This window comes from Thamnophis elegans, chromosome 10 (assembly GCF_009769535.1).
Source record: "Thamnophis elegans isolate rThaEle1 chromosome 10, rThaEle1.pri, whole genome shotgun sequence".
NCBI classification, from domain to species: Eukaryota; Metazoa; Chordata; class Lepidosauria; order Squamata; family Colubridae; genus Thamnophis; species Thamnophis elegans.
This window is the reverse complement of record NC_045550.1, coordinates 65,787,486-65,859,416: the sequence shown is the minus strand read 5'-3', so window position 1 is coordinate 65,859,416 and position 71,931 is coordinate 65,787,486. Positions and strand designations below refer to the sequence as shown.

Below are 71,931 nucleotides of genomic sequence, written 5' to 3'. Positions count from 1 at the left end.
ACTTTTTAAAATGTACATCAGTCTTGCTGGTTTGTGAAGGGCAGTTTGCATCTGTTCCGTAAATCTAATTCCTCACATCGTGAGAAACTATCTAAACCAGGAATCCTCAAACGTTTTGAACAGGGGGCCAATTCATGGTCTCTCACACTGTTGGGGGCAGAATTGGCTAGGTGGGCGTGGCTAGGTGATCATGTGATGGGGTGGGTGTGGTCATGTGGTCATGTGACTGGGTGGGCGTGGCCAATTTTGCCTTTGTCCTTGCTGTACTTGCTCAACCCAAGGAATCTATTTGCTTAAGACCTCTCCCAAAGGGGGGGGGGAGCACAAACTTTCTTGCCACTTGCCTAACTTCATTAAAACAGCACCTTCAGGCTCCTTAAAATAGGCCATTAAAAAAAGAATAAAACAAACAGGATTTCCTTCAAAATAACTCCTGATCATGTTTCAGATGACCACACAATAAACCAGACTGAGAACTGCATCAATTAAGACTGCATCTAAAAAAAAAAAAACCTCAAGATGGGCATTGAGAGATATTGGAAGCTGGTGAGAATCAATACACACGAACAGCTTCCAATGGTGAATTAAGGAGGGATAATGGTCCTCAGACCTTTGGGGGCTGGACTATAGTTTGAAAAAAGACATGAACGAATTTCTATGAACGCTGTACGTGTCTTTATTTGTAGTGCAAAAAAACAACAACATGGAAATAATACAATATTTAAAATGAAGAACAATATCTACCAAAATTGTTCAGCAACCAATTTGGTGGGTGTGCTTTATATATGGGAAGACTCAAAGCAGGGGGTGAATTCTCCTTCAGGCATTATATTGCGGTTTCATTCGAATTCACTTATAAAGCCCTTCATGGTATTGGACCTGGGGACTTGAGAGACCGCCTGCTGCCAATCACCTCCACTAGACCGATTAGATCCCACAGATTAGGCCTCCTCCGAATTCCATCCGCCAGGCAGTGTCGACTGGCGACTACCCGGAGGAGAGCCTTCTCTGTGGCTGCTCCGACCCTCTGGAACGAACTCCCCGTGGAGTTTCGAACCCTCACCACCCTCCAGGCCTTCCGCAAAGCCCTTAAAACCTGGCTGTTCCGACAGGCCTGGGGCTAAAGAGCTGTTGCCCCCGTCTTGAATGGTATGACTGTTGTGTGTTTTTAAATTATGTATTGTTCTTATTTTTTTATTTTTTTGTCTGTACCCCCCCCCTTCCCTGATTTGATTTGTTAGCCGCCCTGAGTCCCCTTCGGGAGGAAAAGGGCAGCATATAAATATAATGAATGAATGAATGAATGAATGAATGAATGAATGAATGAATGAATGAGTGTTAGTCGAACTTCAGCTGATTTTGAAAAAGATAGAAGACAGGGAGACATGTCCCCCCACCCATCCACCCGCTTTTGAAGTGCTACTTTAAAAGCAGCCCTTTCCCTACAGGATGGCCCTGGATCACATGGCTGGGAAAACCATCTGAAAGGCTGTTTTTAAAGCACTTTTCAAGACTTTTAACACACTACTTTACAAGCTGGCAGCTGCTTTTCATCCCACCACTCCACGAGCCAGATACTTTGCATTGGTGGGCATATCCGGCCCACGGGCCATAATTTGAGGATGCCTGGTCTATACTATCCAGATTTGCCGGTTAGCATATTTTAGATAGCGGATACCTGTGGTTTTGTCTCTGGGGAGTGTGTCTGTGGGAAATTCTTTCATCAAATTGTGTACTTCCTTTGTTATTTCTGAGCTAGATTTATTTCGACGAAGTATAGCATTAAAAAGTTGACTCAGTCCCTTTCAGAACATCCAACCTGATAAGAGCTACTTCTATGTTAATGTGATGCACTTGATGTTTTCCCAGCATCCCAGAAATAATTATATAATAATAGGGCACCTATTTAAATTGGCCTGATAAGAAACATGGGTTTTTTTTTAAAATGATTTAAACAAAAACCCTACACAAAAATGGCTTGTGTAAAAGGTTAAATTAGGGCAACTGGACCCAAGTTTCTTAATCTGAGACATTGCATTACTCATCCAAATAACTTCATCCATCAAAATAAAATAATAAAAACAATTACTTAGGTAGAAAGTCATTGGAATGTACTAACTCTTGCCACACCAACTGCAGGGGTTTCTACTAAGTAACATCATCAGTGCCAGTAAGGGGTAGGATTTGCTCAAACCCCTCTCCCTAGTAGCATTGATGATGTTACTTAGTTTGGTAATGAAACATCTGCAAGAAAACAACCAAGCTAAGAGAGCATGAAGGATCCTGATATAACAATTGATAGAAGGCTAAATGTCTAGTGATCATTTCTGTAATTAGAGAATGAACTAGTTATGAGGAAAACGCAAGTGCCTGTGATTTACTAACGCTCAGGTCCTGCTGTGGAAAGTTATCACCTAGCCCTCTCCCAGAAAAATGAAATATCCTAGGAAATATTGAAAAGGCAGAATATTATACTTCCCTGGATGTGAAAAGGAAGAAACATGTTTTAAATTGAGAATAGCTCCCGGTAGCTTCCTGCCTCCACCCACTTTTGTCAATGGGCCATTAAGAAGGCCAAGCCAGTCCCTTTACATAATAAAGAGTTCTTCCCTTCAGTTCCAGAGGATGGGATTAAGGCATGATAAAATTGGCCCTTTACCCAACTCCCCACATGGCATCTGAGAACTCAACCGAGCCTGGATTCAAAACGCAGCCTAGAGAGTTACCCCTGCACGGCCCCATGGGAGTCTGACAACCAATCAGAATACAAGATCAAGATCAAAGGCCAGAAGAGGGCATAAAACCAGGGACTTTCAGCATCTCAGTCCTCCCTTCTTTTCTTCTCCCCAACATTGAAGCATGTGATCACCTTTTCTGTTCAGGACTCAAGCCATGTGGTCCTGTCCACCATTAAACCATCTTTCCAAGCAGCCTCCATGTCTCCAGTGTCTTTTTCCCCACTTGGAGCCGAACCCAGAGAGACATTACTTTCAACACTGCACCCAATGGAGTTCATGCATTCTAAAATGGATGTAGGGCTGGCAGAACATTTGAATTAAATTTTAGAGTCATGAAAACAAAATCTTCCCAGTCAAACTTCTAGCATTTTCCTTCAAATAATTCTGCTCATCTGTCCCTGATTGCAACTCGTGGATAAACACAAGGGAGCACAAGAGATATGACACGCAATCCATTGTAGTCTCAAAATGAATTCCTGACATCAAAACCTTTTGTAGGAAGAAACTCTACGATTGCCTTCAGAGGTTCTTATCAATTGAAATGGATCAGCTCTCGCAGCCCCTCCCAACCCATTGAGATAATAGCTAGTTATTTTAAACTGTGTGGATTGCTGTTCTCAAATGGAAGTTTTGCTTTTCAAACAGGATATTTGAGCCTGTTTCTATGTAAATTCCTGAGCAGATTGTTCCGCAGAACCAAATTAGGTGTAAGCAAAGCAAGCTGAAGTTTAAGGACTGAAAGGAGCTTCCCGTGGTATAAGAAATTGTTGTCATTTCATTGAATGTGTACTTTATTTACAGTAAAATAGGTTAATAGACGGGGCGTGGCAGAGACTGGCTACGCTACAGATATTTTTCATTTTGGAGACATTCACTTCCTGATGGTAGTAGACTACTACAGCAAATACTTAGAACTAGTGCAGCTGGGAAGTCTAAAATTGTCAACAGTCATATGGGCTTTTAAGACAATACTTTCAAGACATGGAGTGTGTGAAGAACTTGTGTCTGACAATGGGCCACAATTCTTTTTATTTTTTGCATTTGTTTTATTTTTAAACATTAAAAAAACAACATAAAAAAATTTCTGATCCATTACATACAGCATGTTGTTTGGTTACAAGTGTTTTTGCATCCATATTCTCAATTACATATACAATCACAGATTTTTCATCTAATATAACTAAATACCTCACTTTCATTGTACAACGTATATCCAATTACGATTAATATTTTTTCCAATAAACCTAATTCCCTTACATTCTTGACTGTCTGTTTAATAACAATATACCTGTATATAAAATCACAAGTCCCGATATGAAAAAGATTTACCAACCATTTATATTTGTATATCACTGTTTTCAATTATGTATAATCCCACCAATCATCTAGTCAAGTATGCTTATGTTCATTATTGTCCTTGTACATCATACATTCAAACAAAGATGTTATTCCTTCATTTTTCAACAATTCTCATGTGCTGAACTCCAGTGCTTCCTGCGTGAATGGGGAATCGGGCACAAACCCACAAGCCCTTATCACCGACAGGCCAATGGCCTAGCAGAGAAGTGTGTTGGCATAGCCAAATCCATCATACAGAAAGCACAATCATCAGGGCAGGATGTGTACTAAGGCCTGCTAAACTATCGTGCAACACCCATTGAGGGTTTATGCTCACCTGTACAGCTGCTAATGGGGAGAACACTGAGGACCACAGTGCCTACTGCACCACATACATTGCAGCCTCATTCTATCCCACATGAGTGGGTACCAGCTCAGAGGATCATAAACAGGAGAAAGCAAAAACTGTATTTTGATAAATCTACCAAGTCTCTTCATCCACTGTGTGCTGGGCAAGCTGTGAGACACAGAGTTACTAGGAGAACATGGGAACCTGCTCGAATTGTCAGAGAAGCCAATGCACCAAAATCATATGTAGTTGAAACCAAGTGTGGACAGCAACTGAGACGAAACAGGTGTCATCTTTGTCCAGACACTGCTGCTGATACTTCATCAGAAGAAGCAAATAACACGGAAAATGAAGCACAAACGCATGATGGTACAGAATTCCTGAACACGGATATACAGTCTACCGAGAACACCAAGGATAACGCAAGTGTATCAGCATAATTCATCCCCATCGACTCGCCCAAATCTACCTAGTCAGAGTCCAAGCCTGTCCGAATCTGAGCGATTTTATCTTGCAGATACTGAACTGAACCCTGCAAGGGGTCTTCCCCAGTTCCTTGGTTAAGTAAGGAGCGGGTCACCCTAAACAGGGCAGCTGGGCAGTTATCTGCGGACGTGATAAGAGCGGAAAAATGTTGCCATTTTGCCACTTTTATTGCCACTAAGTAGGATTTAATATGAATTCTTACTAGTGTTCGATCAGATTCGGACCGGCTGGCCCTCCAACCACTCTCTAGGCGTCTTTTCCGGTGTTTCATCTCCCAGAGCTCCTCGGTAAACCAGGGAGCTACCCAGGATCGACACCGGGTCAGAGGCCGCAAAGGAACAATGCGGTCCAAGGCCCCAGTGGCCGCCCTATCCCAGGCTTCCACTAGGGCTTCGGTCGGGCTGTGAGCAAGGGATTCAGGAAAAGTCCCAATCTCCATCAGGCACCTGGGGCAGAACCATCTAGTCGGTTCCGCCTCCTTGCGGCGAAGGGTAGCAGTATGGAAATCAAGCCTGATGTGGAAATGATCAGACCATGACAAGGGTTGGATAGAAATAGCCCCTAGATCTAGATCATTCATCCACTGTCCAGAGACAAAAATCAGGTCGAGCGTGTGTTCCCTGTTATGGGTGGGGTCTTGAATTAACTGAGTTAGGTCCATAGGGTTAGGATTAGGGTTGCCGGTTGTCTTCTGGGTGTGATTCAAGGTACTAATTATGACCTTTAAAGCATTCCATGGCTTAGGCCCAGGATACCTACGAGACCACCTACTGCCACCAGTAGCATCCCACCGTCCAGTGCGATCCCACAGAGTTGGCCTCCTCAGGGTGCCATCGGCCAGACAGTGTCGGCTAGCGACCCCCAGGGGGAGAGCCTTCTCTGTGGGAGCGCCTTCCCTCTGGAATGAGCTGCCCCTGGAGCTTCGCATAATCCTCGACCTCTGGTCCTTCTGACGCGCCCTAAAAAGTTGGGTTTTCCAGCAAGCCGGCCTGGCCTGAATAGAATAAAATATAGGATTAATTTGGTTGTTAATTTTAATTTAATTTTTAAATTTTTATTGTAAATATCAATTGAGGGGGGGTGGATACTTTATTTAATGTCCCTTTTAATTTTTGTAATATGTGTTTTCTTTTATGTTGTATTCCGCCCTCAGTCCTTGGGAGAAGGGCGGCATATAAATCCAATAAACCTAACCTAACCTAACTGCTGATGAGACAGCGGTTACTTTCTCTTGCTACGGTCGAGCTATTAAACCAAAAATATGGAAAGACTTTGTCTCATATTAGATGTTTTATACTTAAGAGGGAAGATGTAATGATGTGTATGTTTTATGTTATATCTTACGTTAAATTAGAGCTGTAAAACTCTTCCCTTTCCACACTTCCTCACAACCTTAAGAAGATTGGAGGCTGATTAATATCTTAGAACAGTGTTTCTCAACCTTGAGAGTTTGAACGTGTGTGGACTTCAACTCCCAGAATTCCCCAGCCTACACATCTTAAAGTTGCCAAGATTGAAAAACAATTGTTTTAGAATTTGGAGAGGGGAATAAGATGAAACTTTTTGACATCCATTTCAGAAATTATCTACATGGTTTCCATTGACTAAAAAATAATAACGACAACAAAAGAAACATAAGCAGTCCTCACCTTAAACCATACCTGATTAAATCTTAATTGGTTTTTCAGGCTGCGGTGGTGGGAGAATTCATTAGCCTTGCTCAATTCACACACCACACTTAACCAGGTGACTGAATTAACCTATTTGCGTTTTCCAAGACTGGGCTAATTCCTTAAACCTCAACCAAAGAGACTGTTTTGCGCAGCACGCTTAACGTATTACTTAACGAAAGCTAAGATTGAAGTTACGCAAACGCAGCTTCTGGGTTTTTCATCTGAGTAAAACGTGTTGCGTGATTCCAGACTTTTTCTAGACTTTCTCTTGTTTTTTCCATTTCTGTTCTCCATTCAGCTCCTCTTCACTTTTCCGTCTAAATTCCATCTTTATTTTTGTTTTATTTTTATCTTAACCCAGGGGTCGGCAATCTTAAGCACTCAACAAGCCATTTGGACCCGTTTCCCACAGAAAAGAAACTCCAGGAGCCACAAAACCCTTTCCTTGCCTGACTATTTCCTGAGTGCCCCCAAAACCAGCATATGTATTTGAATTAAAGGTTCCGTTTTCTTCTGAAACTTTTCTTTTCTTGGATTTATCCATGGTTGGCCTATTGTGGGAAAGCTCAATAAATTGTGTCGCACATTGGCAGTTGTGACACATATTTTTAGCGACAGGGAGCCACAGCAGAGGGATGAAAGAGCCACATGTGGCTCCAGAGCCGCAGATTGCTGACCCTGTCTTAACCCATGGCCTTTCTTTTCCAACCCATCTTTGTCCTATATTCCATAATTCCATAATGTTAGGATATTAAATTTAGTAGCTGGAACAGTGGACAATGGGCCAGAACACACAGTTGCCATTGATTGATTGGAGAGGGCTGGCTCCTGCGTGAGGCAATCTACGCTATGATTGGTTACTGTGAGTGTAAAGGGGGAGTTTCCCTTTTTCCCCGCCTTTTTCTTCTGTGTGCTGTTAAGATTTACCTCATGATGTTCCTGACCACCTTGTCTGCTGCAAACATAGATGTTAAATATGTTTATATAAAACTGCAAGTTTGTGTCAGTGTCTCTGCTGCACAATTCCCTGACACATAAACATTTCAAACCACTGAGAAACATCTCAACTTCTTCCTTTAATGACTCACTGCAGATAAACACACCCATCGCCCCCAGAGACACTAATGCATTCCTGAACCAATATCTTCACCAAAAAATAACTTGGTTGGATCTTCTTCCGGGATGCCTATGTTCCTCTTTAACTCCTGGTTCAATGGAATTATTAACCTGGTTTTTTCATTCCTGACCATTGTTCCCAAGAATTCCATGCAAATCATCTCATCAGCATTCCAATAATATTTTTCATTCATCTGCTTTGGCTCCAATATTTATAGGATCTCAATCAATCAGTCAGAATAGAGTTGGAAGGGACCTGAGAGGTCTTCTACTCTAGCCTCCTGCTCAAGCAGGAGACCCTATAGCATCTCAAGATCACGTGAAGGGTTAATGCCACTTTATAAGGCCTTGGTAAGGCCACACTTGGAATACTGCATCCAAGTTTGGTCATCACGATGTAAAAAAGATGTTGAGACTCTAGAAAGAGTGCAGAAAAGAGCAACCAAGATGATTAGGGGACTGGAGGCTAAAACATATGAAGAACGGTTACAGGAATTGAATGTCTCTGGTTTAATGAAAAGAAGGACTAGGGGAGACATGATAGCAGTCTTCCAATATCTCAGGGAATGCCACAAAGAAGAGGGAGTCAAGCTATTCTCCCAAGCACCTGAGGGTAGAACAAGAAGCAATGGGTGGAAACTAATCAAGGAGAGAAGCAACCTGGAATTAAGGAGAATTTTCTGACAGGAAAAATAACAACTGTGGAACAACTTGCCTCAGACGTTGTGAATGCTCCAACATTGGAAGTTTTTAAGAAGAGATTAGATACCCATTTGTCTGAAGTGGTACAGGGGTCAGAACAGTTTCCTGCCTAAGCAGTGGGTTGGACTAGAAGATCTCTAACTCCCTTCCAACTCTGTTATTCTATGTCAGAGAAGTGACTGTCCAGTCTCTTCATAAAAACTTCCAGTGATGAGGCACTCATAACTTCTGAGGACAAGCTGTTCCGCCGGCTAATTGTTCTCACTGTTAGGAATTTTCTCCTTAATCTCCTTAATTAATCTAATTAATTAGATTAATTTTAATCTCTCCTTGATTAGTTTCCATCCATTGTTTCTTGTCCTTCCCTCTGGTGCTTTGGAAAATAAGTTGACCCCCCCCCTCCTCTTTGTGGCAGCCTCTCAAATACTGGAATAATGCTATCATGTCCCCCCTAGTCTTTCTTTTCTCTAGATTAGCCAAACCCAAATCCTGCAACCATTCTTCACATGTTTTACTGTCCAGGCCTTTAATCTTCTTAATTGCCTTTTTTTTTTTGCACTTTTTCCAAAGCCTCAACATCTTTTTTGTAATATGGTGACCAAAACTGGATGCAATGTCCCAAGCGTGATCTTACTAAGGCTTTATAAAGCGGTACTAATATTTTGAACGATTTTGATTCTAGGCCTCTGTTTATACCATCAAAGATTGTATTAGCTTTTTTGATCTGTTGCCGCATACTACTGGCTCATATTTAAGTGATCGTGCACTAAGACCACGAGGTCCCTCTCGCAGTTACCGTTTTTGAGCCAGATTTAGCTTCCCAAAGGCGCTGCTGAATCACTTTTATAATTTTTTTGCAGACATCTAGTTTGAAAGAGAAAATGTGGAACACCAAGAATAATGCAGGTAGCTTTTGACTTACAACCATTCTTTTAATGACTGTTCGAAGGGTACAACAGAACGGGGGGGAGGAGGGGGGAATAACTTACAACCATTACAGCATTCCCCATGGTCACATGAACAAAAACCGAACGCTTGGCTCATATTTCTGATGATTGCAGTGTCCCAGGGTTATGTGATCACTTTTTGCAACCTTCTAACAAGCAAAGTCAACGGGGAAGCCGGATTCACTTAACAACTGTGTTACTAACTTAAGAACTGCAGTGAATCACTTAACAACTGTGGTAAGAAAGGTCATAAAATGGGGCTTAGCAATGGAAGTTTGGGGGTCAATTGGGGTTATACGATGAGGACCACCCATAACATTTTTTATTCGAACTGTGGTCCAAATCATACTACAATTGCATAACAAAGCATTTAAAAATAGAAATTACAGATATGCTGTATTTTTCAGAGTATAAGATGCATCTTTTTTCCTCAAAAAAGAGGCTGAAAATCTGGGTGTGTCTTATACACTGAATACAGCATTTTTTGCCTCCTGAAACTCCGCCCCTTCACCAAAATGGCTGTGCATAGCTTGTAGGAGGCTTTCAGAGTGCTTTTGGAGGCTGGGGAGAGCAGAAATAAGCGAAAAATGGGCCATTTTTACTAAATTCCCCCCCTCCAGCACTCTATAAGCCTCCTAAAGGCTATCCATGCCCACTATTTTTGATAAAAAACGGGCCCGTTTTTGCAAAAAAACAGGCTATTTTTGCTCATCCCCCCCCCCAGCACTCTACAAGCCTCCTAAGGGTTATTCATGCCCTTTTTTTGAAGAAAAAAAAAACAGGCTTGTTTTCAGGAAAAACAGGCCATTTTGGGGAGGTTTGCAGTGCCAAAAAATTGTTTTTTAAATTTTCCTCTTCAAAATCTTGCTGCATCTTATACTCCAGTGCATCTTATACTCCGAAAAATACGGTACCTAAAGTTCCATCCAGAGTGGCTCAATTCAGCTAAGACTTATTTTATGTTCAGAAATCAACAAATATGTGGCTTTCGTTTCAGTGTGACGTTCTGTCAATGCCAGTAGCTATTCATAGTGAGGATGACACCTCTGTTATTACATTAATGAGTGATTGACATTCATAGCATGATAAAGGATCTTTGTTTACATAGAGAACTTCCGCTACTGATATAATCAGCAAGCAGCATATTTCTTTACAGTACATCATTAAAACTAAGCCGGTTTCTCAACCTTGTTGGATTAGCTAATCCGGTGCCTCTGTTCATTAGATCATCTACCATCAATCCCACCAACCCAGATAGCCTTTTTTAAGCTTTTCATCGCAGTTTTTGTACGTGACAACTAGTAGCAACATTGCTGTATGCTGCAGAAAGATGGAAACATTCAGCAGTAGGCACAATGGAGGAATGGAGGAACTTGTCAAGATATCTAAACCTCTGATCGAAGAAAACACACGCTATCAGTGTGTTGACTGAAAACCCTTATCCACTTTTTTGCATGAAACAGGGGGGGAATGACTCTATGATTTTGATGATTATGGAAGAGATTACAGAAAAGTGTTTTAACCTTAGATTAAAACTGACATTTATATTTAGAACAAATTTATTTTTAAGCATATGGCATATCATGTCACCCCTAGTCGCCGTATTCGTGGTCATGCAGTATTCCAGGTGTGGCCTTACTAAGGCTTTACAACGCAGGTCTAATACTTCACTTGATATTGATTCTATGCCTCTGTTTACACAATACAACAATTGTGTTAGCTTTTTTGGCTGCTGCCGCACACTGCTTAAATAATCATCCACTAGGACTCTGAGGTCCCTCTAACTCTCTTTTTGCGCGAGGTTTCACATTATCTGTGCTTGTAACTTTGGCTTTTCCTGCGCAGGTGTAAAACCTTCCTTTTCTCCACATTAAAATTCATGTTGTTGGATAAGACCTATTATTCAAATCTGTCACAATCATTTGGATTGTGATTTTTTTAATGTTTCTTTTTTTTAAAAAAATGAATAAAAAATATATTTGGAAATGTATTTGTTGTTTCTTCTTTCTGATCTGGACTCTCGTGTATCTTTTTAGGTTGAGTTCTATTATTCTGTTCATCTCAGATATAACTATCTTGGTTATCATTACCATTGTTGGGATTACTATTGCTGTGCTATTGTATTTTAGGCTTACTTTTAATTGCATCCATAGATTATAGGCGTATGCATTTATTCATCTGATAAACATATTTGACGCATATTATGTTCTCTGACTCTAAGCCTGTGATAAAGATTAGGAAAGTGTTGATATTAAAGAGGTAGATAATTTCTACATTTTAAATCCACAGTCATTAGAAAAGGAAAATCCTATAAGGAAGTATTTTAATACGGTAGCAACTAAGGCCATGGAAAAGATATTTCTTCAAGGTTTTTAAAAGATTTTTTATTTATTTATTTATTTATTTATTTATAAACATATCATTGTGTGAACAGTGTGGTACCTGGGTGTCATACATTCTCATACAAATAAAACTAATAGCATGAGTCATAGTTATTATTTTCAACCAACTTATATATTTCTAATGGTAATACATATTTATATAAAGTTGCAACCTGTCACTATTTGATTATTCCATATTTTCTCTTATTGTTGCTCTCATGTCATTATATAAAAGCGTAAACAATTTGCCCATGTTCCTCCCGAACCTCCTCATTGTCTGACTCTGCTGGTAGCTCCGCAGGCCCCCAATGGACCACAACACAGTAATATTCCTTTTTTCTCTTATTTCTATCTCTTATTCTAACTTTTAATCATATCCTCCTTTGTTGAAAAACATTTTCTTTCTATCCTACCTAACTTTTAATCTTGTCACGTACCTACGAAAGAAAGAAAGAAAGAACGAAAGAAAGAAAGAGAGAGAGAAGAAAACAGAAGCAAATCAAAACAACACCAAAAATGAAAAGTCATCTATCCATCATCTCTTGCCCGCTTCAATACTTTAATTGCTGTGCTTTTTTTTTTCTTTTTGACTTGTCTCCCATATTCCTCTCTAAAATCTTTTATCTCTTTCTACATCAGCTTCTTTGCTGTTCAAATCTGAGTATTTTTCCCGCATCTACCCTCCGCCACTGCCTAGTTTCCAGAATTTCTGTCCATGCCCCTATCTCCCTTTCAAAGGTATCTTTCAATATCTCCAATTCTTTTTTCAACTCTCTTAATATATATTTTTCCCCTGGTTTATTTCATCAGTCACTGTTATTTTCTTTGTGGTCTCCTCGTCGTCTTCTTTTATTCTCTGGTTCTTCGTCTTAGTCTTTTCCTCCGTTTCTACTATCAATTCCTCCCTTTTTTGGCCGTCTTGGTCTTTGCTCATCATCCCTTGTATAGCATTTTCCATTTTTTCTGTAATCTCCTTAAAATCCTTTATCCATAACGTCCTTTGTATTTTGGAAAAATAGCACCATCTCCTTCAATGTTTCCCTTGATTCTTCCTTATAAAGCATTTAATTTTGTTTAAAAAAGAAATTCCACATTTGTTCGACGGTCCAAGAGTTATTTATTCAGTCCTTAGTTTGCCCTTCAAGGGGTGCACTAACCACAGTTCTTTATATCCCAAAGGTAAACAATCAGTTCCATTTGAATAGTCCCAGAGGTCATTAGAACTCTTTCAAGAGTCTTTTTAATTAAGTAGCTTGCTTATTTTCGTATTTAAATCTCCAGTAATTCTGGGGTCCTTGGGAATAACCCAATACATATTTTCATAGTCCTTCTCATATGTATTTCCAAGCTTGAGGTTTTTCCTTTTGTCAGCAGGTTGCAAAGTTTAAATTTCGGTATTACCGCTCGGCAATTATCGTTTTAGTTATAAATCAATTATAAAAGCAAAATAAGTTATATAGGTAAATAATTTCTTCAAGTTTTTGTGGACTCCCCATGAGGTCCATGGATCACAAGTTGAGAACCATTGATATAGCATATTAAAATAACACAGCCATTTCACTCTTTGCCCCAAAATGTCACTCATTCTATAGATTTCTGTACAATGGGGTAAAAGTAAAAGTTCTCCTTGAACATATGTGCTAGTTGTTTCCGACTCTAGGGGGTGGTGCTCATCTCCGTTTCAAAGCCGAAGAGGTCTCCATGGTCATGTGGCTGGCATGACTAAATGCTGAAGGTGCACAGAACACTATTACCTTCCCAACAAAGTAGTCCCTATTTTTCTACTTGCATTTTTATGTGTTTTTTGAACTGTTAGGTTGGTAGAAGCTGGGACAAGTAACAGGATCTCCCTCTGTTATGCAGAAAGGGATTCGAACCACCAAACTGCCAACCTTTCTGATCAACAAGCTCAGCGTCTTAGCCTCTGAGCCACCACATCCCATAAGTGGTTTTTTTTTAGCCTAAATAAAAAAAAATCACCTGGGAATCAAGGACGTGGCTGCAGATGTTCGGATGGTGGAGAATGAGGTCATCTGGCAACTGGACTGTATGCTGATTGGACCATGTGACTGGAGACTCGGGGGGGGGAGTTTTACCTTTAATTGGATGAAAAACCGGGCAGCACTTAGAATCAGTTTTTCGCCAGGAACATGCCAACTTGATATGTCCCAATAAAATGTTCTTTTGAGAAATTTGCCTGCCTCGGAGTTCTTATTAAATGGGATGTGTTACTTGGAATCCTGTCAGCCAGCTGTCAAAAATGCCATCGAGAGGCAAGAAAACAAATCAATGGCATCACTGACCAACTCAACCCAAGTTCTTACTTGTTGTACCAAAGATCAGGTCCCAATTATCATATTTTGAATACATCATGTGCAAACCAGCTTTTCCTGAAAAGTCTAAAATGCTGGGGAAATAGGAAAGAGAAGATGATGATGCCTATCGGGTGTAGCGGAGTGGGTGAACTCAAGTTACAATGTTTTTATTTTCTTTTATTGTCATGTTTAAAATTGCTGTTGTTTTTAAGATTTAATATTAAAGATGGCTTTAATTAATCATCCTGAACACAATAATATGGTAAGCGAAACTATTAAAATAAAATGAAGTAAATAAAATGCTTGTAACTCAGCTTAGTTTAATGAACATATATAACATTGTTTGAAGAATTCCTTGTTACTAAATGATCAGTGTGCCCTGAATTCTGGTTCAGTTTTGACTGCAATGATGTAGTTGAAAAGTAGGTATTCTGGAAATCAATTAGTTGTGCATCAACAACAATACTAATGACATGTTACATGTGACTTAATTCACACAACAAGAAGAATGTGTGGCTACATGTGGGTACTATTGACCTGGAATTGTAAGGAATATTTCTAGAATTGTGCTAAGTAGCAATAGCATTTAGACTTATATACTGCTTCATAGTGCTTTATAGCCCTCTTTAAGTGGTTTACAGAGTTAGCATATTCTCCCCCCAACAATCTGGATCCTCATTTTACCAACCTCTGAAGGATGGAAGGCTGAGTCAACCTTGAGACAGTCAGGATTGAACTGCTGCCTGCACTACTGCATTCTAACCACCATGGCTCATATGCCAAGATTATAAAGCTGCATTTCAAAATTCTTTCTCAGATTCAAAAATGAGATAGTATCTTCTTCACCTGAAGAAAATTCGCTTAAAAAACAATCACAATTGTGATTATAAAATGAGAAACACGACTGTGGCCTTCCTTCCTCAGGCACCTGGTGACCAAATCAGCCGCAAGGTGGACATAGGCTGGGAGAGTGGAATGGTCAGCAATGAAGTCCTGATTGGAAGGCACTCCTGTGGACTCAGCTGTGCATCTGGTCCTCTGAAAAGACTCTGAGTGACATTGATTGATTTGAACCTTAAATAAAGGGTTCCACCACAAAACCGCGCTCGATGAAACCGCGTAGCTGACGTCATCAACAGCGCGACAACAGCGCGGAGACAGAAGCACGCTGTAAACGCTAAACCTAAAATTAACCCCTAAACTTAAACCTAACCCCCCTAAACCTAATCCTAAACCTAACCCTTAACCTAACCCTAAACCTAACCCTAAACCTAACCCTTAACCTAACCCTAAACCTAATCTAACCCTTAACCTAACCCTAAACCTAACCCTAACCCTAACCCTTAACCTAACCCTAAACCTAACCCTAAACCTAACCCTTAACCTAACCCTAAACCTAATCCTAACCCTTAACCTAACCCTAAACCTAACCCTAACCCTTAACCTAACCCTAAACCTAACCCTAACCCTTAACCTAACCCTAAACCTAACCCTAAACCTAACCCTAAACCTAACCCTTACCTTAAGTTGAATCGGCTTGCTTTCAAAGCGCTATTTAAAGCGCCCTTCTTTCTCCGCGCTCGCTGTTGTCGCCCTGTTGATGACGTCAGCAACGCGGTTTAATCGGGCGCGGCTTAGTCGAGCGCGGTTTTGTCGTGCCACGAAATAAAGCCCTGCTTGTATATCATGGCCAGCTGGCCAAGGGAAGATGGTAAGCATGCAAAAGCTAGATCAGCTGACCCAGTTCATTAACTCTGATGGCCTTACATTTAGCTCTGCAGAACCGTAAGACTTTAGTGCGTTGGACTAACTCTCCCAGGTTAGTCATATCATCCAAGCAAGATGAAGTGTTCCCCCACCTCTGGCAAGAACAATTTCCCAAAGGTATTTTTCCAAAAGGCAACTGCGCACTCATCAGCGTTATTCAAGTGACCCTGAGGGCACAGATGAACCTCCAAATGGCCTGAGTGACTAATGACCAGATAACTGCAAAGCATATAAAGCCTTACCTGAACTAGGTAGTGAGGTAGCTGTTTCTCTCTCAGGTCAAAGGTGAGACTTTCTGGTTTTTCTTTGAAGGCATTTCGCTTCTTCAGCTTCTTGGATGAGAAGCGAAAAGTCTTCAGCCTTCAGTCAGAACTGAGGATGAGAAGGGAAATGCCTTCAAGGGAAAACAAGAAAAAATCCAATGGCCTTTCAAAAAAGTGTTTTTTTTAGCCTTCACAAATCCAGGATGGGCATGGCCTTTGCGTGACGCATCCAGCCTGCAGGCCGCCATTTTTTTTAAAAAAAAAATTTTTTAATTTTTAGTTTAAAACAAATACAACATCTTTCTTTACATGCTATAGAAAGTGTATCAGTTGGTTACAAATAAACTTTTGTGCATCTCTTCCACAGTCAACAAACATAACTCGAGCATTTTAACTCAAATATTCATACATATCACCATCATCATATATCCATTTTCATTTGACTATAATTATTATTAAAAAATAATAATAATCTTAAACAATACATGCCCACACCAGTGGGAAAAGAAAAAATCAAAAAAAAAAGGAAAAAAAAGAAAAAAGACAAAAAGAACAAAAGACAAGGCAGGGAATAAAAAAAAAAAGAACACAGGTATATATTATAAAAAAAAGTATATCAGCTGGTTACAACATGTTTTGGTGCATCTCTTCCATTAATTCATATTAATTCAAATACCTTAACTCAAATGTTTACCATATTGACATCATTATACCTCCACTTTTAGTTGACTACAGTTATTTAAACATCCTTCATCCTTAACTATGCCAAAGATTTAATCCATAACCACATGCTGACATTTCATTTACTTATTTGTAAGATCCTCTATTAACATCAAATCCTCATATCCTGTATTAGCTGAACATCCATAATATTTAATACCAAAAATTCCATCTTCCATGCAATGTAGTTTATTATCATTCTCCCTTCTTTAAGTAATTATATCGTATATCGTACCTTTTTCCCCATATTAGTTAACATTTAACTGTATATATTTTATTTTATTTTTTAATAGTGACAATTATTGTGATTAATAACCTTTGTATATGGTCCAAAAATATTTCCAACCTTCTCTTCTCATATCCAATTATTATTTATCATATCAACTCCACATTATATACATTACCATCAATATCAATTATTATTCAGCTATATCTATTACAAATAATAGTTAGATTTAGCTAATTTTAAATTGTATTCTTCCATCTATCAGCCTATGCCTCTCCAATAACAAAACCTTCTTAATCCTATTGCCATTCGTGGAATAGATTTACCAAATGTTTTTATAAGCAAGTCCAAACAGGGATATCTTCGCACCTTTTTGCTCAGGATGTCTCTGATGAAGTCCCAGGCTTGTTAAACTTTTCAGTTTGTCTTTAATTCTCAAGGGTGGAATTAAAAATTCTGCAAATGATGTTTCATAAAGTGTAGATTCTTTAATACTTCTCATTCCTCCTACGCTCTGTCTTTTAAAATGAATCTTCTGTATGGCTGCCCCCCTTTCCAGCATTGCATGTCTTTCTTCCTCCGAGATAAACCAGACGCCCTGCGTGTCAGCAAGTTGAGAGACTTTCTCACATTCTTCATTTGTATTTCAGGAACATTCAAACATTCAACGTTCTCACTTTTTTCTTCATATTTTAATGTCAAATAATCCAATTTTTTTTCAAATCTTTCATATGAATCAAACAACTTTTGAAATGCAGAGAAAAATATTTGAACCGAACCTTTTGAAGTATGTATCGATGCCATGTTGTGACGCAGTTAGAGGCTCTAAAATATTTGCAAGTAAAAACACGCTGGGAGCTGTGCGATCTTATCTGATCTTAGACCAACACAGCCAAGCAATAAAAGTGTCAGATCGTAAAAAGCCAATTTGTAGTCAATTAATTTACAGCCCACTTGAAAAGTGTCAGAGGGAATGTTGAAATAGATCTTTAAAACGTTTAAAAAATAGGGTAACCACCGGCCATAAATCCATTAAAGAAAAACCAATTCGCCGCTAGATTCTTCTGTTCTTTGGTTTCAATTAGCTTAAATTTTAGTGCAGACCGTCTCTCTTTGAGTAATAAAATCAGCTTACCAGTTGAATTCACTTCCACCATTCTTAGGGGCAACCTGCAGTTTCGGTTAGCATACAGCTAATCCAGAAGGAGCTGGCAAGAGGGGTTAATTCCAAGCCCCCCAGAGACCTGCGTACGTCTCTGAGGTCACTGGATCTCCCCAAACCTTTCACTGTCTCTTCGGGACAGCTAGGATCGAAAACGACCCGTCCAATCTCCTTCGGAATAGAGGAATTTCAGGAGTAGCCTGAAACTCCGTCTTCTCACTGCTAAGCCCCGCCTTCTTCCCTGCAGGCCACCATTTTGAAAGGCCTGTCATAAACAATTCCCCAAAGGGCATGTCTAGGCGCTCCATCTTTGTGTTACCATTATCATCTTGTAGCAGCCACTTGGAAGGTCAAAACAGGTCTGGAATGGGTGGGGATTGGGTACAGCCTCTCCAACTCTGCCAGAGGTCATCTTAACCCCGTCATACTACTGTGGGTGGGATTGGCTTTTTCCCAATTATTATTATTTATTTATTTTGCTCCAAAGGAAAGCATCAAGACACAAGAAGGGAGGTGCCAGCCTCCCATCTTCTGCGCAACAATTCTGGGTATGATTAATCAGGATATTCCTGACTCGTTCCTGGAACTTAAAAGGAATGGAAGGATGTTGTAGCTGCACCATATTAACACAGTTAACAGTTCCGTTCGAAGACCAATCAGACATTTAGAAGTTCACAGTCATAAATAAGCAACGATCATTATTTGGATATTTACAATGCATTGTGGCGGGGAATAGCACAGATTTTATAAGAATGGGGATGCACTGTAAGTCCATTCATAGGTTCTTCACTTAATTGTTTAACTCCTCTAGGCAGCTGGAAACGGAAGTTCCTCAGCAGGTTGGTAAAGACAAGGAAAATCTCCATTCTCGCTATCTGCTCTCCCAAACAGATGCGCGCCCCTGTGAAGAGGAAACAGAAGACAGCAGCAGCAAGTAAGAAATTAAGCGATATATTGTCCCAAAGGTGCTTTTTCAAGGTCACCGGAGTAGTACAAATCACCCCTTTCCCCGATGATAGCCGAGATGGGGAGCCGCAGCCAGACCCCCCTCTCCCTCTCCCTCTCTCCCTCTCTCCCTCTCTCCCTCTCTCTCTCTCTTTCTCTCTCCCTCCCTCCCTCCCTCCCTCCCCCTGCCCCCAGTGTCTGGGTGGGAGTGGGCTGCCTGGAAAGAGGAAGGGAAGGAAAAGCGAAAGCAAAAGAGGGAAAGTGAGGCATTTTCAGCCCTGAATCCCCAGAAGGAAAAAGAGGCATTTGAGCAAAAGGATTTTTGCTTCTTCAGAAACTTCACTTTTTCTTCTGAATCTCAAATTTGAGGCTTTGAAGGTCAGGCAAGAGGGGAGCTTCTGTTCCTTCTGGGGGAGCCCCTGAATTTGGGGAGGAGACCCCCACCCCACCCCATAAGCCCCCATTGCTCAATCGGGACCTGGAGGGGGAAGGGAACTGAGGGAGGATATTGGGGGCTCTGAGTTGCTTCTCTGGAACTGGTTCCCCTTTTGAAAGGGGCTGGAAACCCACCCTTTGAAGGGATCCATGGACCATATAGACCAACTTTTTAATCAAACCCCCCCCCCCCCAATCAATGGTGTCCCTCTTTACCAATGTTAAAATCTGGTCACCTTATACAAATGGCTTCCGTAGTCTGCAATTTTTCTCTCTCTCTGGAAATCCATTCCTACTCTCACATCATTCCAGCAGTGTTCATCCCAAATTATATAGCTAAAAGTCTGTAGAGATTCTCAGTCATCCAGGTCATGGTTGTCCCAAATGTGTTTTTTCAGGAGGCAACTGGAGTTTCTTGGGGGTTTTTTTTCCTTTGAAGACGTTTTGCTTCTCATCCAAGAAGCTTCATAGGCTCTGACAGGATGATGGGGAATGGAAGGATTTATACTCCTTGCTGACAGCTGGTCATTTGCACCCTTTTATTGGGTCATTGAAATACTTGGAGGTTTATCTGTGTCCTCAGGGTCACCTGAATAGTGCTAATGGACTTTAGCTATGCAATTTGGGATGAAGACCCTTTGAATGGTGTGGGAGTAGGAATGGATTTCCAGAGGGAAAAATGGCAAACTACAGGAACCATTCGCAGCAGGTGACCCTAAGGACACAGATAAACCTCCAAGTGGCCTCTACGTCCCTCTAAAAGGATGCAAATGACCAGCTGTCTGCAAGGAGTATAAATCATTCCATTCCCCATCATCCAGTCAGAGCTGAAGAAGCTTCTTAGATGAGAAGCGAAATGTCTTCGAAAGTAAAAGAGAAAACAGTCCAGTTTCCTCCTGAAAAAGCACCTTTGGGACAACCATGACCTGGATGGCTGAGGATGTCTACAGACTTCACCAATATATTGTTCTGAGTACCGTATTTTCCCTCAAAAAAGAGGCTGAAAATCTGGGTGTGCCTTATACAGTGAATACAGCATTTTCTGCCTCCCAAAATCCCACCGCCTTCACCAAAATGGCCGTGCAGAGCCTGTAGGAGGCTTTCAAAGAGCTCCTGGGGGCTGGGGAGGGCAGAAATGAGTGAAAAATGGACCAATGTTTGCTCAATTTTGCCCCCCCCCCAACCCCCAGGAGCACTCTATAAGCCTCCTACAGGCTCTGCATGCAATTTTTTTGACAAAAAACAGGCCCGTTTTCACCAAAAAATGGGCTGTTTTTCTGCGCATTTGGGGGGAGGGGCACACCCCAGGAGCACTCTGCAAGACTCCTAAAGGCTATTCATGCCTTTTTTTAAAAAAACTGACGCATTTTCATGAAAAACAGGCTGTTTTTGGGAGGTTTACAGAGTGCAAAAAAAAAAACTTTTTTAACTTGCCTCTTTAAAACCTTGGTGTGTCTTATACTCCGGTGCGTCTTATACTCCAAAAAATACGGTGGTTGCCTTACGACCACAATCGAGCCCAAAATTTCCATTGATAAGCAATGTAAGTTAAGTGCCCCCTTTGATGACTTATTTTGTCACAATGGTTAAGCGAAACACTGCAGTTGTTAAGCGAATCTTGCAGTTGTTAAGTAAATCTGGCTTCCCTGTTGATTTCACTCTAGGACCCTGCAACCATCATAAATACGTGCCAGTAGAAAAAGCGCTTCAGTTTTGAGCATGTGACCACGGGGATGCTGCAACAGTTGTTAAGTGTGACAACCGGTCATAGGTCACTTTTTTCAGTGATGTTGTCACTTTGAACTAAACAAATAATTATAAATCAAGGACTAACTAGTAATACATTTGTGGCAACATGTTGGTTCTAGAGCAGGGGTGAAATCAATTTACCTTCGCTATCGGTTCACAAAGGTGAGCGCGCGTGCCACTCCGCACATGCGCAGAACCTTCCGTGCATGCGCAGAGCATCAAAAACAGGACATTTTGACGTCCGTGCGGGTGGGCGCAACCTCCCGCCGCCACTGCTACCGGTTCGCTCAAATGAATCACACCACTATTCTAGAGCCATAAAGACAGAGCTCAGAGGCTGCCTGATGGCCACTAAGGGAAGCTTTGAAACAGCAAGATGTTTTTGACGCTACTTCCAGGAGTGATAGCATAAAATACATTTACCTGCTCCAAAAGGAATAAATTCTTCCCTCGCCATAAATTTTCCATCTTTGTCCAAAAAATGATTGGGGTTGAATTTTTCAGGGGTCTCCCACTGCGTGGTATCCAGAAGAACTGAACGGAGATCGGGTACAATTATAGATCCCTGTAAGAAAAAATCAATTCAATCAGAAGGCTTCTAAGTCAAACATGCTCCTATTCTATTCTTAACAGAGAGTTGGACTAAGCAGGGGATTGGACTAGAAAACTTCCAAGGTCCCTTCCAACTCTGTTATTCTATTGTATTCCATTCCACTCTACTCTACTCTACTCTGTTCCATTCTATCCAGAATGTGTTTCAGGGATATGACTGAAATTACAGTGTTTGCGACAGCTAAATTCCCCTTCAAATTGTCATGGCAATATTATTTTATTGACCAATAATAGTTAGATTGCTTCCTGACAACCAGCAATTCCATCTTCCAACCTTTTTGATTCGGGTACCAAGTTCGCGCAAATTGATGAAGACTTACAGCTAGCCCACCATAATTTCTTGTTCTTCAGATCTTTGGGAGGAGAAGGAAAACAAAATCTCACCTGTGCCAGATCAGAAATTCCTGAATCTAAAAGGTAGATTTATGTATCTATGAACATATTATTAAATATCGAAAAATATATATTTAAAAGAGCTCCATTCGGATACAGCGCTGCAATGGTATAAATCAGTGGTTAAATTCATTTTTTTTATACCGGTTCTGAGGGTGTGGCTTGGTGGGCGTGGCAGAGGAAAGATACTGTAAAATCTCCGTTCCCACCCCACTCTGCGATCACCCAGAGGTGGCATTTGCCGGTTCTCCGAACTAATCAAAATTTCCACTACTGGTTCTCCAGAACCTGTCAGAATCTTCTGAATTTCACCCCTGGTATAAACTGTTTTGTACCTTTGGAATGTAAAAACCAAGCATGTTCATATCCTTGTTGCATCTTCTGGCAATACCAAAACTTAAGATATAATTTATCCGCAAGATCTCATGAATCACAGCATTGGTATAGGGCAGTTTCTTTCGATCCTGGTAGCAAATTAAGCCGGAGGAACAATTAGTTTGTATCTCCTTGTATACTTCATCTGAGAAAAACAAGAGAACAAAGTGGTTTCTTTACCTATCACTTCAATTTATTTGTGTGTTTGTTGGTATCCCACAATTATTATTTTGATAAATAACTGAAAGCAGTGAACATATCCCACAAAACTTCCCCACAACAACTTTGTGAGGCAGGGGTGGTATTCCCTGACCTTCCCTACCGGTTCGCAAATGTGAGTACGAGATTTCCCGACAGTTAAAACAATTTATAAGTGGAACGACTTGCCTTCAGAAGTTGTGGGTGCTTCGCCACTGGAGGCTTTTAAGAAGAGACTGGACAGCTACTTCTCTGGACTGGTATAAGGTCTGCTGCTTGTACAGGGGGTTGGACTAGAAGACCTCTAAAGTCCCCTTCAACTCTGTTATTCTGTTAAAATGATTTCACTTTCACTTGTCAGAATGGTTCCAGGACACTGGGGAAATAACTGATCAGACTCACTCACTTTCATTGTGTCTTACTTTATAGGCATAATCGGGGGACAGATATTTCTCTACTGCTTGGACCTACATAATGTAAGAGAAGAGCAGGCAAAGCTAGAAGTGTGGAGTTAAATGAGTCACCAGCCTGGAGTTGATAGGTAAAGGTAACATTTCCCCTCGCACATATGGGCTAGTTGTTCTTGTCTCATCTCTGTTTCAAAGCCAAAGAGCCAGCGCTGTCCGAAAACGTCTCCATGGTTATATGGCCGGCATTACTAAATGCCGAAGGCGCACGGAACGCTGCTACCTTCCCACCAAAGATGGTCCCTATTTTTTTACTTGCATTTTTACATGCTTTTGAACTGCTAGGTTGGCAGAATCTGGGACAAGTAACGGGAGCTCACTCCGTTATGCGGCGCTAGGGATTCAAACCGCCAACCTGCCAAACTTTCTGATCAACAAGGTCAGCGTCTTAGCCACTGAGCCACCGCGCCCTTACATGTCAGTAGACATGTCTACAATTCCACTAAACGTAGTTACTCAGAATATGTATCAAAGTTGACTACACAGAAGGAGATGTGGTATACCCCTTTCCTCTTTGGATGTACAGTATAACGAAGATATCCCTCTGTCTCCTAAGGCTTCTCAAATATAAAAAATGAACACATCCTGCTTGAAGCACCACGTTTTTCGGAGCATAAGACGCATCTTTTCCCCTCAAAAAAGAAAGTGAAAATCTGGTGCGTCTTATATACTGAATACAACATTTTTTGCCATTTGGTTGCCGAAACCACACCTCTTTGCAATAATGGCCATGCTTAGCCTTTAGGAGGCTTCCAGGGTGCTCCTGGGGGCTGGGGACAGCAAAAATGAGCAAAAAATGGGCCGTATTTTGCTCATTTTTGCCCCCCAGCCCCCAGGAGCATTCTACAAGCTTCCTAAAGGCTATGCATGCCCTTTTTTTGATGAAAAAACCAGGCCCATTTTTGTGAATAACAAGCCATTTTTGGGAGGTCTGCATAGTGCAAAAACCTTTTTTTAAAATTTGCCTCTTCAAAACCTTGGTGCATCTTATATTCCAAAAAATTACGGCTGATTCCATTAAAGATCTAAATTGGATGATATAGCCGAATTTTCTTATTTTAGCTGTTCATCGTCATTCCGCCCTGTATGAATTCAAAGACAGATTACAACTCCCTGCTAGAGAACATGAATTCCTCCCCATGGGATGAAGTACACCTCTTTAATTACATTTCTCCTCACCTTGGACATCTGGATGATTGGTGATGTAAAGCAGGGCCCACTGCAAAGTAGTGGCACTTGTCTCTGTCCCGGCTATAAAAAAATCAACAATGCACGCAGCCAGATTATCTTCATCGTAGGTATTGCTGGGTTCATTCTTGCTCTGTTGAGATTATTAAAAAGAAATAGCAAAGGAGTGAAGTTATAGATAGGGAACCTACTGCACACATGCCACAGGTGGCATGCAGAGTCCTCTCTGCGGGCGCACAAGTCCCAGCTCAGCTCCACCACACATGCGCATGCACCTCCCAACAGCCAGATAATTTTTGGCCCTCTGCCACACATGCGCGGGGCGCATGCAGAAGGTTTGTGTGTGTGTATGCACAGGTGGTGTGGGGGGTCGTGTGTGTATGTACGGGCTTTGTGCATGCATGCAGAGGATAGGGGGGCACGGAGGCAAGGGGACCGTGGGGGGGTCGCACACACATGCATGGGGGGGAGCGGGTGATATTGCATACGCATTGCAGTATGCACACAACAACTAAAAGCTTTGCCATCACTGGTATAGCCCAAACATTTTCGTGGGTAAGCATCTCTGGAAAGAGTTTTGAGCCGGGACAGTAATCTATAATGCCCATCAATGGGGAGACAGGAAAAGAATATTTTGAAACTCCCTTTTTGGAACTGGACTTATTTTTTTCAGGTAGTAAAAAAAAAAAGTCAAAATTATGGAAGCAACAACATGATCAAAGCTCCGCCTTTTGTAATGCATCTATAACGGTCGCAAGTGTGAAAAAACAGTCATGTTGTTTTTTTCAGTGCGGCTGTAACTTCAAACCATCACTAAATGAGCTTCTGTAAATCAAGGACTATCTGTATCGTCTCATATTCCTTGGCTGTTATGATCCACCGGTGGCCTGCGGAGCTGGCAGCGGAGTCGGACAGTGAAGAGGTTGGGGAGGAACATTAGTCAGTCCTGGAGTCTGGGAAAGGCTCGACGAAGGCTCTGTGTCAGAGGCAGAGAGGGGGCCAGGGCCATCTGATATTGATGTGCTGCCTCTGGAGTCTCCAGAGTCAGACATCACCATGGCAGAGGAACAGGGGGAGGCTGTTCCCAATGTGCACATGCGCAGAGCTGCCAGAAGGCAAGAACAGTTAAGACAAAAGGGGCGACTCGTAAGTAAGGCTTGGAGATGATTGGCCCCTCCCATAAGACATAAAGGAGGAGCAAAGGAACATGAGATTTTGCAGGAAGCAACTTTGTTCATTCTGGTCGATTTAAAGTCTGAGGCCCCCGTTTTGACTCTGTGCTCCGTGTGGCCTTGCAAAGCTAATTGCTAATTAGGTCTTTGGCTGAGTTTCAAGGGACAAAAAGTGAGTGCTAATCAGCCTTATCCCAAAAGACTTTGGCAGACTTCTGTCAAACTCTTTACAAACTATTTGTGATTCATTACAGGCTGCGAATGAACATAATTCACAGCTGTTGAAATAAAAAGAGGGTTTGGGGGACTAAGTGTGTGCTTTTTACTGTCTCAGAAAACCTACCATATTTTTCAGAGTATAAGACACACCTTTTTCCATCAAAAAAGAGGCTGAAAATCTGGCTGTGTCTTATACACTGAATGCAGCATTTTTTTTGCCTCCCAAAACTCTGCCCCTTTACCAAAATGGCCATGCATAGCCTTTAGGAGCCTTTCAGAGTGCTCCTGGGGGCTGGGGAGGGCAGAAGTGAGCAAAAAGTGGGGTGTTTTTGTTCATTTTGCCCCTCCCCCAGCTCCCAGAAGCACTCTGTAAGCCTCTATCCATGCTTTCTTTTACAAAAAACAGGCCCGTTTTCGTGAAAAACGGGCCAGTTTTTGCTCGGTTTTGCCCCCCCCCCCTCCAGGAGCACTCTACAAGTCTCCTTAAAAAGCTATTCATGCACTTTTCTTGAAAAAACATGCCCGTTTTCGCAAAAAACGGGCCGTTTTGGGGAGGTCTGAAGAGTGCAAAACTTTTTTTTTTTAATTTGCCTTTTCAAAGTCTTGGAGCGTCTTATACTCCGGTGCGTCTTATACTCCGAAAAATACAGTAGGTCAGAACATTGGCCTTCACTAAAGCCAGCTGAAACACTTGGCACCTCTTTTCCAGTTTGAATTGTAACCTGCATTGAATGATCCTAAACATTATGTGGCTACCATGTAGTAATTAAGTGATTACATAGACGCATAATTTTTCTTGTAACGATATTGGTAAACCACTGTCTTCTTCCGGGTTGTTTTTAAACTTTTCAGTGGGAGATCTCCCAGAGATCTCCCATCCAAGCGCTAAGCCCTATCTAGCTTCTGCTGAGATAGCTAGGATCCGATGACAGACATGGTTGAAAATGACTTCATAAAGATTATTCATATGATAAACACAATACAAAACATGGAATAATAGAATTGGAAGTGACCCTGCAGGTTTTCTAGTCTTTTCACTAGACTAGATATCCCCAGTTCCTGCAACCGTTCTTCATATGTTTTAAGTCTCCAGGCCCTTAATCATCTTAGTTGCTCTTCTCTGCACTTTCTTTCCAAAGTCGCAACATCTTTTGTATAACGAGGTGGCGAAAACTAGATGAAGTATTCCAGATGTGATGTTATTAATGTTTTATAAAGTGGTACTAATACTTCACGTGATCTTGAGTCTATCCCTCTGTTTATGCAGCCACGGATTCCATTAGCTTTTTCGGGAGCGGCTGCACACTACTGACTTATACAGGTAGTCCTCGACTTACGACCACAATTGAGCCCAGGATTTCTGTTAAGTGAGACATTTGCTCAGTACGTTCTACCCCATTTTACGACTTTTCCTGCCCACAGTTGTTAAAGGCATCACTGCAGTTAATGTTAGTAACCTGGCCGTTAAGTGAATCTGGCTTCCCCATTGACTTGGCTTGTCAGGAGGTCGCAAAAGAGGATCGCATGACCCTGGAATATAGCAAATGTCATAAATATGAACCAGTTGCTAAGCATCTGAATTTTGGTCGCATGAACATGGGGATGTTGTAAAGGTTGTAACGATCAAAAACAGTCATAAGTCCCGTTTTTAGTGCTGTGGTTTAACTTTGAACGGTCACTAAATGAACGGTTGTAAGTTGAGGACTACTTGCATGTAAGTGATTGCCAACTAGTTCTTGTCCACTAGGACACACCACTAGGATTGTCCTTAAGATAGATTTCAATTGCTAATAGACCAAGCAACATTTCTTTGTCCCTATTTCTCAAAGTGATGCAACGAGGGGATCAAAACAGTGGTGAAATTCAATTTTTTTTTACTACGAGTTCTGTGGGTGTGGCTTGGTGGGCGTGGCAGGGGAAAGATACAGCAAAATCCCTATTCCCTTCCCACTCCAGAGGAAGGATACTGCAAAATCTCCATTCCTCTCCACTCCAGGAGAAGGATACTGCAAAATCCCTATTCCCTTCCCACTCCAGGAGAAGGATACTGCAAAATCCCTATTCCCTTCCCACTCCAGGGGAAGGATACTGCAAAATCTCCATTCCCTTCCCACTCTAGGGGAAGGATACTGCAAAATCCCCATTCCCTCCCCACTCCAGGAGAAGGATACTGCAAAATCCCCATTCCCTCCCCACTCCAGGGGAAGGATACTGCAAAATCTCCATTCCCTTCCCACTCCAGGGGAAGGATACTGCAAAATCTCCATTCCCTCCCTACTCCAGGGGAAGGATACTGCAAAATCTCCATTCCCTTCCCACTCCAGGAGAAGGATACTGCAAAATCTCCATTCCCTTCCCACTCCAGGGGAAGGATACTGCAAAATCTCCATTCCCTTCCCACTCCAGGGAAAGGATACTGCAAAATCCCCATTCCCTCCCTACTCCAGGGGAAGGATACTGCAAAATCTCCATTCACTCCTCACTCCAGGGGAAGGATACTGCAAAATCCCCATTCCCTCCTCACTCCAGGGGAAGGATACTGCAAAATCCCCATTCCCTCCTCACTCCAGGGGAAGGATACTGCAAAATCCCCATTCCCTCCTCACTCCAGGGGAAGGATACTGCAAAATCTCCATTCCCTTCCCACTCCAGGGAAAGGATACTGCAAAATCCCCATTCCCTCCCTACTCCAGGGGAAGGATACTGCAAAATCTCCATTCACTCCTCACTCCAGGGGAAGGATACTGCAAAATCCCCATTCCCTCCTCACTCCAGGGGAAGGATACTGCAAAATCCCCATTCCCTCCTCACTCCAGGGGAAGGATACTGCAAAATCCCCATTCCCTCCTCACTCCAGGGGAAGGATACTGCAAAATCTCCATTCACTCCTCACTCCAGGGGAAGGATACTGCAAAATCCCCATTCCCTCCTCACTCCAGGGGAAGGATACTGCAAAATCCCCAATCCCACCCCACTGGGGTCAGCCAGAGGTGGCATTTGCCGGTTGTCCAAACTACTCAAAATTTCCACTACCGGTTCTCCACTGCTGAATTTTACCCCTGGATCAAAACCATAGTACAAACCTTCCATTCCTTCCCTATCAAGAGCTCTAAAGAAAAATCAAAGTAAGTTGTAGCAAGGTCTACTGAGATATCAAGGAGCATGAAGGAGTCCACATTCTTCTGCTGTCTAGAAATGGACATCAGACCTGGCTTCTTGGTTAGGAGGACATTTACAGCCTATACAAACCGTGGTGGCACAGTGGTCAGCAGGGCTAACTCACTGCTCGCTCCAGGAGTTCAATTCTGAGTGATTCAAGGTTGACTCAGCCTTCCATTCTTCCAAGGTCAGTAAACTGAGGACCCAGTTTGTTGGGGACAATAGGCTGATCCTGCATACCACTCAGAGAGGGCTGTAAAACAGTGTGAAGCGGTATATAAGTCTAAAGGCTATTGCTATTCTATTTTTATCCCCAGTCTGATCTGCACAATGAATTCCACTCTTTTACTCTACTTGTGCCTTTTACCAAAATGACTACGGTTCTTTCCTAGTATATAAAGTCTAAGCCCAGTGGTTCCCAACGGGGCCCCAGGACCCACCGGGGGGGGGGGGGACTTGATTTTTAATGGGGGCAATTTGAACCTTGTTTAAACCAAGTTAATGGCCTTGTAGGCTTCCTCCGCATGAGTAGAGTTTACTTTTTGGGTAAAGTAAGAATTATATGTCGGGGATGGGGGGCATCAGGATTTGAAAAATGCTTAGGTGGGGCATGGCCAAAAAAAAGATTGGGAGCCACTGGTTTAAACGCTATTACGATTGCTACAAGGTGATGCAAGAAATTGTGAGTAGGCTTGGAGAAAACTGGAAGGGAAGTTAGATATTAAAATAGATAGGAGATGAGGCAATAGGCAGCTTAAGTCCAGGTGCAAGATACCTGGCAAGAAGATTTCAAATCCTTTAAAGAGACTTAGTAAAAAGAATGCTGGGAAATTCTGTTTATACTTTTCTAAGGGTCTATAACAGCGGTCGGCAAATGTAAACACTCAAAGAGGCATTTGGACCTGTTTCCCACAGAAAAGAAAACACTAGGAGCCACAAAGGTCCTAACCGGAAGCCCCCTATTCAATTCTGGAGCTGACTGGAAGTTCAGTTTCCCCACCCTAGAGTCTCCTCCTAGCGCGACGTACTTTTTCCTCTACCTGTCATAACCGAAAGTCCTATCAATTGTGGAGACAACTGTAAAAGGGACCTTATAGGTCATCTAGTCCAATACCCAACCACCCAACCCCCACTCATGCAGGAGACCCTACACCACTAAACAGCACTGTAGGTTTGTGGAACCTCTTCTATAGAAGAGGTTAGAACTGCCAGGAACCCACCCCTGATGCACATACAATATATACACAGCCGTGGCACGACAAAACCACGGTCCACTAAAGCGCGCCTGATTAAAGCGCGTCGCTGACGTCATCAGCAGCGCGACAACAGCGACCGCTGAGAAAAAAACGTGCCAGAGTCGTGCGATGGTTCTTGGTACTCTTCCCATCGGGCGTCCGACAGATAAAGTCAACGCGGCTGGCAGATTCGCTTAAAGACAGATGATTCACGTGTGAACGGCAGTAATTCTAGTCATCACTGTGGCAAAGATGCAATTCACTTCGCAAGCCCCCCTTGCTTAGAAAGGGAAAGGTAGAGCTGAAGTGCCGTGGCAAATCAAGGGCTACCTGCCTATCTCAAAAGGAAGCTTGTAAGCTTTGACTGACTGGGCGGCCATGGAGTATTGCGGGAGGGGCACGGGAGGGTCTGGGTGTGTTAAAAGCAGGGTTGCGTTCTGTTTGCCAGGCTGCAAGTGGCACCAAAAGTCTCAAAAAAGGGCAGCAAAAAGGGGCAAAAGCCTACAGCACCCGGTATTCCCAGGCGGTCTCCCATCCAAGTACTAACCAGGCCTGACCCTGCTTAGCTTCCGAGATCAGACGGGATCGGGCGCTTTCAGGGTAGTATGGCCGTAGACAGCACTCAAGCTGCTTGCCGCTGCCTTTAAGCACCCAGCAGCGCCCCCTGTTCAAGCCCTTGTAGGGAATCCGACGCAGGCTCTCCTCCGATTGCCATAGGCCCATCCCTCCTTCTTTGCCTGCCGCTCAGCATGTCTCTACCATACACACCGGCTTCGGGGATGTGCCTCTCGGGATGTTCCCACAACTCCTCCATCCTTCTCCCCTCAACCCAGCAAGCCTCAACGCTTCAGGGACGGCTCCCGTGCCAGTCCACTGGCCGCGCCCACCCTCCATTCCGATGGAACCTGCAGCTCAAATGCAGCTGCCAGACACTCTGCCCTGCAGGGCAGGCCATTCCCGCTCTGGCCAAGCAGAGACAAAAGCCAGCTGCCAATCAGACCTTGATCATGGGAGCAGGCCAGCAGAAGGAGCATGGAAGTCAAATCTTGACTTAAAACCTTTTCTCGCTCCTTGGAGGATTTCTTAGTTCTTTTCTTGTCGCCTATACATTTCGGTTTTTGAAACCGTACTTTCACTTTCCAGAATTCATGTACATATACATAGGTAGAGACATGTACAGGTCCATGCACATCAGTGGTGGGTTTCTAAATTTTTTAGAATCTCTTCTGTAGGTGTGGCCTGCTTTATTGGAATGGCTTGCCAGCCATGTGACTGGGTGGGAGTGGCTTGCCAGCCATGTGACAGGGGCGGCATGGTACAACTTGTAAAATGTTGTGAAACTCAACGCACTTGCTTAGCAACTAAAATGTTGGCTCAGATACTCTGGCTTTTGAAGCATGCAAGTCTTAAAGCTGTCAAGTTACACCCTAACCCTTTAGAAAAAAAACCCAAGGGGTGTTCAAAGTTGACAGCTTTAAGACTTGTGGACTTCAACTCCCAGAATTCCTCCTCCAGTCATGTTGCCTCAGGAACTCTGGCATTGAAGTGTGCAAGTCTTAAAGCTATCAAGTTACAAGACCCTTGCACCCCTAACCCTTTAGAAAAAAAACCCAGGGGTGTTCAAACTTGAAAGCTTTAAGACTTGTGGACTTCAACTCCCAGAATTCCTTCTCTCGCTCTTCATCTTGATGATGTTCGGACGGACGGACGGGAGCGGGGAGCTGGAACCGGTTCTAAACGGCACTGTAGATTTGTGCAACCTCTTCTATAGAAGAGGTTAGAACTGGCAGGAACCCACCCCTGATCCTGTAACTACACCAACGGAGACTGTATGCTCTGAAGCTCCTTTCTGCCTATGAATCAGAGGTGGTATGCTGCTGGTTCACATCAGTTCGGGTGAACCAGTAATGGCGGTGGCGCGAGGCTCCGCCCACCCACCCTGACATCATCAAGGACCTTCTGGGCATGCCCAGATGTACACCCCCGCTACCGAAGAAAATAGAATACCATCTCTGCTATGAACGTATGAGTTACATAGCCCTGATATTTACCTGACAAGGCTGCCATGTAAAGCAAAGGAAACAGTCTTCTTCAGTCCAGGTTGTCCTCAAATTATAACAGTTCATTTAGTGACGGTTCGAAGTTGCAGCGGCACTGAAAAAAGGAGCCTATGACCGTTTTCATACTTGCAACCATCACAACATGGGTCATGTGATCAAAATTCAGGAAAAAAAAACCCTCCTAGCAAGTGGCTCATATTTATGACAGTTGCAGAGTCCCCAGGATCATTTGATCCGCTTTTGTGACCTTCTGACAAGCAAAGTCAATGGGGAAGCCAGATTCACTGAACGACCATGTTACTAAGGTAACAAGGGCAGTGATTCGCTTAACAACGGTGGCAAGAAAAGTTGTAAGGAGGGGGCAAAATTCCCCTCAGAAATGCTTCACTTAAGAGAAATGTTGGGCTTGATTGTGGTTGTAAGTCGAGGACTCTCTGTACTAGGAAGGCAATTGGAGCGAGGAGGAGCAGGGGAAGAGAGTAATCTGAATGATGCCCTTTTAATAGACTGTTCAAATGGATGGCCTGTTGCTCGGGTTGCAAAATAAGTAAAGGAGGAATTCCAAAGAGAGATAATACTCACTCTTTTCAACTGAAGTAGATAGTAATCAATAAAATCTCGGGGTTCGTGCAAGGACTGGTTTTCCTTGTGCTTCTCAATTTCCTCCTTCACCAGATCATAGATAAACTTAAAATGGGACAGCGTCTTTTGATGTGGCCCAGGAATGCGACTCATCAGCCAGGGAAATACTTCGTACAGCTGAAAGAAAGTAAACTTCAGGCCTGCACCCATCTTTCCTTTTGGGATCTTTGGCCTGCCCCACCTTCTATTATTCTATTGTGCATTTTCTATGGTGGGGAAATGGGAGGGGGGGTTGTAAGGAGTGAGATGCGATGTAGCCATAACAAAATTCTTTCTAGAAAGCCAAGGTCATCCTTTGTCTTTGCACCTCTGCACCTGACCGGAATAGGATGGGTGGAAGCTGCCAGCATGGCAGTGAGAGATTGGACCATGGGATGGACTTGTGGGTGTGGGGGGCAAGATCTTGAACTTTCAACTGGGTGGGGAAAATTGGGAAGTTTTCAGATTCGGGTTTTCTCAGATGTGCCAATAAATTGGAACTTTGAGCAATACTTTGCCTTGGGCTCTGATTTACTTTTGGATGCTATTTGGAACCCTGACACATTCTGGGAGTTGAAGTCCCCAAGTCTTAAAGTTGCCATGGTTGAAGACCCCTGGTTTAAGGAGCTTGGGGCCTTCGGATCTGGCTGAGACCTCAATCTTGCCCTTCATTTTTTCCCTCTCCATTCTGGGCCCTTCTAGACTTGGCAGTTCACCATCGTTGTAGTGTCTCATGACCGGAACTTTTTAAACGCCGTGGCCACTGATGTCATCCACCTGCACTCCCAGCGTCTTGACAGCTACCGTGGGGACTTCGAGAACTTTGTCAAGATCAAAGAAGAACGGCTGAAAAACCAGCAGCGTGAATTCAAGGCCCAGCAGCAATACCGGGAGCATATCCAGGTTAGAGAACGGAGTGGTTAGCGAGACAGTTGATCCGACAGTGCCATATGAAATATGATGGGATACATGATGTGATAAATTGTATATGAAAGATGACAGGATGTGATATATGATATGATAAGCAAAGAACAGATCCTTAAAATAAGGCTTTTCATCCCGGGCACCACACAGAAAAAGGACTGCCACTTCTCAAATGCTTCCCTCTATGTCAGGGGTGTCAAACTCGGGGCCCGCGGGCCGGATCTGGCCTATGGGCTGCTTATATCTCACCCACGGAGCTAAGCTGAAAACAGTGAAGATCTTGAACTTTCAACTGGGTGGGAAAAACCAGGAAGCTTTCAGATTTGGGTTTTCCCAGATGTGCCAACATGGCTCTCTTAATAAATTGGAAGTTTGAGGAAAGTTCTGCCTTGGATTCCAATTTACTTTTGGGTGCTATTTGGAACCCTAACAGTAAAATCATCATCACTGTTATAATAACAAAACCTATTTTACACTCCTTACAATTAACACTTTGCTGACATGGATCGGGCCATTGCTTGTGCCCAGTCCAGGGGAAGGATATTGCAAAATCCCCACTCCCTCCCCACTCCTGGGAGAAGGATACTGTAAAATCTCCATTCCCACCCCATCCTTGGCCAGCCAGAGATGGTATTTGCCGGTTCTCCGAACTACTCAAAATTTCCGCTACCGGTTCTCCAGAACCTGTCAGAACCTGCTGAATTTCAGCCTTGAAGTTTCCCCCATTGGCTTTGCTTGTTGGAAGCCGGCAGTGAAAGTTGCAAGCGGTGATTATGGGACCATGGGATGCTACAACTGTTGTTATTGCCAGCTGATCACTGAGTGCCCAAATTGCGATCACCTGATCCAGGGAGGACCAGTCGTAAGTCCCACTCATGCAGAATTGTCGTAACTTTGAGCGATAGTTGAGTGAATGGTCATTCCGCAAAAACTACTTCTTTTTGAGGTAGTCCTCAACTTACAAGAGTTCGCTTAGTGGGTATTTGACGTTAACAATGGCAATGGAATAAGTGACTTGTAACCATCTTCCACACTTACGACCATTGCAGCATGTGACGGTCAAAATTCAGACTCTTATAGCAGTTAGACTTCTATACCGCTTCATAGGGCTTTCAGCCCTCTCTAAGCGGTTTACAGAGTCAGCATATTGCCCCCAACAACAATCCGGGTCCTCATTTTACCCACCTCGGAAGGATGGAAGGCTGAGTCAACCTTGAGCCAGTGAGATTTGAACAGCCGAACTGCAGAACTGCAGTCAGCTGAAGTAGCCTGCAGTGCTGCATTTAACCACTGCGCCATCTCGGCTCTTGGCAACTGACTCATACTTATGACAGCTCCAGAGTCCTGGGGTCATGGGAACACTTCTTGCGACCTTCTGACAAGCTAAGTCAACGAGGGAAACCAGATTTGTTGAGTAACCATGTGACTCATTTAACAGCAGCCGCGATTCACTTAACAAATGGTGCAAGAAGAGTTGTAAAATGGAGCAAAATGCACTCCCTTAAGATGTTTCTCTTTCAGCAACATAAATTCTGGGCTCAACTGTGGTCGTAAGTTGAGGTCTACCTTTTCTGTGATGGGCTCTCCTTTCCCTCTGCTCTCCCCCGCCACACACATGCACACTACACCATTTACTCCATACATTCATTTATACTCTTGTTAAAAGACCTGTGTGCTTAAAAGACTACAATACGGGTAGTCCTTGACTTACAACCATCCGTTTAATGACTGTTCAAAGTTACAACAGCCGTGAGAGAAAAAGAGACTCATGACCATCTTTCGGACTTTCAAACCGTTGCAGAGTACCAATGGTTTTACGTTCAAAATTGGGATGATCGACTGGGGATGGTTGTAGTATTCTGGGATCATCTGGCCACCTCTTGCTACCTTCTGATGGGCAATAGCAATAGCAATAGCAGTAGACTTATATACCGCTTCATAGGCCTTTCAGGCCTCTCTAAGCGGTTTACAGAGAGTCAGCATATTGCCCCCAACAATCTGGGTCCTCATTTTACCCACCTCGGAAGGATGGAAGGCTGAGTCAACCCTGAGCCGGTGAGATTTGAACCGCTGAACTGCTGATCTAGCAGTAGCCTGCAGTGCTGCATTTAACCACTGCGCCACCTTGGCAAAGTCAGTGGGGAACCCAGTTCTGCTTTAACAAACCACCCTGCTCATTTAATGGCTTGCCGTGAGTCACTTAGTGACTGTGGCCGGAAAGGTCGTAAAAGGGGGCAAGTCTCATTTAATAACCACCTTGCTTTGCGACAGGAATTTTGGGAACCGTTGTGGTTGTAAGTCAAGGTGTCAGAATTGGGATAATGTCAGCATTCCAAATATCATGCAGAATTAAATCAGAGTCCAAGGCAGAGCTATCCTTAAAGTTCCAATTTAATAAGACAGACGTGTTGGCAACCACCTGTGGAATCCCAATTCTGGAAGTTAATTAGGATTTCCACCCAGTTGAAAGTTCATGATCTTGTCCCCACACCCACAAATCCATCACATGGTCCAATCTTCTTCTTCCACGCTGGCATCTCCACCCGGCTGGTTCCGGTTAGGTGTCGAGGTGCGGAGACAAAGGATAACCTTGAGCTTCTAAAAAGGAATTTTTTTTGTTTTGTAAACAACTCATTCCACCCCTTGCTATTTCCCCCCCCCCCTTTAATGAAAAGGCATACTAAAGATGAAGCTAGAAAAGAGAGGATGGCAGGCCAAAGATTCTTAAAGGAACAGCTGCAGGCCCGACACAAGGATTACGCGTGTAGATTTTTAGCCCGATGTGAATCAACCTGGTGAGAAAACAAAAGCTCACTCACCACATGGGAGAAGCTGCCCATAAACCTTGTGCCATAATTTATGCCGTCGGTTAGTTTCTGAAAGTTTTCCTCTTCAAGAGAGAATCGGTAGCCAAACACCAAGATGGCTATCAAATTGAAGAAAGCGTTGGTGACCGGCAGCAAAGGATCTAAGGGCTGACCTGAAAATTTAAGAAATGGATTGTCAAATGAATAAAATACGAAAGTATCGCATCCCGTTGTCTGCAGAAATGTGATAAATCCTTGGCTTACGACTTTAAGCACTTAGCAACTGGTCCAGATGACATTTTTCATCCTGAAAAGCTATTTATGACCTGGATTTGATGTTCCAATGGCTGCGCCCGCCCGCCCTCACACACACACACACACACACGCAGTCGTATCCACAGGTGGGTTCCTACCGGTTCGGCCCGGTTCGGCCAAATAGGTAGGTAACTCGGCCGGACACGTGATCATACGGGTTCTATCCTGGGTGCTGTCAATTTAATTTTCTTTCTTCATTTTCAATGAAGAACGTGTGTTTTTTCTTCCTTTTATAATGGTATGAGCATGGCGGTCCCAGAGAGGTAGCAATAGCAATAGCAATAGCAGTTAGACTTATATACCGCTTCATAGGGCTTTCAGTCCTCTCTAAGCGGTTTACAGAGTCAGCATATCGCCCCCACAGTCTGGGTCCTCATTTCACCCACCTCGGAAGGATGGAAGGCTGAGTCGACCTTGAGCCGGTGAGATTAGAACCGCTGAACTGCAGATAACAGTCAGCTGAAGTGGCCTGCAATACTGCACCCTAACCATTGCGCCACCTCGGCTCTTAGGTCCCAGAGACAGGCTGTTTTTCATAAAAATGGAGGTGTTTTTGCCTTTCCCCAGCCTCGAGGCACTTTGCAGGCTTCCGAAGGGCAGGGGGGGAGGGAAAAATGCCACCGTTTTTGGCAGAAAACGGGTGAAAAACGGGCCGTTTTTTGCAAAATTGAGGTGTTTTTGCCTTCGCTAGCCCCCAGAAGCACTCTGCAGGCTTCAGCAGGGCTGGGGGGAGGCAAAAATGCCTCAATTTTTGTGAAAAATGGCCCATTGTCCACCCATTTTTTGCAACAACAAAAAAAAGAAAACGGGCCCGTTTTTGCTTTCCCTCAGCCTTGCTGAAGCCTACAGAGTGTTCCTAGGGGTCGGGGAGGACAAAACCTTTTTTTTTTCTTACTGGGTAGTTTGCAAGCGCTCCCTTAGCTCCGGCAAGGCTGGAGTGTCCCCTCCCCCCTGTCAAAACTTTTTGCCACTGTTTCGATGGGCCTGGCTTGGTGAGTGGGTCATGTGACTGAGTGTGCGTGAGTGACGTCAAGTTGGCCACGCCCACATGCCCCTCCCATCTAGCCATGCTCAGTAGTAAAAAAATTTGAAAACCACCCCTGGTCGCATCTCTGCATTTTCGGCATTCGGCAATGCAGCCAAATGATGCAAGGACCAGCATTTACAGGTAGTTCTCGGTTTACGACAAACAAGCCCAACATTCCCATTGCTAAGTCATTAAGTGAATTGCATCTCGTTTACAACCTTTTTTTAAGTACAGCTGTTAAGCAAATCACTCCAGTGCTTAAGGGCAGTCGTTAAGCGAATCTGGCTTCCCCCCTTGAGTTGGCAGGTTGAAAGCTGATTGGGAAATGGTGGTCACATGATCTTGTGAGTGTGCAATGATCAAAAATGCATGCCAGTTGCCAAGTGCCCGAATTTTAATCTTGTTACCATGGGAATGCTGCAAACAATCATAAGTTACAGGTAGTCCTCGACTTGCAACAGTTCATTTAATGACCGTTGAAAGTTACAACGGCACTGAAAAATGTGACTTATGACCGTTTTTCAGAGTTATGACCTTTGAAGCACCCCCATGATCGTGGGATCAAAATTCAGATGCTTGCCAACTGGTTCGTATTTATGACCATTGCTGTGTCCCGGAGTCACGTGATCCCCTTTTGCGACCTTCTGACAAGCAAAGGGGAGGCCAGGTTCACTTAAAAACCGTGTGACTAACTTAACAACTGCAGGGATGTTGCAACCATGTGACTGCACTGAACAATTGTGGTAAGAAAAGTCATCAAATGGGGCAAAACTCATGTAACCAATTTTTCACTTAACAACATAAATTTGGGTCTCAATTGTGGTCGTAAGTCAAGGTCTACCTCGACTTCTGTTTTCTGACAAAAAATGTCCCATAGAAAGCAACAGGTTTGCTTAATGACTGTCATGTCCACTTTACAACCTATGCATTTGCTTAATGGCCAACACACCAGAAAAGGTAAAATCAAGTAGAGTCATGTGGTAACCTGTTTAACGACTATCACGTTTTATGATCATAATTGCAAGCTCAATTATCGTCATAAGTCAAGGACTTCTTGTAAAGATTTAGGTAAACTAGCTCTTGAGCTGGTCTCACCAACCGTTGGCATGAGTGAAGGTCTCCACTAGCTGAGCGGCTTCTTCTTGGATTTCAATCTCTATGCTTGTCTTCCCCACTCCAAGTTTCCGCATAGCAACTAAGCCAAATCGCCTCTGCTGCTTCCAAGTGTGTCCGTTGGAAAGAATAATGCCTCAATCAAACAGAAATAAGTGAGGGAAATAAATAAATAATAAGTTACTCTTTTATAGCAATAGCAGTTAGACTTATATACCGCTTCATAGGGCTTTCAGCCCTCTCTAAGCGGTTTACAGAGTCAGCATATCGCCCCCACAGTCTGGGTCCTCATTTCACCCACCTCGGAAGGATGGAAGGCTGAGTCAACCTTGAGCCGGTGAGATTTGAACCGCTGAACGGTAGCTAGCAGTCAGCTGAAGTGGCTGCAGTACTGCACTCTAACCACTGCGCCACCTCGGCTCCGAGGTGCACTTTTGCATATAAAAGTGCAAAATGTAACATGAAGGTGTGAGAATCTTGGCGCTGTTTTTCTCGTTGTAAATTACCATATTTTTCAGAGTATAAGGCGCACCGGAGTATAAGACGCACCAAGATTTTGAAGAGGCAAATTACGAAAAAATAGTTTTTCCACTCTGCAGACCTCCCAAAAATGGCCCATTTTTTTGCAAAAATGGGCCCGGTTTTTGTCCAAAAAAAGGGGGCATGAATAGCCTTTAGGAGGCTTGTAGAGTGGCTGAGGGGGGCAAAAATGAGCAGAAAAGGGTCTGTTTCTTTGCTCAATTTTTGCCTGCCCCAGCCCCCAAGAAGCACTCTGGAAGCCTCCTAAAGGCTATGCACGGCCATTTTTGCAAAGGAAGCGGGGTTTCAGGACGCCAAAAATGCTGTATTCAGTGTATAAGACGCACCCAGCTTTTCAGCCTCTTTTATGAGGGAAAAGGGTGTGAATTATACTCCGAAAAATACGGTAAACACAAATGTAAGCAGTAAAGACAATACAAGGTGACTTACTAAAATTCCTGTGATATTTAGATACAATAAAATAAGTCTGAAGACAAGGACACCAGATGGGAACCTCCCATCTGGTGTCCTAAAATGAAATAACAAAGTGGCACAGATAAGATAAAGGGGTTTGTAGGGAAGGTCACGATGATGCCTTGAAATGCGAATTAACTTCAAAGAATGACTTTGGAGAAGGGGAGGACTTCTTCTTAGGCGTTGTAGGAAGTTAGCCCCCGCTCCTCTCCTAGAAGAATGGAATATCCAAGGAAACATTGAAAAGGCAGAATATTATATTTCCCTGGATAAGAAATGGAGAAACATGTTTTAACACAGGAATCAGACTCACTCTTAATAGTCCTCACTTTCCTTAATGGGCCATTAAAAAGCCCGGACCAGCCTATTTTACACAACCATTTAAACATGAGCCAGCCGTGGGCAGCAGCTGCCAAAAAAGCCAACACAGTTCTAGGCTGCATAAACAGAGGGATAGAATCAAGATCACATGAAGTGTTAATACCACTTTATAAGGCCTTGGCGAGGCCACACTTGGAATACGGCATTCGGTTTTGGTCACAATATGTAGAAAAGATGTGGAGACTCTAGAAAGAGTGCAGAGAAGAGCAACAATGATGATTAGGGGACTGGAGGCTAAAACATATGAGGAACGGTTGCAGGAACTGGGTATGTCTAGTTTAATGAAAAGAAGGACTAGGGGTGACATGATAGCAGTCTTCCAATCTCTCAGGGGTTGCCACAAAGAAGAGGGAGTCAAACTATTCTCCAAGGCACCTGAGGGCAGAACAAGAAGCAATGGGTGGAAACTAATCAAGGAGAGAAGCAACTTAGAACTGAGGAGTGTTTTCCTGACAGTTAGCAATAGCAGTAGCAATAGCAGTAGACTTATATACCGCTTCATAGGCCTTTCAGGCCTCTCTAAGCGGTTTACAGAGAGTCAGCATATTGCCCCCAACAATCTGGGTCCTCATTTTACCCACCTCGGAAGGATGGAAGGCTGAGTCAACCCTGAGCCGGTGAGATTTGAACCGCTGACCTGCTGATCTAGCAGTAGCCTGCAGTGCTGCATTTAACCACTGCGCCACCTTGGCTCTTAACAATTAATCAGTGGAACAGAAGTTGCCTCCAGAAGTTGTGAATGCCCCAACACTGGAAGTCTTTAAGAAGATGTTGGATAGCCATTTGTCTGAAACGGTATAGGGTTTCCTGCCTAGGCAGGGGGTTGCACTAGAAGACCTCCAAGGTCCCTTCCAACTCTGCTATTGTATTGTATTGTACATAACAAAGATTTCCCCCCTTCAGATCCAGGGTGATGGGATTAAGCAATGTTCAACCAAACCTGGACTCAAAGCATAACCTAAAGAGTTGCCCCTGCATGACCCCATAGGAGTTTGACAACCAATCAGAATACATTTCTTACACAGGAACAGGAAACAGAGAAGTGGGGCTGAACAGAGAGTATAAAGCCAGCAACTTTCAGTATCCCGCTGAAAGTTGACTCAACATCTGGAAGCATGTGATCCCACTTTTCTGTTCAAGAACTCAAGCCATGTGGTCCTGTCCACCATTAAACCATCTTTCCAAGCAGTCTCAGTATCTTTTTCCCCGCTTGGAGTTGAACCCAGAAGGGCATTTCTTCCAACAGTGTCACGCGTAATGATTAGAAAAGTATAAATTGTATTGCTTGAAACCTGTTTTTTGCGCCATTGGGAAGAGTCTGGGAGGCCGTGTTTGCAACCGCGATTTCATTTCTTTGCAATAAAGCTTTTAATTGTGAACCAGACTTGTCTTTCGCATTGTGAGTATAAGAATTGGGTTTCAATATCTCACATAAGTGAGAAAGGGTTACTCGTAAGAGAGTTGCATCAAAGTTGTGAAATCATCGGCTTGAGCGTTCCTGGGTGCTCCCTGAGCTGAGTTGATTTCTTGAAGAGGTTTCACGACTCAAACTACACAATATCACCGGTGCTAGTAGAGCTACAAGGATCTTGAACACAGGGCCCTTTCTAACAAAATGAAATTCAATGGAGAGGAAGCAAGCAAGCAAACTAAAAGTAGATATATAGACTGGTTGAAATCAGGCTTAATAGCAGTAATTGTGAGAGCGATCTTGGAGACTTAGCGGACAAGGAGCTAATTATGAGCCAGCAGTGTGTGGAACAGCCAAAAAAGCCAATGCAATCCTAAGCTGCATTAACAGAGGGATACAATCAAGATCAAGTGAGGTACTAATACCACTCTATAAAGCCTTAGTAAGACCACACCTAGAGTACTGCATCCAGTTTTGGTCACCGCGCTATTAAAAAGATGTTGAGACTCTAGAAAAAGTGTAGACAAGAGCAACCAGGATGATTAGGGAACTGGAGGCTAAAACATACGATGAATAGTTGCAGGAACTGGGCATGGCTAATCTACTGAAGAGAAGGACCAGGGGAGACACGACAGCAGCGTTCCAATATTTGAGGTGCTGCCGCAGAGAGGAGGGGGGGGGGCAAGCTATTTTCCAATATCTCAGGGGTTGCCACCAAGAAGGGGGAGTCAAGCTATTCGCCAAAGCACCTGAGGGCAGGACAAGAAGCAATGGGAGGAAGCTAATCAGAGAGAATCAATTTAGAACTAAGGAGAAATTGCCTGACAGTTAGAACAATGGATCAGCGGAACAACTTGCCTCCAGAAGTTGTGAATTCTCCAACGCTGGAAGTTTTAAGATGATGTTGGATAGCCATTTGTCTGAAATGACATAGGGCAGCGATAGCGAATCTTTTTTGGCCCGCGTGCCATAAGCGGGGGGAGCGCAGGGGGGGGTCGTGCACGGGCAGACCACACGCATAATGCAATGTGCGACACCCCCAGCACGCATGCATGCATGACAGGCGTGACCCCCATTTTTTGCATGCTTTTTTCACCCTCCCCAGGCTGGAGGCTTTCTAGGAGCCTGGGGAGAACAAAAACAGCCTCTCCCCCACCCCCCTGGAGGCCCTCCGGAGGCTTTAGGAGCTTCCCTGAAAGCTCCGGAGGGCTTAAACCCGACCCTACGAGGAAACTGGAAGTCCGCTCCCGAACTTCCGGTTTGCCCGTAGGCCCTTTTTTTGCACTCCGGAGCTTCAAGGAAGCTCCTGAAGCCTCTGGAGGGCCTCCGGGGGGCAGGGGAGGATGTTTTCGCCCTCCCCAGGTTCCTATAAAGCCTCTGGAGCCTGGGGAAGGTGAAAAATGGCTTCAAAAAGACTGAACTCAGCTGGCCAGCGCGCGCATGCCTCGCATGCCCTGACGAATGGCTCCACATGCCACCTGTGGCATGCGTGCCATAGGTTCGCCATCCCGGATATAGGGTTTCCTGCCTAGGCAGTGGGTTGGACTAGAGGACCTCCAAGGTCCCTTCCAACTCTGTTATTCTGTGATTCCACAAGGGTCTCCTGCTTGAGCAGGGGGTTGGAGTAGAACAGTGTTTCTCAACCTTGACAACTTGAAGATGTCTGGACTTCAACTCCCAGAATTCCCCAGCCAGCATTCGCTGGCTGGGGAATTCTGGGAGTTGAAGTCCAAACATCTTCAAGTTGCCAAGGTTGAGAAACACTGGACTAGAAGACCTACTGTAGCAAATAAATAAACAGAAGGAAAGGGGGGGGGGGGGGAGAGAGGAAGAAGTACACTTCACAACTTACCTTTCCCTTTGGACAGATCTCTTAAAAATGGGGTCTCTACTCGCTCAGAGAAGTAGTCAGCATGGTCGATCAACCCGTGTTTTACAACTTTGTATCCTGATAGCACTATTACAGGTAAATTCCATGCCAGTAGCGTGTAAATGTTTCCGTAACGTTTCGCAAGCTGCCATGTGGGGAGGAGGGGGTAGAGAAGAAGAAGAAGAAGCAGGAATACATTCAGGTGAAGAAGAATACAGGTAGTCCTCAATTTGCAACCAAAATTGAGACCAAGACAGTTGCCAGGGGAGTTTGGGCCTTGTTTTACGAATTTTCTTGCCACCGTTGTTAAGTGAGTCGCTGCAGTTTTTCAAGTCAGTAACAGGGTTCTGAAGTGAACCTGGCTTCCCCATTGACTTCGCTGGTCGGAAGGTCACAAAGCGGGAAATCACATGGCCCCAGGACATTGTAATGGTCATAAATACGAGTCAGTTTCCAAGCGTCTCGGTTTTAATCACAAGACCATGGGGATGTTGCAGCGGTTACAAGTATAGAAACGGCCATGAGACACTTTTTTTTCAGCGCCATTGTCGCTTCGGTCACTATGTGAATGGTTGTTAAGTGGAGGACTACAGGTAGTCCTCAACTTACAACAGTTCATTTAGTGACTGTTCGAAGCTACAACGGCACTGAAAAAAGCCACCTATGACCATTTTTCACACTTATGACCGTTGCAGCATCCCTACAGTCATGTGATCAAAATCGAGATGCTTGGAAACTGACTCGTATTTATGACGGCTTCAAGGTCGCGGGAGTCATGTGATCCCCTTTCGCACCCTCCTGACAAGCAAAGTCAATGGAGAAGTCAGATCCGCTTAATAGCCCTGTCACTCACTTAACAAACTGCGGTGATTCACTTAACGATGGTGGCAAGAAAGGTTGTAAAACAGGGCAAAACTCAAAACCAACGTCTCGCTTATCAACATAAATTTCGGGCTCAATTGTGGTTGCGACTCTGTTTGGTTCCTTCTTTCATATCAAGTAAGAGGTAAAAATTATCATCATCATCATAAGCAACAAACCATGATCATCATTCCAAAGAGCTGCTCCTCACTTTCCGCGTAGGACTCATAACCACCTTTCTCAGTCTGTTCCTCCTCCTGGTTTTGCTTTTCAGCCAAGATTTCTGCTGTTTTTGCCCTCTCATCTTTCCTTAATTTCCCTGGGTTCTCTCCATCTATAGTTTTCTATTCTAGTATCCTTTTGAACACAGAACAGACTTATATTCCGCTTCACAGTGTTTTACAGCCCTCTCTAAGCGGTTTACAGAGTCAGCATATTTGCCCCCAACAATCTGGCGCCTCATTTTACCCACTCGGAAGGATGGAAGGCTGAGTCAACCTTGAGCCAGTCAGGATCGAACTTCCGGCAGTGGGCAGAGTCAGCCTGCAATACTGCATTCTAACCACTGTGCCACCAGGCTTGTTCCTCCCTCCCCTTCCCTCTTTCTTCCTTCCTTCCCTCCCTCTCTCCCTCCCACCCTCCTTCCTTCCTTCATTAGCATTTAGAAATAGCATTTAGACTTATATACCACTTTATAGTGCTTTGAAACTCACTCAGAGTCAGCCTATTAGCCCCCAACAATCTGGCTCCTCATTTTACACACCTTGGAAGGATGGAAGGCTGAGTCAACCTTCAGCCAGTCAGGATTGAACTTCTGGCAGTGGGCAGAGTCAACCTGCAATACTGCATTCTAACCACTGCACCACCAGGCCTGTTCCTCCCTCTTCTCCCCCCTTCCTTCCTTCCTTCCTTCCTTCCTTCCTTCCTTCCTTCCTTCCTTCCCTCCCTCCCTCCTTTCTTCCTTCCTTCATTAGCACTTAGCAATAACATTTAGACTTATATAGCACTTTACAGTGCTTTGCAATCCTCTCAGAGTCAGCCTTTTTGCCCCCAACAATCTGGGTCCTCATTTTACCCACCTCGGAAGGATGGAAGGCTGAGTCAACCCTGAGCCGGTCAGGATCGAACTTCTGGCAGTGGGCAGAGTCAGCCTGCAATACTGCATTCTAACCACTGCGCCACTAGGCCTGTTCCTCCCTCTTCTCTCCCCTTCCTTCCTTCCTTCCTTCCTTCCTTCCTTCCCTCCCTCCCTCCTTTCTTCCTTCCTTCATTAGCACTTAGCAATAACATTTAGATTTATATACCACTTTACAGTGCTTTGCAACCCTCTCAGAGTCAGTCTTTTTGCCCCCAACAATCTGGCTCCTCATTTTACCCACCTCGGAAGGATGGAAGGCTGAGTCAACCTTCAGCCAGTCAGGATTGAACTTCTGGCAGTGGGCATATTCAACCTGCAATACTGCATTTTAACCACTGCGCCACTAGGCCTGTTCCTTTCTCCCCTCCCCTCCCCTCCCCCCTTCCTTCCTTCCCTCCCTCCCTCCTTCCTTCTTTCCTTCCTTAGCACTTAGCAATAGCATTTAGACTTATATAGCACTTTATAGTGCTTTGCAACCCTCTCAGAGTCAGCATATTTGCCCCCAATAATCTGGGTCCTCATTTTACCCACCTCGGAAGGATGGAAGGATGAGTCAACCATGAGGCTGGTGGGATTTGAACTGCCAAATTGCAGGCAGCTGGTGATCAGCAGTAGTAGCCTGCAGTACTGCACTCTAACCACTGCACCAGTGAGGGGTTCCGGCAGAGACTACTGGCGGTTCTCTCATGCACATGTTTGATGTGTGCTGCGCCTGCATGTGCAGTACAACCAAAATTGCTCTGCGCATGCGCAAAAACAATACGGCGGCACTGTAGGGCGAACCGGTTCAGGGGAATGGCAGGCCTGGGTCGCTGCTGGTTCCAGCGACCCAGGCCGCCAAGCTACCGGTTCAGCTGAACTGGTCCGAACTGGTAGGAACCCACCACTGCACTGCGCCACCACGGCTCTTGTAGGGACAGCAAGATTCCTTCCCAAGAGACAGAGAAACAGCTTGTAAAATCAGCAGGAGTTTTCCTGATCACACATAAACATTGACCTCGTATAGAGACTGCCTCGTTTAACCACAATTCCCAGGTAAGACCCCACTGACTTTATGACTGAGCTTTGCATTTAAGTACTTGCAAAGCCAAGGAAAACTCAAGTAAGCCCATCAGCACAATCAGCAGTTCACTCATCCTGTGGTCACTACCAGGATCATTATATTTATAGACTCCCACGTATCCTGGACATAAATTGTTTCAACTCCTACCCTCAAAATGACCCTATAGGGCACTGCACACCAAGACAACTAGACACAAGGACAGTCATTTCCCGAACACCATAACTCTGCTAAACAAATAATTCCCTCACCACTGTCAAACCATTCACTAAGCTGCATTATTATTACTATTAGTCCTCTCATCGTTCCTATCACCCATCTCCTCCCACTTAGGACTGCAGGACTATAACTTTGTTGCTTGTATCCTTACGATTTATATTGATATTGATTTTTCCCTGATTGCTTATTTATACCCTATGACAATCATTAACTGTTGTACCTTATGATTCTTGACAAATGTATCTTGTCTTTTTATGTACACTGAGAGCATCTGCACCAAAGGCAAATTCCTTGTGTGTCCAATCACACTTGGCCAATAAAGAATTCTGTTCTATTCTGTGCTGTGCTGTGCTATTCTACTCCTATTCTATTCTATTCCATTCCATTCTCAAATATCTATTCCATTCCATTCCATTCTCAAATATCTATTCTATTCTATTCCATTCTCAAATATCTATTCCATTCCATTCCATTCTCAATACAGTTTCTATTCTATTCTATTCCATTCCATTCTCAGTAAAAATTCTATTCTATTCTATTCTATTCCATTCCATTCTCAATACAGTTTCTATTCTATTCTATTCTAGTCTATTCCATTCCATTCCATTCTCAAATATCTATTCCATTCCATTCCATTCTCAAATATCTATTCTATTCTATTCTATTTCATTCCATTCTCAAATATCTATTCCATTCCATTCCATTCTCAAATATCTATTCTATTCTATTCTATTCCATTCTCAAATATCTATTCCATTCCATTCCATTCTCAAATATCTATTCTATTCTATTCTATTTCATTCTCAAATATCTATTCCATTCCATTCCATTCGCAAATATATATTCCATTCTAATTCTATTCTATTATCCATTTCTCTCCTAAACAAATTCTCAATCCCCTAAATGTCATGTATTCATTCTCCAGATGTTAGAGACCCAACATCACAGGGTCTCCATCACTGCCATCGAAGTCAAATAACTGCAGTTCTCTTCATTAAGTTTAATCAATAAAACAAGTATAAATAAATAAACAAACAAACAAGCAAGCTTCATAATCAAAAAACAAAATACACAAGTGGGGGGAAAAAATACCTGAACCAGTAGATCCGGAGTAAGCCTAAAACCAGTCAACCAGCCGATTCCAATTACAGGAAGTGGCAAAGGCCCCGGTGGGCATCTTCTGAGTAACCGGAGTTGTTTTACAAAGTACACTCCTGAAAGACTCAGCAGCAGAAGCAGAAACATTGAAAACATCCAGAGTTGCTCCATTGTTCCCACTTTTCCTTTTCTCTCTTCCAACGTCTCCACGTTGGATCAAATCTCTGTTTTCTCCAATCCCTTCCACCGAGAAGTGACTAGCATTGTTGGGTTGTTGTTGGGATTTTTTTTTTAAAGAGTGCTTTATATAATCTACTCAGGAATTGTTTGCAACATAAAAGCTTGTACCGTATATAATTTGTGTAGGAATGTGTTCCTCCTTGCGAGGCTCAAAAGACATTTGTGGTTAGGAGGATGGATAAATCTGATAAGGCTCTTGAAAGGAGCTGAAAACAAAGGGCATACGATAGAACAGCCTATGATCAGCTGGGCAGGGATGCAACGTGGGTTGGTAGGAAAAAGGTCAGATTCTGTTTTCACTGAGCCCAGAAACCAGGAGGGAATACTTTTCCAATAGCAACAACATTTAGATTTATATACTGCTTATACTTATATAAGCAGGAGACCCTACACCAGTGGTTCCCAAACTTGGCAACTTTAAGACTTGTGGACTTCAATTCCCAGAATTCTCCAGCCAGCAGAATTGAAGTCCACAAGTCTTAAAGTTGCCAAGTTTGGGAACCACTGCCCTACACCATTTCTGACAGATGGCAGCCCAGACTCTTCTTGAAAGCCTCCAGTGATGATGCTCCCACAATTTCCGAAGGCAACTTCTGTTCTAGGAGTTGATTGTTCTCACTGTCAGAAAATTCCTCTTTATTAAAGCTTGAATCTCTCCTTGATCAGATTCCATCCATTATTCCTTGTCTGGCCTTTGGGTGCTTTGGAAAATAGCTTGACCACCTCCGCTCTTTGGCAGCCCCTCAAATATTGGAACACTGCTATCATGTCTCCCCTAGTCAGAGGTGGGTTGTTACCGGTTCGCACCAGTTTGGGCAAACTGGTAGTGGAAAATGCGACTGTGTCGCTGAACCGGTAGGGGCGGCAGGCTGGCCACACCCCAAACCAGTTCCCTGGTCGCTGTAGCATGTTTTTTTGACATTTTTAATCATCTGAGCATGCACAGACCTATTTACAGGCAAGTATGGATGCATGCGGAGCAAATCACGTGTGCACCGAACTGGCACCAACCCACACCTGCCCCTAGTCCTTCTCTTCACTAGACTAGCCATGCCACGTACTTGCAACCATTCATCGTAGGGGATCAACCTACTTTCCAAGGCATCTGAAGGCAGGACAAGAATAGCAATAGCACTTAGACTTATATACTGCTTCACAATGTTTTACAGCCCTAAGTTGTTTTACAGAGTCAGCCTATTTGCCCCCAACAATCTGGGTCCTCATTTTACCCACCTCGGAAGGATGGAAGGCTGAGTCAACCTTGAGCCTGGTGAGATTCAATTTGCCAAACTCCTGGCAGCCAGTGATCAGCAAAAGTAGCCTGCAGTACTGCACTCTAACCACTGCGCACCGTAGCTCATTTGCAGAAGCAGACAACAGGATAACCTGATCCTCAGGGCACCATGACCAGCACCTGCCTATCAGAGCCCTGGTGGTTAGAATGCAGTACTGCAGGCTAATTCTGCTGACTGTCAGCAGTTCGATCCTGACCATCTCTGAGTGGATTCAGCCTTCCATCCTTCCGAGGTCGGTAAAATGAGAGCCCAGATTGTCGGGGGTAATATGCTGACATTTGTAAACTGCTGAGAAAGGGCTATAAAGCACTATGAAATGGTATACATGTCTAAGGTGCTTTTGGTATTATTAGCAGGATTTTAAAAATCCCCTATTTCAATACAGGATGAGCCAAACTCAAATTCAAACTCAAATTCTTTCAGCCACAGCAAGCCACAGCATCAGAGGTGGTATTCAGCCAGTTCTGACTGGTTCTGGCGAATCGGTAATGGAAATTTTGAATAGTTTGGAGAACCGGCAAATACCGTCTCTGGCTGGTCCCCCCTCCATCTATTTGCTTCTGATTGGAGTCCCAGCTGATTGGCTGGGTCTTCTTTTGTTGCTGTGCACAGGAGAACAGATCTGGAAAGCAAATCAGTGGAGAGGGAAGGGAAATGGGGATTTTACAGTACCCTTCCACTGCCATGCCCACCAAGCCACACCACGCCCACCACGCTCACCAAGCTACGCCCGCAGAACCAGTAGCAAAAAAAATTGAAACCCACCATTGCAACAGCATTGTTAACTTCCCACCATCTCAGAGAAGGAAAAAAAAATGGGAAGAATGGGGTGAGGTCAACAGTAGACAGTCTAAGATTAAAGTTTTTGGGGTTTGATGATGTAACAACAGAATCAGGTTGTGCATTCCAGACGTTGACCACTCTGTGCTGAACTAATATTTTCTACAATCAAGTTTGGAGTGGTTTACCTTAAGTTTCTATCCATTGTGTGCTCATCTATTGTTGTGGTTGAAGCTGAAGTAGTCATTGACAAGTAGGACTTTGTAGCAGATAATTTTATGTGCTATGCTTAGGTTATGATTACTTAAGGTCTACGCTTATGTACTATGCTTAGGATTGGGCATTTATAGCCCGCTATCTGATCCTTTCCAAGGGCCTGAGATAGGCAAATGTTGTTGAACGACAGCATTCAAGATATCCTGGAAAGATGTAAACTGTCTCAAGTAGAGCTGCATTTTGCAAGTGACTGATAGTGATCATCTAATCAATGCTGAGGGTATTCAAATGGTGCTCCAGTTGTTTTGAAAGCCATTAATCAATGGAATAGCTTGTTTCCCAGAGTTGTGGGTGCTCCATCAGTAGAGGTTTTCAAGAAAAGATTGGGCAACTATTTGTCTGGGATGGACTAAAGACAATACAGTACAATACAATAGCAGAGTTGGAAGGAACCTTGGAGGTCTTCTAGTCCAACCCCCTGCCTAGGCAGGAAACCCTATACCATTCCAGACAAATGGCTATCCAACATCTTCTTAAAGACTTCCAGTGTTGGGGGCATTCACAACTTCTGGAGGCAACTTCTGTTCCACTGATTACTTTTGTCTTGAGCAGGGTGTTGGACTAGAAGGTGCCTGAGGTCCTGCCCATCCCTGTGAGGATGGCCGTGTTGGTGAACCTATGGCACGTGCTACAGGTGGCACACAGAGCCCTCTCTGTGGGCACACCAGCTGTCGCCCCAGCTCAGGTCCACCATGCATGAACATGCACCTCCCGCCAGCCAGTTGGTCTTTGTGCCTCTGCTGCACATGTGGGAAACACACATACATGCACGGGGAGCAGGGGGTCACGCATGCATGCAGGGGCGGGGGGTTGCATGTGCATGCACAGGGATTGAGGGGTTGCAAATACATGCATGGGCAGGGGGTCACGCATGCATGCGTGGGTGTTCTAGAGCCAAGGTGGCGCAGTGGTTAAATGCAGCACTGCAGGCTACTGCTAGATCAGCAGGTCAGCGGTTCAAATCTCACCGGCTCAGGGTTGACTCAGCCTTCCATCCTTCCGAGGTGGGTAAAATGAGGACCCAGATTGTTGGGGGCAATATGCTGACTCTCTGTAAACCGCTTAGAGAGGCCTGGAAGGCCTATGAAGCGGTATATAAGTCTACTGCTATTGTTCTTTAAGACCTCTAAGGTTTTTTTATTGGATTTTCGATCCAAGGAAGATAAATTCTCCTGTTTGTTTTTTAATAGTTTAAAATGTAAAATATAAAAAAACAAAATACATAGTAGGAAAAATAGGGGAGGGAAAAGGAAAAATGAAGGGAAAATTGGGGGGAGGGGTAGAAAAGGCGTGGACTTCCAACTTGCTTTGGTGCAGTAGAATAAAATAGTAATATCAATCCTGAACTTTTTACTTTTACATAATGGTATAAACTAGCCATTTTTATAACAACAAACCTATCTCATGGGTAAAGCCCAACATCAATGTTTCCTTTTTTTTTCAACCTCAAGCACAAAGTTCAGAAGTGGTTTCCAAGTAGTAACAAAAGCAATTGGTTTTTTTTTTCTTTAATCAAAGCAGTCAGTTTAGCCAGCTCTGCTAACTCCACCAACTTTTGTGGCCCTTTGTCCATTGTGGGAATCAAAGTGTCTGTCAGCCTCTGCCTTGCTGCTGCTTCGGCTGCCATTGAAACGGGGATGGGGGGCATGGTATTTGGGAAGGGAATCATTATGTGCTGGAGGAATATTCTAGAAGCTGTCCTGACCATCTCACTGCGCATGTGGAGGAAGGGAGTTTCCTGCCAAGGTTAACTGTCCAGCATTCCACCCTGATGAGGTTTTTTGAAGATATCTCCCACCTGACAGTTGGGGGAATTATTATTGGGCTATGGACTGGGGTGCCAAGGGGAGGGGATTGAACTATACATGATATTCATTGCTTTCGCGTCCAATTAACCAGACTCAGCTTTGCTTTGCTACTATTCGTTTGTAATTAGTAAAAGTACACTTAATTTCAACCTAATGGAGTTGAGTGGTTTCTTTCCTGATTATTAAATGAAGCAGCACCTGACAATGTCCTTCCATTTCCTCCTTGTTGAGTTTAAACATCATTTATGCTTTATATTAAGATAAGCTTCAATAAAATCATAACAACCCATCATCATCATCATCAAAGCTATTAAAAATATTCCCATGAAGTATTGAATGTGAAGCAATGAACAAAAATTTCCACGGAGGAACTTGGCAAATCACACAGCAGAAAATGTTATCTGGATAACATAAGAGAGCCAGATGTCGTAATCAAAATGAAACACATAACAATTAACTACATCGCCTTTGTGTAACTACGCCTCATTAACCTGATCTGGGAAAGGACACATCCGGTCCTGGTTATAAAACATCTAAGGGCAATTAAATTAACTAACACTAACACCAAGTATTGACTACATGTTTGATATCACCTGTGATTTCATAAGAACTCTGGGAGGGGGGGAGGAGGTATTACAATTGGAAAATAAGATTTGATCACATATTCTTTTATAGTTTGCAATAGTGGTGGGATTCAAATAATTTAACAACCGGTTCTCTGCCCTAATGACCAGCTGGGTAGGCATGGCTCGGTGGTCATGTGACTGGCTGGGCATGGCCAACTCAACCTCACTCAGGTCGATGGGCACTTCGCCTTAGCTGTTACAATGTCATAAGGGTTAACCGGAGAGGCAGTTTCTGTAAGCAGGGCTAGAAACAACACTAGAATGTTTCCTTCCTGCCTTCCTTACAAGATTAGCCCTGTAAAGTGGAAAAAAAACAAAAGGAGATTTCTTCCAACAACCGGTTCTCCAAACTGCTTAGAAAGTTAATAACCGGTTCTCCCAGATAGGTGCAAACTGGCTGAATCCCACCACTGGTTTGCAAGATCAGATATGTATAAAGTTATGGCTGTTCAGTTTTATGGCTGAACAAGTAGTGAGAGGTTAATTGCCCTAAGAACCCAATGGCCTGTTATTAAAAGATTGGTTTGATGACACAGAGAAGAATGACGAGCTAACATGAATTGCGATGAAAAAGTGTGAACAGCCTAGAACCAAGAACCTGATGATGATTCATGCACAAGTGTGGCATGCAGGAGAGAGCAGCTCGGTGTCTGTACACGAGACATTACAGTGCTGGCCATGCCCCCTGCAATGACCGGAGATGCTGTTATCTGCCCTGTGTCTCCCTTCCACTGGATTCTTCAGGAAAGATTAACCCCTTCTACCATTAGAAGCACAGACTTAAAACTTGCTTATGTATATATTGCTGACCATCAGATTTACAGTGCTATATTTTTTTTACGTAACTTGGACAAACCCTTTAAGGTTTTTTTGGCATTTTATATCTTAAATGCACTTATGTGAATTAATTAATAGTAATTTGGACTTTAAATTTGGTTAAAAACCCATAATATTAAAAAATACCAAAAATTAAAAAAAATCTTACATTTGAAGACAATTTTGCATGTTGTGGCAAATCATGATGTCTAGGAGTTTTTTCAATATTTTATTCGTTTTCAGCACACCAAAATACATGGAAATTAGATGAAAATTATCAAACAGCTTTTTAGTCGCAGTCCTTATCAATTGTGACCAACAGCTTAACAATCTCTTTCTTTCCTTCAATTGCTACACGGCCCACTGCAGATGGGTGGAAAACCTGATCAGTAAGACCCAAAGTTTCAAATTTTTAATAGTTTAAGTATAAAATACAAAAATACAAAGACAAAAAGTGAAATTAATGGGAAAAGAGGAGAGGGGAAGGGAAAGAGGGGAAAAAGTGCAAGGGAAAAGGGAAAAGAAAAGAAAGATCTGCCTCTTTTTGGTGCAACAGAATAATAAATTGCATCCTAATTGCAGGTGTTGGGAGAAATATCCACTCTGGTTCAGTTCCAAGCCAGGAGAAAGACACTGGAAACAGAGGCTGATTGGAAAGGTGATTTAATGATGAAGCAGAACCAAGCACATGTGATTCTGGGCAGCTGACCACATGTAGGTGAGAGTGAAGGGGTTTTATACCTTCTTTTGGGCTTTGCACTTGAACTTCCTGTTCCTGTGCAAAAACATGTATTCCATTGGCTGTTGTCAGACTCACATGGGGCCATGTACAAATCCTAGGACATTGATCGCTAACCTTTTTGTTGTCGCATGCTGAAAGTGTGTGCACACCTATAATGCAATGTGCATGCAAACCCCCCTATAAAAGAGGTTAGAACTGGCAGGAAGCCACCCCTGGCCGGGGGAGGCCATTTTTGCTCTCCCCAGGCTTTAGAAAAGCCTCTGGAGGCTGGGGAGAAACTGGGCATGCATACATGGGGGGGGGGGGGTTGCGCATACATGTGCAGGTGGGTGGGGAGAATTTAATTGGTGTTGGTGCGCAATTTTGGCTCGCCGTTAGAAAAAGATTCACCATCACTACACTAGGCAAATGAAACAGTAAATGAAATGCACATCCAAAGCAATCCCATTGTTGTTATTATTATTTTTTTATTATTATTTATTTGTCTTGTATGCCGCCCACTCCCAGAGGACTCCGGGCGGCTAAATTGTTGCCATCTGGTGGCTTAAACATAAATATGGCCACAAACTTTTTCTTGGGTTTAAAATTAGACTATTATTTAGAGTTCGCACTATATCTTTCTTTACATCATTTGCTGAAATAATTTATATTTTACTGATTTTTTTTAATCATCATATACAGTAGATAGCATAGGTCAGAGTTACCCAAGGGATTGCTTGTTCAGTCAATATGCGGGGTTGATATGAGTAGAGTTGAACAATGTCATTTCTCAATACCCCAAAGCACTTTTTTTACAGCAAAACCTGGCCTTTGGAATGAGGTTTGTGTGTTTGTCAGTGTCGGTGTGTCTCGGCTGAAACATATAGGCGACAAGAAAGGAACTAAGTAATCCTCCAAGGAGAGAGAAAAGGTTTTAAGTCAAGATTTGACTTCCATGCTTCTTCTGCCGGCCTGCTCCCGTGATCAAGGTCTGATTGGCAGCTGGCTTTTGTCTCTGCTTGGCCAGAGCGGGAACGGCCTGCCCTGAAGGGCAGAGTGTCTGGCAGCTGCATTTGAGCTGCATGTTCCGTCGGAACGGAGGGAGCCGGTGTGTACGGTAGAGACAGGCTGAGCGGCAGGCAAAGGAGGAGGGATGGGCCTGTGGCAATCGGAGGAGAGCCTGCGTCGGATTCCCTACGAGGGCTCGAACAGGGGGCGCTGCTGGGTTCTTAAAGGCAACGGCAAGCAGCCTGAGTGCTGTCTACGGCCATACTACCCTGAAAGTGCCTGATCCCGTCTGATCTCGGAAGCTAAGCAGGGTCAGGCCTGGTTAGTACTTGGATGGGAGACCACCTGGGAATACCGGGTGCTGTAGGCTTTTGCCCCTTTTTGCTGCCCTTTTTGGAGACTTTTGGTGCCACTTGCAGCCTGGCAAACAGAGCGCAACCCTGCTTTTAACACACCCAGACCCTCCCGTGCCCCTCACGCAATACTCCATGGCCGCCCAGTCAGTCAAAGCTTACGAGCTTCCTTTTGAGGTAGGCAGGTAGCCCTTGATTTGCCACGGCACTTCACCTCTACCTTTCCCTTTCTAAGCAAGGGGGGCTTGCTAAGTGAATTGTATCTTTGCCACAGTGATGACTAGAATTACTGCTGTTGCCAAGTGAATCATCTGTCATTAAGCGAATCTGCCAGCCGTGTTGACTTTATCTGTCGGACGCCCGATGGGAAGAGTACCATCGCACAACTCTGGGATGGTGTAGTTTTCATCAAGACATGCCAGTCGCCCGTACCCCGAATGTGGATCACCTGGCTGTGGGGAACGGTCGTAGGTGGGGGGGAAACCGGTCATATCATACAACCCTTTTTACAGTGCCAGTGTTCATTTGTACTGTCACCGGATTAGCAGTTATATATATTGTATATATTATGTATATATTGTATGTGCATCGGGGTGGGTTCCTGCCAGTTCTAACCTCTTCTATAAAAGAGGTTCCACAAATCTAGAGAGAAAGAGAGAGGGAGAGGGAGAAAGGGAGAGGGAGAGGGAGGGTGGGAGGGAGAGAGAGAGAGAATGTATTCTGATTGGTTGTCAGACTCCCATGGGCCATGCAGGAGTAGGTTGTCTTGAGTCCCAGGCTTCGTTGAATCTTGTTGGGTGATATAATGGCTTTGGGCAATTCCTATTATGCCTTAATGGCTTTGTCCCAGTTTAGATCTTGAGTTTTGTAGATAAGATGGTGTAAGAAGTTAGCACCCACCTCTCTCCTGGAAAAATGAAATATTAAAAAGGCAGAATATTATATTTCCCTGGTAAGAAATGGAAAAACATGTTTTTAGGCAGGAAACAGACTCACTTAATTGCCCCAACCATTCTCAATAGCCCACAGCAGATGTCTGCACTTAAGAGATCGCTAGGTCTATTCATCGGCAAATGCCCTCATTCAAGATCCAAAAAAGGTAGGATTAGTCCTCTACTCACCTCACCACATGGCACCTGGGAAGATTACATCACCCAGCAAGGCTCAACCAAGCCTGGGACTCAGGACAGCCTACAGAGTTGCCCTTGCGTGGCCCCATGGGAGCCTGACAACCAATCACAATACAAGCTCAAATTTCAAAAGCTCAGAGAGGGTATAAAACTCAGGCACACTCAGCATCTCTTCCCTTTTTGCCTTCACCCAACATCTTCAAGCCATGTGATCCTGTCCACCATTAAAGCCTCCTTGCCAAGCAAACCTCCATGAATCCAGTGTCTTTTCCCCCCACTTGGAATTGAACCCAGGTGGACATTTCTTCCAACAATGGCCCAGTCGAGAGGTTGGCACCCGTCTTTCTGGGGCTATTAGCAAAGGCGGCGGCTGCTTTCCAAGAGCATGTTTCTCCTTTTCTCATCCAGGGAGGTATAATATTCCGCCTTTTTAATATTTCACAGAATATTTCATTCTTGTAGGAGAGAAGTGGGAAGTTAGCACCCAGTCCTCTCCAAGAAAAATGAAATATCCTAGGAAATATTGAAAAGGCAGAATATTATATTTCCCTGGGTGTGAAAAGAGAGACGTGTTTTAAAGACAAAGTAGCTCCCTGCAGCTTCCCCCAACCCCTTTGTCAATGGGCCATTAAGATGCCCAAGCCAGTCTATTCTACATAATAAAGAGTTCTCCCCTTCAGCTCCAGGGTGATGGGGTTAAGGCATGATAGTATTCGCCCTTTACCCAACTCACCACAGGGCATCTGAGGACTCAACCAAACTTGGGACTCAAAAAACAGCCCAGAGAGTTGCCCCTGCATGGCTCCATGGGAGTCTGACAACCAATCAGAATACATTTCTTACACAGGAACAGGAAACAGAGAGGTGGGACTGAAGAGGTTATAAAAAGCCCAGCAAGCCCCTTCTCTCTCTTCTTCTTCACCCGACTTTGAAACATGTGGTTCCCCTTTTCTGTTCAGGACCTCAAGCCATGTGATCCTGTCCACCATTAAACCATCTTTCCAATCAGCCTCCATGTTTCCAGTGTCTTTTTCCCCACTTGGAACTGAACCCAGGTGGACATTTCTTCTAACACTTCCTACGCCAATAGCCCTGGTTGGTCTGATGGTCTCCTAACCAAGCACTACATCAGCTTTGAACTTATTTGGCTTTTGGGTATCCACCAAGAATTGCTACCAGACCAGACCCACACAGAGGTCTCGTCTGGTTCTTAACGTTGATGACCAACAAGCTATTTTGTTCTGAACTTTTGTTCCAGCCACAACTTCCAACGGCCTCGGTTTCCCAGAAATCTCTGCGCCCGGCCTACGGCTACAGCGGAGGACTACGTTTCCCAAGAACCACCGCGGCGGCCAATGCTGCAATCGGCTGCCGGCGGCTGAGGGACGAAGGGCCAGCGGCCGGGCTGCCATGGCGGCCTCCTGCGCGGAGATTTTGCGGAGGGAGTTCCCGGAGCTCGACGGAGAGATGTTCGAATACGTAACCGGTGGGTGAAGCTGAGGCGGCGAAGGATTAGGCCCCTAGGGGAGTCGGCCTGGGCCTCGGACACCCCGTTCCCAGGGTGGCTGTTCCGGCTTCTGAAGAGGGTCTAGGGCGGCGGGGGCCTCCTGAGGGCAACTGAAAAGATCTCGTGGGCTCCCCCGGGGGTGGGGGGAGGAAGGGACCGCTCGAACATCGCACGAGGGGCTTCGAGGATCACGAGCTTTCTGGATCTCTTCCCCCCTCCCTCAATGCATTGGTACATCCCCTTAGAAGCATTGCCCTTCTGGTCAGCGCGTCCCTGGACTAGTCCATGTGTGGGAAGGGGGGGGGCGCCTTTCGCCAGATGACGCTTGCTGCCCTGATCAATGAAAGTTTGCGCTTCCCAGTATGGAAGGCTGGTTTGGGAAACCTAAATCGGGCCAAAGGGACGAAAAAGCTTTTATTCCCCGAGCTCTAATCCTGGTAAAAGCACCTTCTTATTGGGTTCAACTGCTAGCAACTTCCTGCATCCATCCATACCTGACATTTCTTAGTGGCCTCCCATTCAAAAGCTCTTAAGAAATTCCAATTCCTGGGCCATTTGTCTACCTTTAGGATGGAAATTGGGTGAAATTCAGAGCTTGAGAGGAAAGGGTTGGATCTCAAGGGCCTAAAAACTCAATTTATAAAACAGTATTTCTCAACCTTACAACTTAAGGTAAAGGTTCCCCTTGCACATATATGCTAGTCGTTCCAGACTCTAGGGGGCAGTCTTGATCTCAAGTTTCAAAGCTGAAGAGCCAGTACTGTCCTAAGACGTCTCCATGTTCATGTGGCCGGCATGACTAAATGCCGAAGGCGCACGGAACGCTGTCATCTTCCCACCAAAGGTGGTTCCTATTTTTCTACCCTCATTTTTTTTGTGCTTTCAAACTGCTAGGTTGGCAGAAACTGGGGCAATAACAGGAGCTCGGCACTAGGGATTTGAACCCTGAGAGACCGCCTGCTGCCAATTACCTCCCAAAGACCCATTAGATCACACAGGGTTGGCCTCCTCCGGGTTCCGTCTACCAGCCAATGCCATCTGGCTACTACCCGGGGGAGGGCCTTCTCTGTGGCAGCTCCGGCCCTCTGGAACAAACCCCCCGCAGAGATTCGGGCCCTCACCTCTCTCCAGGCCTTCCGAAAAGCCGTTAAAACCTGGCTGTGCCGGCAGGCCTGGGGTTGATGAGTTCCCTTCCCCTCTCGACTTGTGTGGCTGTGTGAGTCTTGGCTATTTTAACTATTTGTATTGTACTTTGTGTTCCCTTTCCCCCTTGAATTGTTCGCCGCCATGAGTCCCCCCCCGGGAATAGGGCGGCATATAAATAAAACAAATCTCAATCTCACCTCCAAACTGCCGACCTTCCTGATTGACAAGCTAAGCGTCCCTTTTTACAACTTTAAGATACCTGGAATTTCCCCAGCCAGTCATGCTAGGGAATTCTGGGACTTGAAGTCTTGATATCCTGCCATCGTTTAGAAACACTGATATAGAGCAACATTATCTAGTTTAATAAAAACAGTTCTGGAATTTAGGGTGAATTCAACCCCTCCACTCACGACCCCTGAGAAGAAGTCACTATCAAACCATTTCACATTTACTTAAAGAAAATACATAGCTGTGTATTTGCTTAGAAATACCTTAGAAAGGTAAGATCGGGATTGTTTTATACAGGAGCTTGACTCAAGATGAGTTCATGGATGCCGCTGTGCAGTTTTCTTACCAGCAGTACAGAAATGGTTTGATTTTGTTCTGATTTTTTAAATTATATTTCCTGCCTAGGTTGCAGCTGTCACTTTCCTGCTTGTGTCCATCCAGATCAGTTGTTAGTCAGACAGATCCTGATGTCTGCAATTTGCTCATCCCACAAAATCTGTATCTTAACCTTTCTCAGTTTCCCTCGGGGCCTATCCAAAAGTCCCACATTTGAGAAATTCTGCTCAAAAAGGGAAGATCTTGTTCAGATTAGAGGCTCCCTTCATTTCAACAGGCGCATTGAACAACTTCTGCCATCCACCATTTCAACTATCTTGATTGGAAATTGGTTTGAAATAGATTTGTGTAATTATTGGAAGTGTGGGTTTGGAAGCAATGGAAACCCAACGGAAAGAGTTACGTTTATTGCCAACTTTTCTTTTGCCATCGGGTCTCACAACTCTTGGCAGCTGCTCTCCAGCCCTCTGAAATATGGAGATAATAATGCCACATCACGCTGTAGGTCATAAATGTAAAATGATTTATATACTCAAAAGCACTGGATAAATGTAAGCAGATATTTGCTGGGTGCTCATAAAACAAGTCCAATATCTCGTTCCAGAGTAGATGTTCTCATGTATTTTTAGCCTGTGACCTCTGTCAGAAAAATTTGAGCACCAACGTGAAAAGCTCATGTGTTATAAAGGAAGAAATGCTATAAAAAGAGTATATATGTTAAATGGCCTTGTTCCCAAATTCTTCCTGCGTCTATGTTTTCACCCGATGATCTCAGCTAAGTATTTGGCAGATTTCTTTTCATATTTCATTTTCGCCACAGTTCAGTAGGTTATTTGCGCTGAAGCAAGTCTACATTATTTCAATTAGGGGGACTATTTAGTTGAATTCAGGGTACAAAAAACCTGAGATGTTGCTCTTTTGTTTGCTTCTGCTCTTCCAGACCTGGCATTTAACAAAGATAAAATTTCATTTCATTTATTTACTTTATTTGTATGCCGCCCTTTTCCCTGAAGGGACTCAGGGCGGCTCACAATTCAAGGGAGGGGAAAAACAGACAAAATTACAAAACATAATGACCATACACAGTTAAAAACAGCAATCATACCATTCGAGGTGGGGCTACAAGTCTTTAGCCCCAGGCCTGTCGGAACAGCCAGGTTTTAAGGGCTATGCGGAAGGCCTGGAGGGTGGTGAGAGTACAAATCTCCACGGGGAGATCATTCCAGAGGGTCGGAGCAGCCACAGAGAAGGCTCTCCTCCGGGTAGTCGCCAGTCGACACTGGCCGGCGGATGGAATTCGGAGGAGGCCTAATCTGTGGGATCTTATTGGTCTAGTGGAGGTAATTGGCAGTAGGCGTTTCTCCTTTTCTTCTTGCTTCCCTTCTAAAGTTTAATTTTGACTCATTTCAAGCTATTGTAGGATAAGCCAAAGTCTGGTATGACTCCATTAAGTAAACTCTGCAAGATGCGCCATTTTGTATTTCAATAGAAGATATCACACATGGCTAAAGTGTGGCAGAAGCAAGAGACTTTGCATAATCAGATTGTTTAATTCTGGATTAAATAACTGGTAGCAACTTATATTTTAGAATCAGCATTATAGTTCAAATCTGCCTACAGGTAGTTCTTGACTTAAAACTGTTTGATTAGTGACTGTTCAAGTTTCCAATAGGGCTGGAGAAAGTGATTTAAGACCCTTTTTTCACACTTAGGATGGCTGCAACATCCCCCGTGGTCACTTGATCAAAATTCAAAAGCTTGGTCACCGACTCGTATTTATGACGATCGCAGTGTCTCTTGATCCCCTTTTGTGACCTTCTGACAAGCAAAGTCAACGGGGAAGCCAAAATGAGATTTTTTTTGGTAGCTCAGCCTCTAAAGACATCATTCTTCAATCTTTGCAACTCTAAGAAGCCTGGACTTCAACTCCCAGAATTCCCCAACTGGAATGCCTGTGGGGCATTTTCAACCTTGCATTAACAATTGATTTCTTTGGCAGGGGTCCTGCACAGTGGCAGCTCAGATTTTGAGACGGTGGACGATCTATTTGAAGCTGTCGGCGAGCTCTTGCAAGACGTGTCCCGAGACTCCAAAGATGATGTGGACATCCATGGCATCTGCCAGCGTATGTTCAACACCCTTCATCTGTAAGTTGCCTCTGATTGAAATGGGGTCATGAGAAACCAAACAGATGTGCTTTCTTCACTTGCGATGATAATATATATATATATAAAAAACACAAATATAACAAAGGCAACAGTAAAAATGTTGGGTTTCTGTCGTGATGGACTCTTGTGACGAGCCGAAGGACAGGTGATGGAAGCAGTTAGCTTCCTCCCATAATTGGGGCTTACCAGGGGTTGTAAAAATCTAATATATATATATATTAAAATCATATATATATGATTTTTTTACAACCCCTGGTAAGCCCCAATTATGGGAGGAAGCTAACTGCTTCCATCATCTGTCCTTCGGCTCGTCACAAGAGTCCATCACGACAGAAACCCAATATTTTTACTGTTGCCTTTGTTAAGCACAAATAAAAACAAACACACACACACACACATATATATATATATATATATATATATATATATATATATATATATATATATATATATATATATATATATATATATAAAACGCCACTCCCCAACCTAGCGGTATCCCGAAAGTTGCAAGCAACATGCGCGCCTTTCCTCCCCCCCCCCCCCCGGCTCCTGCAGCTTGGTATCTTTGGGATACCGCTAGTTCGGTGAGCGGTGCTTTGCCTGGCTGGAGGGGGGGGGGTGTCCAGGGGGTTTATTTTCAGGGGTGGGCTTATATTTTTGCCCATGCAAAAAATGTGGCAAGGCGTTAATTTCAGGACAGGTCGTATTTTCGGGGAAACACGGTATGACACTGACTATATAAGCATCCCCCAATGTGAGAGAGGTTTACAACGATGGGATGAAGACATGGGGGAACAATCTGGAGTTTTGTTAAGTATCAACTATTGTTTCTGGACAGGGAGAATGAAAACTCTCCAAGCAGCCGGCAGGTTCTCCTGGATGCCCCAATTCAGCTTTCTAAGATCACTGACAATTATGGTGAGTAGTGTTTACTCAGAATGTAAGGATTGTGTAGATTCTACTCTTTTCTATACCTCTATTGTCAGAGTTTGTTGCATAAACTCAAATCTAGAAGCACAAACAGATAACTGATGCAGCAGGATTCATTAACTTCTTTATATACATAAGAACAGATGAATAAATGTACAATACCAACAGGTGGTTTTTCCAAGTATACATAGGGCAGGAGAGTTACAGGCAAACACAAGTAGTTAGTTTTATATCAGCAGACAAGCCCAGACAGATTGCTAGTTTACTTCTCACAGCAGCAGACTCAGAACTTACAGACTAGTTTCTGTTCTCTGCACAGACTCAGATCTGTTTTTGCTCCCATTGGCTGACTTATTTGCTATGCCTATTCATCCCATGTCTCTCCCAGTCATGAATATTTTAACAACCATCAACCAGACATCATCAAGAGGCACGTGGTTTCCTTCTCTCGGGATTGTATGCTTTCAAAAGAATTTTTAAAAAGTGCTTTCAGAAAAACAACCTTAAGTTTTTCGAGACTACCAAATAAATCGGGGGAGGGGGGGAATATACAGGTAGTCCTTGTATCACAATTAAGCCTAGAATTGTGTTGGTAAGTTGAGTCATTGTGTGACCAGAACTTGATTTTACAACCTCTTTTATGAAGAGCAAGTTCTAGAAACAGTAAGAATTATAAATGGTGGGAGAAGCAGGGAAAATTTTGACCCATTATTTCACATACACACACACACACGCACGGACGCACCTACATCCTTGATGTGGCTGCACACCGAAACTAGAAACATCAAGGTAAGACAGAATAGGGTGGCCTGTTAAACATCTGATGTGATAAACGTACCAGAAAGTTAATGTATCCGTAAAGAATGTTTTTTCTGCGCCAACTCAGAAAGTTCAAATTGCCCAAAGAGCTCCTGATTTTTTTCTACAGAGGAATCATTGAGTCTGTCATCTGCACCTCTATAACTGTCTGGTTTGGCTCTGCAACCCAACAAGACAGACGCAGACTTCAGAGGAGAATCAGAACTTCAGAAAAAACAATGGCTACCAACCTGCCTTCCATTGAGGACCTGTATATTGCACTGGTCAAAAAGAGGGCTGTGAAAATAATTACTCCTACCCTCAAAACAACGCTATAGAGAGCTGCACACCAGACACAAGGATAGTTTTTCCCTGAATGCCATCACTCTGCTAAACAACCAATTCCCACAACACTGTCATATTATCTACTAAGACTGTATTACTGTTATTCTTCTCTTCCTTCCTAGTACCTATCTCTTTCCACTTATGACTATAACCATGTTGCTTGTATCTTTAAAATGTATATTGTTTTATTTGTTTCCTAGTATAATTTGATTGCTTATTAGTAACCTATGACTGTCACTTAAGTGTTGCATCTTACGATTCTCGATGAATGTATTCTATTTTATTTATGTACACTGAGAGCATCTGCACCAAAGACAAATTCCGCGTGCGTCCAATCACACTTGGCCAATCAAGTATTCTATCTATTCTATTTATTGCATATGCCAGTGTTTCTCACCCTTGGCCACTTGAAGATGTCTGGACTTCAACTCCCAGAAGGGGCTGAGTGAGGAATTCTGGGAGTTGAAGTCCAGATGTCTTCAAGTGGCCAAGGTTGAGAAACACTGGCAGGTGCACTTCCTTATAGAATAAGTGGGGAAAGGGGTCTCCATTCACTCAAATCTTGAAGCAAGATTTTTGTTTTGTTTCTGGCTGCAGATTCTAACTTGGACCTGTTGCCAGGACTCTTGTTGAAGAGAGATCAGACTTCGGTAAGGCTATCATCAAAGCAATTTTTCTTACTCTTGATCCCTAACAATCGAGTCTGTGTAGATCTCAAAGCTGGATCTCTCACATTTTGGAGCCCCTCTTAGTTGTCCCAGCTAATGTTGGCTCCTATGTTGGGAGCTGTAGTCTGAAAGCATCTGGAGATGCCACCACTCCCAATATTTACTTTAGCACTCCAGTAAACAGCTTGTTTTGCTGTTGTGCCCTGGTCCTTTTATAGCAATACCCCTTAGACCTATATACTGCTTCACAGTGCTCTTACAGCCCTCTCTAAGCGGTTTACAGAGTCAGCATATTTGCCCCCAACATTCTGGGTCCTCATTTTATCAACCTTGGAAGGATGGAAGGCTGAGCCAGTCAGGATCGAACTCCTGGCAGTGAGCAGTGAGTTAGCCTGCAATACTATATTCTAACCACTGCAAAACCCCAACTCTTCTGTGGTGGCTCTGTCTGTCTATCTATCCATCCATCCATCCAATAAGTATATACCAATAGCAAAAGCACTTCTACCGCTTCATAGTGCTTTTACAGCCCTCTCGTAAGCGGTTCACAGAGTCAGCATATTTGTCCCCAACAATCTGGGTCCTTATTTTACTGACCTCGGGTGGAAGGCTGAGTGAACCATGAGCCGATGAAACGTGAACTGCAGGCAGCCAGCATCAGCAGGCAGCAGAAATAGCCTGCAGTAATACTTCTAACCTCTGCGCCACCACAGCTCTTATCCACAGATACAGACTTTAGTTATGTTGACATCCTTAATCACAATACAGATGGGGGCCAAAAAAACCCACCCCAAATCAAATTCCTTGTAACTAGAGCAGACCAAATGCAATTTCTGTTGCTAAGTGAGATGGTGGTTAAATGAGGGGTTTTTTACCCCATTGTGTGACCCCTGTGGCCACAGTCGCTAAGTGAATCACTGCAGTTGTGAAGTTAGTAATATTGTTGTTAAGTGAATTTGGCGTCCACATCGATGTTGCTTGTCACAGGGTCGCAACAGGGGATCACATGACCCTGGGACAATGCAACCGTCATAAATATGAGCGAATTGCCAAGCACCTGAAGTTTGATCGTGTGACCACGGGAGATGGTGCAATGGTTGAAAGTGTGAAAAATGGTCATATGTCAGATTTTTTTCAGTTTTTTGTAACTTTGAACAATCCCTAAATTAAAGGATTACCCAAATGTCTATGGAGATTCTCAGTCATCCAGGTCATGGTTGTCCCAAAAATGCTTTTGAAGAAGCACTTTTGGGACAGAGCTGAAGAAATTAGAATAGAATAGAATAGAATAGAATAGAATAGAGAACGGAATGGAATATAGAATAGAATAGAGAACGGAATGGAATGGGGAATGGAATAGAGAATGGAATGGAATAGAATAGGGAAATATAATAGAATAGAGGACGGAATGGAATGAGGAATGGAATAGAGAATGGAATAGAATAGAATATGGATAGAATAGAATATGGATAGAATAGAACAGAACAACAGTTGGAAGGGACCTTGGAGATTATCTAGTCCAACCCCCTGCTTAGGCAGGTAACTTCTTGGATGAGAAGAGAAAGGTCTTCAAAGAAAAACCGGAAAGTCCAGTTGCCTCCTTAAAAAAGCACCTTTGGGTCAAGGATTACCTGTCCCTCCTTTTAACTTCCTCTCACGTCTTCTCTTTGGCTCCTGGTGGCTTTCTCTGATAACTCCTTGCTGTCCATCTCCTTCGTTACAGATGGTGAACGCTAGGAAGCTGGAGAAAGCAGAGGCCCGCCTGAAAGCAAAGCAGTGCAAGAAGCAGGAGCGAGATTCCGTCAAATCTGGGAACCCATTGTGAGTGAAGGGTGATCACCTTTGAGTGGGGCACCTGCTCCTCAACATTGGAAGGGTCTGCCAAGGGCTAATTTTACCAGAGTAAATAGTAAATCTTAGTGCATCAGTCTTTCCACTGCTTATGGGGAAGGAACTAGAAGTGATCAGGGTATGGCTGACATAAAGGAAAATAGAATGGAGTAGAATCGAAGTAGACCCTCTCCTCATTTAGCAACCATTTCCCATCCAAATATAATTGAACAGGACTTTGGCTTCCATCTAAACTCCAAAGCCCTGGGATAATAGCCAGATTTTGAAAGAGTTCCTGGATTTCGTCAGACCATAAACCGTATGAATCCCTGGGTGGAGACATTGTTCCAGAGGGCAGGCACCCATGATCGAGAAGGTGTATTTTCAAGGTCCCTGTAGATGACATTGTTTAATTGAAGGGAGCAGAGAGCATCTATTCTCCAACAGAAGAGAATCTCTGTAGCTCAGGGTTGAAGTGTGGTCCTTGGTACTCTCTGAGCTTGGTTGTAACCAACACCCAGATATGCAGGGATTAACATTAGACAAACAGTCCAAGAAGAAAGCATTTCCCTAATTCAGGTGCTATCGAGGAGGTGGAAAACCATACTATCCCCCAACATCGGCAAGGTAAGCTACTCATTAGCACTGATGATGTTGCTGGTTGGGGATTGAAACACCCGTAAGCAAATAATCGAGCTCAGAGAGAAATCCCCCGGCACCCACTCTGCTTAACCATCAGGATAGGCAGAAACTATTGGGAGATGGGTGATCCCTTAAATAAGCTAGTCACTAAGCCACAAATGGTACCTGGGCACCAACCGACAACCTGTGCAGTTTGTAGAACAATAGAGTCAGGTCAGCATCCCCAGGCATGCCCATCCATGAATCTATGCAAAGGTCTTCTCGGCTACAGCTGCCATCTACTCTTTGAGCGGGAGCTACACATCCAAGAGAACCATCAAATTATACACCTGTCTTGAGTGAGGAAGTGCTGTCCCATCCAACTCTAAAGATGGAGCGTTCCTAGACATGGTGTGTGTGTGTGTCCAACTACCCACCGCCATTCAATCTTCAGGATTAAGTTGCCATCCAGATCATTGTAGCTTTCAGATACTGGAACAAGATGATGTTGATGTCCCTTGATCAAGATGTATAACTGGGTATCATTCAGCATACCGATAATGGGGGCAGAATGGCTCAGCGGTTAAAGACACTTGAGTTTGTCAGCTAGAAATCTGGCAGCCTGGTTTCAAGGCCTAAGTGCCACACAATGGGGTGAGCTCCCATTCTTGCCTCAGCTCCTGCCTACCTAGCAGTTCTAAAGCATGCAAATTAGGGGTGGGATTCAGCCGGTTCTGACAAGTTCAGGGAAACAGGTAGCTCTTAGCGATCAGCTGGGAGCAAACCTGTTCGTTCGGACAATCAGGTGGGCCCTCCCACCTGCCCCTGCACTTTATTTTCCTATATCCTCTCAGCTGATTTGCGCGGCAGAGTAGATTGCCATGTCTCAGCTGTTTTACTCCCCAGAAGTAACGTGCAAGGTAAGTTTTGTTAAAACTGCATGCGCACGATCACTGAACCGGTTGTTAAACTGACAGGTTCCCACCACTGATGTAAATGCAAGTAGATAAATAGGTACCACTTTGGGAGAAAAATAACAGTTTTCCATTCGCCTTGGTGTATAATTATGCTGGCCACATGGAAGTAACTTTGGACAACACTGGCTCCATTGGATAAGGAATGGAGATGAGCACTCCCCACCCTACCCCCATCCAATTGGACTTGACAGGAGAAGGGAAACCTTTACCTAGTATACTGATATCTGCAAGCCAAGAGATGACCTCAGCCAGGGATTTCACACAAATGTTAAACAGAAGGGTAGAGAATAGCATTGTTGCACGTGGGAAACTGACACTTCCAAAAAAAGGGAAGGAACATGTACTCTCCCTGCTCTTAATGGCTGTTTGTGATTTTGTTCCGGACGGCAGGGTTCTTGAAGAAGCATCTGCCAGCCAAGCAGCCAGTAAGAAAGAAAACCGCCTTGAAATGTCAGGCAAGAACAAGTCCTATGACGTACGCATCGAAAACTTTGATGTGTCCTTCGGCGAGCGGTGAGTCTCCACGTTCAGCGTCACACCTCTTTGTAGTATCTTTGTAGTATCAGCTGATGTCAGATGGCCTTGGCCCCATCTCTGCCTCTGATGCAGAGTCCTCATCCAAGCCTTCCCCAGCTCCAGGACTGGCCCATGTTCCTCCCCAAACTCTTCACTGTCTGACTCTGCTACCAGCTCCGCTGGCAGGCCTCCACACACTTCTTCAGTGTAGCACTATAAACTAACTCGCGGTTATGCCTACCGTGGTATCCAGCCCAAACGTCATTGTAGAGGAAAGACGTTAGTATTTCTGTTGAATGGAGCTGAGCATAGAATAAGCATTAAAGCTGGACTTTGAAAAAAAATATTTATTTAAAATTATGATGCGCATTTACATGTTGGGATGTAACAGAATGTGTAGATGACCTTGGAGGATAAGAAGAAGAGATGTTGTCTAGGAAATGAATAAACAAGAAAGGCAGTAGCAGCCAGTGGCTTCACGGTCAAAGGTTGAAATTTAAGAAGGATCAGACAGACTTGCAAGATTCCCTTAAGGTAGCCCAGCAATAAAGTAGAATTGGTTCATCTAGTTTCTTATCTAGTTTACCTAGAAGGTGTCAGCGTTCCAAATATCATCCAGAATTAAATCAGAGTCCAAGGCAGAGCTTCCATCAAAGTTCCAATTTAATAAAAAAGACATATTGGTACAAACTGTGGTAACCCGAATCTGAAAGCTTCCTGGGTTTTCCACCCAGTTGAAAGTTCATGATCTTGTCCCCACACCCACAAGTCCATCACATGGTCCAATCTTCCTCTGCCACGCTGGCATTTTCACCCATCGAGTTCCGGTCAGGTGCAGAGGTGCGGAGACAAAAGATGACCCTGGGCTTCTAGAAAGGAATGTCTTATTTTGACAACAACACATTCTACAATTCTACTCCTTACTATTCCCCCTCCCAATTACCCCACTAATGAAGCAGCATAGTAAAATAAGAGAGAAAGACTATGGCAGGCCAAAGATCCTAAAAGGAATATGACTGCAGGCCTGACAGAAGGACTGACATGAGGTGACAAGGGGCTCTGTGATCCTGGAGTTGTACCTCTGCCCATCAGGTACGGTGCAGTTGTCGCCTCACCTGGCGCAAATGAGGCTTCTAAAGATCTCTTGCAAAAACCTCCCCTCGTGTCATGCCCCCGTCGGAGTCTGACTCTGAGATGGAAGACGAACAGCTGACAGAGAGTGGGAGGGTGGCTCCGTTGGCTGTGGAGGAAACTGGGGAAGGGCAAAGTCAGGCGGGGCAGAGCAAGGGAGAAGTAGAACAAGGGGTTCAGATGAAGACCAAGGCCCACCCAACCCTCCTCATCCTAGGGAATGCAGGGAAGAACGCAGAAGAGAGCAACGGGTTTTGCGTGGCTTACGAGGAAAGAAAGGGCCCCGATTCCCTTCACAAGGCACACCTGGGGATGGAGTTTAAAGGAGAGGCAGTTGGGAGGGCTGTTTGTCGGGATCCATCGCTGAGTTCACCTAATGTAGAGTTGTGGCCTGCCTTGCTGGCATTCCTCCCGACTGTTTGAAGTATTTACGACGTTCTGTGTGTTTACCTCGTCTTGCTGGAATTATCTTTCACTCCTGGGACTCCCTATCTTGTCCTGCTGGAGTGGTTGATTGCAGTCATTCTGCTTACAGCGTTTGGGCTGCAGGTTTATGGAAGAGCTTTTCTGCAGGCCGGAGTGTTGGGAGCACAGTTGGTGCTAATAAAGGCATTCGTACCAGTTCTCTGGCTGTGTTGCCTTTGTGTCTCGCCTCGGGTCATCACACCTCCTTTTATAAAAGCACAGGATACAGTTGTCTTTATTCTCTTCTTTTCAGGGTCCTCCTCACAGGAGCAGACCTGAACCTGGCTTACGGCCGGCGATACGGCTTGGTAGGTCGGAACGGGTTGGGCAAGACCACGTTGTTGAAGATGATCGCCAGCCGCAATCTGCGCATCCCCTCGCACATCAGCATCCTTCACGTGGAGCAGGAAGTGGCCGGCGACGAGACGCCAGCCCTGCAGAGTGTGCTGGAATGTGACACGGTTCGTGAGGGACTGCTCAAGGAGGAAAAGGAGCTGACTGCCCGGGTTAACTCCGGAAGGTAACCTGGTTCCCCAAAGAACACTGTCTAATTCAGGAGCGTTGGTGGCGCAGTGGTTAGAATGCAGTATTGCAGGCTTCCTCACTGCCAGCAGTTCGATTCAGAATGGCTCAAGGTTCACTCAGCCTTCCATCCTTCCGAGCTTGATAAAATGAGGATCCAGATTGTTGGGGGCAATACGCTGACTCTATAAAACCGCTTAGAGAGGGCTGTAAAGCGGTATATAAGTCTAAGTCAGGGTGACAAACTCAAGGTGCATGGGCTGGATCCGGGCTATGTGTGTGTGTTAGATCTGGCCTGCAGGGTTGCCCTGGAAACGGAAGGACCGGTCCGCGGTGCCTCTTCCGGCGAAAACAGAGCTCCGGAGGGCTACAGTGGGTTGCATGAGGCCATTTCAGCCGAAAACTGAGCCTGGGAGGGATGCCCCCAACACGAGTGATGCTGAATTGGCCACACCCACC

General features: G+C 44.0%; 2 protein-coding genes and 2 non-coding genes across 4 annotated transcripts in view; 2 read left to right on the top strand and 2 right to left on the bottom strand.

The window, feature by feature from the left end:
* Positions 1-18,893: 18,893 nt before the first annotated feature.
* Positions 18,894-48,399, bottom strand: LOC116513728 (cytochrome P450 2J2-like). Its single transcript, XM_032224911.1, has 9 exons — positions 48,223-48,399; positions 43,835-43,997; positions 39,184-39,333; positions 36,755-36,915; positions 32,973-33,149; positions 24,537-24,678; positions 22,653-22,837; positions 21,736-21,877; positions 18,894-19,084 (listed from the first exon to the last, which is right to left on the bottom strand). Exons 1-9 carry the CDS (start codon positions 48,397-48,399, stop codon positions 18,894-18,896), a joined length of 1,488 nt encoding a protein of 495 aa, XP_032080802.1.
* Positions 30,829-30,947, bottom strand: LOC116514458. Its single transcript, XR_004256103.1, has one exon. It is a non-coding gene; the product is annotated as a 5S ribosomal RNA (ribosomal RNA).
* Positions 48,400-56,049: 7,650 nt separating the features above from the next.
* On the top strand, positions 56,050-56,168 carry LOC116514469. Its single transcript, XR_004256113.1, has one exon. It is a non-coding gene; the product is annotated as a 5S ribosomal RNA (ribosomal RNA).
* A 2,358-nt stretch (positions 56,169-58,526) lies between these two features.
* The window catches only part of ABCF3 (ATP binding cassette subfamily F member 3), a 32,624-nt gene continuing 19,219 nt past the window's right edge, over positions 58,527-71,931 (top strand). Inside the window, 7 exon segments of the mRNA XM_032225869.1 lie at positions 58,527-58,767; positions 62,498-62,645; positions 63,508-63,587; positions 65,340-65,392; positions 67,134-67,231; positions 69,229-69,351; positions 71,204-71,470. Of these exon segments, the coding sequence (XP_032081760.1) occupies positions 58,692-58,767; positions 62,498-62,645; positions 63,508-63,587; positions 65,340-65,392; positions 67,134-67,231; positions 69,229-69,351; positions 71,204-71,470 (845 nt within the window). The 5' untranslated portion in view covers positions 58,527-58,691.

Coding starts and splice junctions, on each gene's coding strand:
- LOC116513728 (XM_032224911.1), bottom strand. CDS start 48,399: ATGGAGCAACTCTGGATGTTTTCAATGTTTCTGCTTCTGCTGCTGAGT. Junction 43,998..48,222: donor CTCCGGATCTACTGGTTCAG/GTATTTTTTCCC, acceptor CCCACATGGCAG/CTTGCGAAACGTTACGGAAA. Junction 24,679..32,972: donor ATCTACTTCAGTTGAAAAGA/GTGAGTATTATC, acceptor TAATCTCAACAG/AGCAAGAATGAACCCAGCAA.